The sequence below is a fragment of the Nyctereutes procyonoides genome, unplaced genomic scaffold (genome assembly GCF_905146905.1).
Source record: "Nyctereutes procyonoides isolate TBG_1078 unplaced genomic scaffold, NYPRO_anot_genome, whole genome shotgun sequence".
Lineage (NCBI taxonomy): Eukaryota > Metazoa > Chordata > Mammalia > Carnivora > Canidae > Nyctereutes > Nyctereutes procyonoides.
In genome coordinates, this window is record NW_026575037.1 from 19,146,912 (window position 1) to 19,218,849 (window position 71,938).

A 71,938-nucleotide genomic window follows, 5' to 3' on the forward strand; every position below is an offset into this window, starting at 1 on the left:
TTGTTTTGGTAAATGGTATCAACTTTCACCCAGTTGCTCATGCCAGCAATTTAGGAGTCACCTTTGATTCTTTTCTATCCCTTACTCTCCACAACCTCTTTGTCTGCAAATCCCATCAAGTTAAAGACCCTTAACAGGTCTTGAAACCCACCATTTTTGGTCCATCCCCATAGCTACTACACGGGTGCAGACCACAGATCTCAATTACCTGGATTAGGAGCAAAATGAGGAGGTTTCGCTTTCCCTCTTGCGAGTTCCAAGCACAGGGACATGACAGATGTTGAAGGTGAGTCTGCTAAAGGGAGAAATGGAGAAAGGAAGGAAAGACGAATGAAGCTATTACCAATGACCACCTCTTGGAGAGACCACACCAGACCTAGGAGAGAGATGAGAAGCTCTTCAGATGTTAAGAGCTCTGGCTGGAAGTCTTCATAACATTCCTTTGCTTCAGGGCTCCTTGCCAGTGACTTCCTTATATAACCTAGATCCCAACAGCTACAGTGTAAGCCCGTCTTCCCTGGCTTTGTCATCAAGGAAGTATAACGAATCCCATTTCTTCTCTATGTGGCAGAAGCCATAGGGATTCCACAGCCTTTGTCCAAAGTCTGGTGCCCATCCAGGCTGGCGATCTGAATCCATCTGCTGGGAGAAGAGCTGCCCCCGGGCTGGCTGTCTATGCTGAATAATCAGCACAAAACTAAAAATGAATTTGAGGTTTGGGCCCAACTTTCAATGTCTTCTGGGTAGCTGGGGACATACTTCCCTTGTCCCATCTCTTATCTGTGCAGCCCCTGAAGCTTTTGCACTCTTTCTCCCTGCCCCCAAACCAGGAAGAAAAGAGCAATGGGAAAAATGAAGAGCCTCAAAGCCTCACCCATTGCAAAGTGCTTGAATTCTCTCCTCTCTTTGTCTCCAGACCAGGACATGACATGACATGTTTTGCTGATGCTAGATCCTTGAGCTGATGGGAAGGGAAAGGAAGCCAGAGAGAATGTATTGTTTTAAAATCACTTGGTCCCCATTTTTACTCTCTTACCAAGAAAAGGGGCGGGGGGAAGCAAAGAAAGCATCCTCAGTTTCACAACCCTGTCTCTCTGTCTGGGCTACCTCCAAAGGCTTGGAAGGGGCCAGATATCTTTGTAGGAGGGTAGCCTTCTGCTGTGAGGGAAAACACTTTCTGCCCTTGTTGGCTGCAGACACCCCTGCATTGCACTAGGAGTAGTTGTGCCAATTTCTGCAGAGGGGAAGCCAGCCGGCCATGGCTCTGCTCTCCTTGGGTGGTGGTGTATGCCATGCCAGTGGTGGTGGTGATGGGGGTGAGGGAAGGGACTGGAGTGTGTGTGTGTGAGGGAGGTGGGGATAGGAAGGTACTGGGAAGGGGAAGGATAAAGAATAAGCCTCTTTGGAAGGCAGAGTGTTAATGAACCAAATTATTTGCTCAGAGACAAGGCAAATATACAGTTCTGAGCAGGATGATAATTCTCCTGGATTTGGGGAAATTCCTTTGATCTGCAGGAGAATTTCCAGGTACAGTTGAGAATAAGAGACTCGTTCAGCTTCCACTCCTTTAAAACAAAGGGAAAGGACATATAGATTTAGCAACGTGCTTTCCTATATTGTGAACTGTGATAAGAATTTGTCAACATGTTTTATTCATCTAGTTTTTTCAGCCGATTGGCTGAAGTGATTAATTGTGTACTAGTTTTTCTGAATGTCTAGAGTTGTAATTAGTTACTCCTGCTAATTTTAAAAAATTGGAGAAAAATTTTGTGTGCCTGCCGAAAAAAAGCAGACTTCTATTTCATCCAGAAAATGACTTTCAATAATGTAATATGTTATTGACTAAAACTTAACATAGAGTTATTAATGATTTAAAACTTCAAAGCTTCTGTCTGCAAAGAATTATAGACCCAGAAATTCAAAGCTAAAAGGGACTTTAAAGATCCTCTGTCAGTGGGTCTCAACCAGGGGCACTTGGGAATGCATATGGCTGTTCTAGAATGTCACAGTGACTGAGGACGCAATTGAGTTTACTGTTCTGAAATGATGGATGCTAAGCATTCTACATGCTTCCACGCCACATGTTTTGGTGTAGTTTCACACAGCTGAGAATTCCCCCGTCCAGAGGGGCAATCGTGCCCCTGTTTAGGAGATGGAGTCCAGCTCATCATTTGAGTTATAAAAACATCGAGGCCTGATATTCCCCAGGTTAATAAGCTGGCAGTGAGTGGGTCTGGTTTACATGTCTTTGAAATAATCCAGTTTTTTTTTCTGTTGTCCTCTTATGCCAATTCTAATAGTAGTTGCACAGCTGGTGTGAAGAGACCTTCTCCACCATACAGTGAGAGAACCAATCAAAGTCTGTGTGTCTTGGTACCTGGATATCTATTTTTTCCTCCTTGTCTATTTGTGGGGACTGAAAGTCTTGTTTTCCCAACCAACGGAAGGGCTTAATAGTGCAAGAAGAACAGTGAAAATTAAAATGACCAAGAACAGATGAAGCCAGTTGCTTTGAGGAAATTGTGAAGGTAATGGATAAACAAGAGAAGATGGAAGATCAATAGGGGTTTAAATTCACTCTTCATCAGGAAGAGAGAAGTCAAATGAGAGAAGTTGGAATATGTGCATTAGGAGTGGGTAAGAGATATTAATATGCAGTCATTTTGACCAGTTCACGGTGTCCAAGTCCAGGAGCTTACATCCTCATGTATTCAATACACTGGCAGATGAAAATCACAAAACTCTTATTTTCAGCAATCGTGAAGAATGGAAAGTTTTCCAGAATACAGGAAATAGGAAAATAGTCTTCTAATTTTCAGAGAGAGCAAAAAGGAAGTTTTAGAAGCCAACTCCAAGGAAACTTGACATCAGATCTGATAAAACTCTTCAGCAGTATGTGAGACTCATGCTTTAGGTATGCTTAGAAAAGATTGAAGTGATGTCTGGCAGCCAGCATGGATACTGCTGCCATAAATGGACCTATTATGGATCAACCACATTGGCAAATCTGGGAAGGTCCACGAACCTAGCATGTCTTGATTTCTGCAACATGTTCGACAAAGTCTTTTGTGATATCTTAGTGGATAAAACTCCAATAGGTGTATTAAGCGATGTTGTAGTTCAGTGGGCTTCCTGTTGTTGAATTAATGCAGTTAAAGAATGTTAATAAATGATAATCTGGAAGGAGAGGTCAGTGAAATTTACCTTCACCTTAACCATGTTGTGTTCCATCACTACTGCATCAATACTCCGAAGGGACACAGTAACAAACAGGATTTTCAATTTCTTTGTATGACAAAGAGTCATATGGAATAACGTTAAAAGTGATCTCAGTAGACTGGAAGTCTGGACCAAATTCAAGAAGATGAGATTTAACACATCTAAAATGTTAGTCTGTTGCATTGAAACTCAAAAAATCAATCACACAGGCATTGAAATCAGGAGACCTGGTTTTGCAGATGTTAATACTGAAAGAAAGAGGGCTTTCCAGGGGAAGAACTTTCTATTGGACGATAAGCAGAAGATGAAAATGTAGCAGGATGTGGTTTTCATAAAAGTTAATGAAATCTGAATTGTATCTAGAGAAGCCTGTTGGGTTGATGAAAGACTGGAGAATACATCATATGAGGAATGACTGAAATAACAAAAGGCCTTGTAATATCTGGACTAAAGTAGAGGTAACTAAAATGTCAAGGTCGTCTTCTAGTACTTGAGGTGTCCTTGTGAGGAAAAGGGGGAGGATTTGCCTTGCGAGAATTTAAGGCAATACAGTGAAGACAACAGGCAGAAGTTATAAGGAGATAGGTTTTAGCTGAGTATAAGGAAAAACTCAGTAGTAGTCAAGAAGAAATGGGCTTACACTCGTGACATAGTCACATGGCTAGTAGGTAGAGGTGACTCAAGTGTCCGTCTATAGATGGATTGACAAATTGACAAACAAAATGGGATATGTACATACACTGGAAAATTAGCCTTAAAAAGGAAAGAGATTCTGACACATGCTATAACATGGATGAACCTTGAGGACATCAGGCTTAGGGAAATAAGCTGGTCATGTACGGATCAGTACCGTAGGATTCCACCTATGTGAGGTTCCTAGAGCTGTCAAATTTCATAGAGACGGACAGTACAATGGTGGTTGCCAAGAAATAAGGAGTTGTCGTTTAGGGGGGACAGAATTTCAATTTGGAAAGATGAAAAAGTTCTGGAGATGGGTGGTGGTGATGGTTGCAGAACACTGTAATGTACTTAGTTGCCACAGGACTGTCCACTTAAAAACCGTGAAGAGGGTGATATTTTATACCTTTGACGTCTTAATACAGCTAAAAAAGATTAATAAATCAGGGACTCCATTGCCTCCAGAATCAAACTTAAAAAAATAAAAAAACAAAACCCACAGAAGAAATGAGCTGCTATGAGAGGTCCTGAGTTTCCCATAGCTGTAGGTATCCAAGCAGGAGCTGGACAGCCTTATGGTGGCACGTCCTGGAGGGAATTTCAGGGTTAGAGGAGACAGTGCCAGTGACTTCAGAACTTCTATAACTGCATGAAAACGGAGGCTTCCTCCATGCTACGGACTGAGCCAGGCAGCATCCTTTCTTGATAGCGTATCATCTACGCAAGAGTGTATTCATATACCGCACATCATACAACCATAAGACCATGTTTCATGACAAATACGCGTTGCGATATATATGGTCTAATGAATCTTAAAAAAAATACATACCCATTTAGCCCCCATCTGGGTCTAATATTGAAACATGGCCATTACGTTAGAAGCTCCTCACTCCTGCCTTGCACCTTTTCCCATCAAGATCCCTTCCTTCCTCCCCGAAATGACCCGTCTCCGGATTTTCGTGATGACCGCTTCCTTGCCTTTTCAGAAATAGCCTTATGATCTATCATGCATCCCTAAACAACATAGTTTGGTTTTGCCTGTTTTGAAAGGCCTGTATATCATATAATATGTTTTCATTTGTTACTTCTCTCTTTAGCTCATTAGGCTTACAAGATTCATTGGCATTGATACATGCATTGAAACTGTAATTAATTCATTTTCAATAGATCAGAGTGTTCCCTCGTGTATATGTGCCACAATTTATTTATTGTTCCTACTGTTGGACGTTTGGATGGTTTCCAGCTTTTGGTTTTTACAGACGCTGCAGCTAGGAACATTCATGGGCATGACCTCTGGTCCTCAGGTACAAGAATTTCTCTAGCGAATGTACCCGGGGGTAGAAATTTGGTGTTGTAGGATACACATTGCTAAATGTTCAAGATAATGCCAAACTGCTTTCCTAATGATAGTCTTAATTTACACCATCGCTAGTATTTTTTTCCCCAGTAATATATTTTTTTATAGTAAAGTACTCTAAATGTCTTTTCTTTTCCTTTGATTTTCTTAATAACATTATCTTTTCTCTAGCCTACTTTATTATGATACCATGACAGCATATAATACGGTAACGTGCAAAATCTGTGTTAACCAATTATTTTTTGTTATTGGTAAGGTATCTGGTCAACAGTAGGCTGTTATCAAAGCTTTTGAGGGATCAGAAGTTCTATGCAAATTTTCGATTGTGTTGAGGGGTGGGGGGGTGAGCGCCCCTAGCCCCCATGTTGTTCAAGGGTCAGCAGTACTTGTCAGATTCAGATTGCACTTTTTACCTGAGAACTAGAGAAGGTGGTGATGTTGGCAGCCTGGCTCTAAGATCTTGCCATAAAGTGGGAAAATGTAGTCGAGTTGCCTTAAGATGAATGTTGGCTCCAAATCAATGTTAGGTTTTTCTTTTGAATAAAATGGCTTTAATAGAGATGATCCTAAGCACGCGAAGGGCAGGAAGTGCCACGTATCCTTTGGTTGGCTGGCCCATTCCCACCTGGTCCCTCAGATCTAGGTTGATGGCCCCTGCTCATCAAATCCTGACGACCTTGTGTTCAAAGTGCAGTCTTCAAAGAAAGGCATTTCAGAGCGAGATATAATTTACTGAATGGTGTCAATGTTACGGTGTGGTGAGGCTTCCCGAATAGAATTGAAATGAAATGAAGTGGCTTTGAGAGGATGTTGGCCACACAGCATTGTAGCTTTTGGCTCCGGCGCTGACAGCCTGAACTTAAAACTCCGTCTAGCTCAGAGCTCAGCCACTTTCCAGCCACTTTCCAGCAGGTTAGTTGATCTTTTTTTTTTTTTTTTTTTTTAGTTGATCTCCTTAAATTTGGTTACCTCACCTGTGAAATGGGTAGAGTGGTACTGCCTGTGCCAGCATGGGGAGAGGCCAGAAGTCATGGGAAGTGCTAAGCTCTGTCCCTGACATGTAGTGTCCCATAAATGTGGCACAAATTATCAGTTTCCCTCAAGAACTACGTTGATGATGGCTTCCTGGATAATATAAAGTGTGATTTTGCCCCGGGGAGATGGAGCAGGACTTGACCTCTTCAGGGTTGGGATTTTCTCCCCCCAGCCTCATACCCTTGGTGATGTTCGGCAGCAAACATTTAGAATAAGCTCTGGTTTTTACTTTTCACCAGACCAGAAGTGACAGCAAAAACAGACATTTTTTTTTCCCCAGAAAAGAAATTAATCTCCTAAACAGGGTGATTTTACCCTTTTCTTTAAATACTTCTAAACTCATGAGAGGGAAGCACAGCACACATTATCCATCAGAATGAAGCATCATCCAGCGCTGCCGAGTTTCATTGACTTTAAGATTGCCCTCTGAGCTATAGGCTTTTTTTTTTTTTCCCAGAGCACAGTTAGCAGGGATATTTTTCTTTAAATGGCCCCATTTCATTTGCATTTTTAAGCTTTCACTGCAGAGAGTAGAAGCAGTGGTAAATGGTTCCAAGGAGGTGGCTGTGATTTCTCCAAACTCAGAGCCGCCTGCCAGAAGCTTCTGAAATTGAGTGTCAGTTTCCCTCCGAGTAGAAAGATATTACTTCATATTTGTGCACGCGGTTCGCTGCTCTGCTCTCGCCTTGATGGTCTCATTTAGCCACAGGCATTCTCCAGCAATGATTCGTTCTCCCCAATAAAATTAAATATCACCTTTCTCCCGCCCAGCCCACCCCCACTTTTTTTTTTTAATAAGACATTTTCTTGTTTAGACTGAAGCGAGACAAGGTGAGAAGCTGTGAGTCCTTCTCTGATTCCTTTTTGCTTTCTTTCTTTCTTTCTTTCTTTCTTTCTTTCTTTCTTTCTTTCTTTCTTTCTCTTTTTTTTTCTTGATGAGGAGAAAACAGCAGGAAGGCAAAAGGAGGAGGATATCTACCACCAGAAATCCAAGTGGAAAGCTATTCCAAGATCAAAGATCAATCGGAGTTTGTTTAAGATTTAATAGCAAGGCCTTAGAGAGGGGCTGGGATGCTCTACGCTGTTGGAGAGCGAGGGACATAAAGGACCAGCCTTGTCTCCGCGTAGGTTCTTGAGTTCATGCCATGTCCCCCAATCCCCCCGCGGTGCCGCACCAGAGTTTGCAGGAAGCTCCCAGGGCCCCTGGGTCCATGGGGTCCTGACACCTGCCAGGCCCTGTCAGGAGGAGGCTGGACCCAGTCCAGGAAGGGATGGGTGAGCAGCTCTTTGTAAGATGAGCCAAGAGCAGGGGAAGAGGCTCTGCTGCTTGCAAAGAGAAGGGGGCTTTTGATGACTCCCTGCCTATTGTCAGAGGGGTAAGCCACCATGCTTTCTTCCATTGACAGGCTCCTTGAGCAAAGCAGGTTGCAACACGTATGCTGTCTCTAAACTGGCTTCATACGTAGGCCTTCTTCGCCGTGCTGATGAGCTGTGTGCCTGAGGTTTACGAGTTGGGTGTCTACACACTGCACTACGATTTCCCTGGACATGGTCCTCTAACAGGGTGGGCAGGTTTCTCGGCCTGCTCAGTGAAGTCCATTTAAGACATACGATTTTGGCTGAGATGTATTCCTGGGAGGTTTACTGGGATGGAGACGGGAGCTCATGTGGTGAGGGATGAGGAAAGAGAAGAGTTGCATGCCTTTTTCCGGGACCTTTAGCCAAGTTCTGGTGAAATCTTGAAGTAGACGCTGCACGTGTTTGGCTTGTGCTCTCACCGCTCCTTCGTGCCCTGGTTGTCGGGGCTCTGCGCCGCCCCCACGGTCACTAAGGGTGATGTTGTTGGGAAGGACGTCGAGAGGGTTCTTACCTTGGATAACGGGCAGGTCCCAGGCTGAGGCTCTTCCTACCGAGATCCTAGGATCAGTGGGCCCGAGTGGAGGACAAAGAAGGTGAGAAGTTCAATCTAATTTGCTTTCTGTGATTAAGGCTCAGAGTGGTTCTTAGGGGTTCCTGAGCTGTCCTGGCAGTCCCTCTGCCTCGGGTACCCAGGGTCCAGCTTTGTGACGCCACCCCCCGACTACCAAGTTGCTCCCAAGAAGAATTAATCAGAAAATTTTGAGGTTTAATATGAGATGCCTCACATCTCAAATATCCATTTGCCCAAGGGACTTCCAGGCACCTGCTTCCCCTTGTCCTTTACCATTGCCCTGTGCTTCTTCTCCCTGGCCCTGCTCCTACCACAAATTTACGTCTGTCCTCTGGAGTTTCCATGAGCAAGAGATTCAGTCATTATCTCTGACTTCTCACTGACCACTCCCTCCATCTTCTTGTTTGAACCCGCCTCTCCCTTCTCAAGGGGAGCTGTGCGCTCTCCCATTACTCAGGGTCAGCAGCTGGCATTGGCTCTGCTCCCTCCTCTGACTCCCCAGAATGACTCATGGAAAACCTTCTGCCCACTTAAGGCTCATGCTCAATGGCATTTCCTGCCCTCTCCTAGAGATCACTAATGAAATGCCTGCAAGGGCCTGCCAGTGCCCTGGGTGAGCACCGAAGGGGGTTCGGGTGAACCAGAGACAGCAAGGTCACAACTGGTCTCAAAGGTCTCAAAGGTCACGATTGCTCCTCTGCTCTGGAGATCACGGTGGAGGGAAATGAGCCCCACATTGCTAGATGTTGATAGTTCTTAGGAGCAGCCTTCCAAAGAATCCAGTGTGTGTGTGTGTGTGTGTGTGTGTGTGTGTGTGTTTAATTTATTTATTCATGAGGCACACACACACACAGAGAGGCAGAGGGAGAAGTGGACTCCATGCAGGGCTTGATCTTGGGACCTTGGGGTCATGCCCTAAGCCAAAGGCAGATGCTTAACCGCTGAGCCACCCAGGCGTCCAAAGAATACAGAGTTTTAGATGCACTCTCCTGATATTTAAATGGTGGGAAGTCATTTATCATAAAACAAATAGGCAAAAAACCCCCAACCAGCCAGAGAGAGCCTGGCTCTTGGTCTGATTTGGCCCTTACACCTCTCATTTGTGATGTCCCTGCTGTATTTCTTGGTCATCATGTAATAATCTCTTCATCCTCCTCTCTTTCACTAAATGTAGTGGCATGTGGCTCGCAGTCTTTTCCTGCATCTGAACCCCTTGCCTCATGTTGGATTAGCTCAGGGGTCATGAGGGTGCCCCAGCACTGCTCTGACTTCCTCATTCTGGGGGCTTCTCATGGACTGTGACCTTCACTTCTTCTCCAGTTGAGCCCCACACATGCATGGCTCCACCCTGGACCTGGCCATCTTCTAAGTCGTATCCTAATCTCTTTGATCTTTCTGCTTTCACTCCATAGTCTACACTATCTGTATCTTTCAAACTGGGGACTCTCAGGCCCTGGGTCTCTCTTTAGCTACCTCCTTCATAACTATAAGCCCTTTCCTCACCCCCTGTCCAGCTTCCTGTTATTTCAGGCTCTGTCCAGCCAATCTTGTTGTGCCATTGGCTTCTTTTCCTATACGGTTGGCGAAACCCTAACCCTGGCTCTGATGAACTATCAGCCTTTGTTACCAGTTTTGCTTCCTGTTGTAGAGAAACCCATATCTGTGGATGAATTTCACTGCAGCTTCGCAGGTCTGGGATGCTTCTGGATCAACACTGGAGCCCTGTGATGGTTGCATGGTACCTTAGCCCGTTCTCTGTCTAGTTCCCTCTGCTAGTTTTTTCTTGCCTCCTCCTCTCAGATGTTTGACTTTCATAAGTTAAACATATGGCATTGCTTCCTACTTCACAGAGAAAGTAGTAGAAGCCAATGATGGGAACCCTCCCTTTCTGCCACTTAACTGTCCCCAAACCTATAAATTAGTGTGACAGCTACCTCCGTGCCTCCCTCCTTGACTCTCACTGTCATGGAAGAGGAGCATCCCCATCTGGGCAGATCCCTCTACTTGTCCTCTGGAACTTTCTTCCCAGGTCTTGGTAGCCTGGCTTGATATATGCTCCCTCTCTCTTCCCTCTACAGTCCACCCCATCCATTCCCATTTTGGCCTCTCCCTATCGACAACTGAACACGTTTACATCTTCCATCCTGAAGATCCAGCTTCTGTCAGGCCCCATGGCACGTTGCAGGGACTGCTTTCTGTTTAAAGAGACATATATATCTGCTGCTCTACTTCTTTCCTCTCCCTTCTCTATTCTACCCACTGTAATCTGGCTTCTGCCCTTATTACTCTACTGAAATTGCTCTCAGCAAGGTCAGCGATGACTGTTTTACTGCTGAATCTATTGGAAACTTTTAGCCATTATTCTTCTGACCTCCCCATCGTAGCTGACACTACGTAGTTGGTCCTTCTCTGCGTGTTGAAGCTTGTTTCCTGGGTCTCTGGGACCACATGCAGCAGCTGAATTCCCCCCACTACCTCTTCAGGCTCCTCTAACGACTGCTCTTCCTCTGCTATTCTTAATTATCAGAGTGGGTTCTGTCTCAGGTCCTCTTCTGGTCTCATTCATCCATGCTGCTGAGGTTATCTCAACATTCCATGACTTCTCTGGGAGAAATTGAGGCACAGCAGGAGGGGTTGGGTGCAGACTCTGTGATGGGGAATATTGGAAATGAGGTTGGCCAGGCATGATGGTGCCAGAAGTTGAGATTGAAATGCCAGCAAGGAAGTTTTTACTTGTTGAACATGTCAACAGGTAAACAATCATTGGATCTAGAACATTAGTAGTGAGTTTTTTAGAAGTTTGAACCTTCCCTTGTGTTGTACAATAAAGTATTTTTCTTGTCTTTGTCCTGGGTTCGTGGGGTGGAGCTTCTAAACTGTTGGTATTTCCAAAAAGATGGGAATGTCTTTGTTATTCATGGTGGGCTTTTGGGACCTCATTTGAATTTATGATAATGAAATGACTCATAATGAGCCCCTAGATAGTTTCAGCGTGGGGGATGGCTATGCCGGAAAGATTCATTATATGATTAGAGTATTGGAGCTTTGAACTACGGGACTGTGGCCCAGTCTTCAGGAATAGAGGGAAAAGAATTTAACCACATAGCCAATGATTCAATTAATGATGCCTGAATAATGAAACCCCAATGAGAACTCTGACACTGAAGCTTGCTTGAGCTTCTGGGTTGGTGAATGCATCCATGTGCGGGGAGGGTGGTGCATCCTGATTCCACTGGGAGAGGACACAAAAGTGTCACATTCAGGACCCTCCCTGGTTTTGTCCCATGTATGTTCGTTTGGCCAGCCTGGGGATTTATATCCTTTATGACAAAACTCTCATGGAAGTACGGCACTTTCCTGAGTTCTGTGAGTCATTCTGAATTAGTGAGCCTGAGGGAGCTATGGGAACCCCTGCGTTTTGGCCAGCTGCTCACAAGTGCAGGTCCCCAAGGACCCCTGAACTTGTGGCCTTTGTCTGGCGACTGTGCCCTTAACTCATGAAGCCTGAGGTAGCTCTGGGTAGTTAGTGTCTGAATCACACCGCAGGATAAGCTCCCCAAGAGAAAGCATGCGGACCCAGTGAAGGAGTGAGTGCCTGCTACTAGAAGAGATCTGGTTATCTGGTTCCTCTGTCACAGAGGAACAGAGAGGACCATGCAGTCATAGGACATTATTTAGACTTTATTTAAAAACAGTATCTCTAGGTTTTTTGGGTAGAACAACAATAAGGAGTCTTTAAAAAAGCAGAAAGATTGTTCCCTTTAAGTCTGGTCATATTTTCCTTTGAGCTTCTGAGTTCTTGAATCTGTCCCTCAAAAATTCTGAAATACTGTATATTTCCCTGTTAAAAAATATGACTTTTTCTTTTGTCCCCTCGAAAAGGCAGAGAGCAGCCCTTGGGGATAATAATGATGCCATTTATGCTGTGCTCTCTTGTAGTTAAAATTGTGTCAGCCATTTTGACCCCTGCTGGGATTTATGGTAGCTTAGATCTCTGTTGGAGAAATGAGTTTTGGGCAGTAGACAGGAGGAAAAAGGTTTCAGGCTTGGAGCATATTATTTTAGTGAAATGGAGAAAAAATTCACTTGAACTTTCTTTTCTCTCTTTTTTTTAGCTGTAAGATCTGACTGCTCATTTTCTACTTCCCCTGTCCGCACCCTGATTTCGCTGGGCTCCCTTGTATGGGACGCTGGGTGGTTCTAGCCTTATCAACAAGCAGAGCTCCCATGATGTGCTGATGGTCACCAGCCCAGCTCCTTACAGACCCTCCCTCTGTTCCTTCCTCCAACCTTTGCAAATCAGAAGCGTCCCCATTTTACAGATGAGGACACTTGTTGCTTAAGCAGGGTGAATCGCTTTGTCCACGGCACCTTCGTAGAATGCTACAGTGATTGGAGCCCTGGTCTCCCCAGCTCCACTGTAGAGTGCCTCCTAAGGATTCAGCGGGCACTGAACCTAGAGCTGGAGGGAAATTGTAAGTAAGGCCTGTTTTTGTCCCCTCAAGAAGCTTAGAATCGAGTCCGAGGGCCTGAACTTTTTTGGTTTTTATTTTTTAAAATTTTTTATTTATTTATTTTTTAAAGGTTTTATTTATTTATTTGAGAGAGGAAGAGAATGAGCAGGGGGAAGGGAAGGGATAAGAGGAGAGGGGGAAGTTGAGGCCCCGCTGAGCAGGGAGTACAGTGCAACACTGAGGGCTCCATCCCAGGACCCTGGGGATCATGACCTGAGCTAAAGGCAGATGCTTAAGGAAATGAGACACTCAGGTGCCCCAAGAGAGACCGATCTTTATTTTCTGATCAAGGTGCTAGTTTGGCACAAGAGTTGATTGAATCAAGACTTCTGTTAAATATTTGGCCTGTTATTAAAGTTAAAAAATTGTCACGAAGGGTCCCCAGACTAGCCTGGTTTAAAAATAGCCTGCTTTTACTTCCTTAGCTTTCTAATGATCATTGCATATACTTAAATCTGCACCTTATCTTTCCTTTGTAACCAAGCCAAATCCCATTCTTATTACTCTATGTAGATGGAAGACAATACTGTTTTTAAAATGTCCAGATCAGAGAAGAGAGTAACATTTATTGACATTCACTATATTCAGAGAACCTCATACACTTAAAAAATTTTTTGGTACTTTTAGAAATCAAGATGCAGAAACTCTGTTCAGCTTCCCAAAGGTCTCATAGCTTTTAAGGATGAACCCATGATTCAACCTGACTCTAAGGAAATATTGGTCACTCCTCTCAAGGTTCTCCGTTTTGTATCACCTGGATAGTAATCATATCACATCAGCGACACTTCCAACTTTTGCAAGTGTCTTCTACTGTTATGTTCTTAGTAAATCTAAAAGCCCCAGCTTTATGAGGCAGGGAACGGGGTCCTTATTTGATTGAGGAAAATGAACTGTAGGTAGGATGTTTATCGACTGAATTCCTAAGAGAAGAGAGAGGAGAACACAAGTCTCTCCCCCACCAACTTTTAAAAAATATTTTATTTATTTGAGAGAAAGAAAACGAGCAGGGGGAGGGGCAGAATGAGAAATAGACTCCCCACTGAGCAGGGGCCTCTCCTCCCACTCCCCCCCCACCCCGCACCATGAGGGGCTCAGTCCCAGGACCCTGGGATCATGACCTGAGCTGAAGGCAGATGCTTAACCCACTGAGCCACCCAGGCACCCCATCCCCCACCAACTTTCAAGTGGGCCTCCTTTTTCAATCAAAAGTTTAAAAAAAAAAACCACAACTACCATAAAAACCTACAGGAGCCAATCACGCACTAGGCATTTTTGAGTTACTTACTACAATATCCATTCAAGCTGAGCGTTATTGTCCTTTGTTTTATTGCTGAGAACTGGGGCTCTCAGAGAGGTTACGGAACGGTCCTGGAGTCATACAGTAACTGGCAGGTCTGCTCTTTTCATTCTGGCACATTGTCCTACGTGTCTAACCTTTTTTTTACAGGAACTTTCAGTTGAACATGTTACAAAAACTCATTTCGAGAAGAAAAAAAAATCAAACCCTCTTTTAGGCTCATTGATCTCTCTCACCACCTTCTCACCTCTCATGTGCCCTTTCGTGGGTCAGCCTCGTGACAGATGAGTCTGCTTGGACAGTCCCTTCCTTCCCTTAGCCATGCCCTCTGCCCTGAGTTTGCCACCACCGTGCTTCTCGTTTAGCACCAGGGTGCAGTGGCCCTCAGGTCAACTGTGCGTGACCACCTTGTCACTCCCCAACAGCTGGATTTTTGTGTGTGTTCCCTTGGGTTCTTTCCAGCCTTTGACACTGGCTCCCTGCTTCTGGAAGTTCTGTCCTCCCTGGGTTTCTGGACCACTAATCTCCACTAATCTCATTTTCTCCTGTCCCTCTGACTACACCTTCTCTTTGCAGGTTCTCTTCTTCAGCTCTTAAGTGTTTTGCCCCAGAGCTCTGTTTTCTGCCTTCTATTCATTTGTCCAAAAAATAGTTATTACATGTTGATCATGTGTCGGGTCCCGAGCTTTCCGCTGAGGATCGAGACAAAGGAGCAGTAGCCAAGTGGCCAAGTGGCCTGGGATGGGAGGAAGCCCATCACGCTCTGATCCTGCCCCACTGACCAGCCGGTCCTCCACTGTCAGCTTGGCGGCTCTGTACACCTGCAGCACTTCCCAGAACTCAAGGAGCTCTCTCTAGCCTCTGGGCTTTTGGGAGGGTAGAATGCTTGCTCTATCTGTCCCTATGTTTGCTTAGCTCTATCTCTTTTGTCAGGATGTGGTTTGGGCATCCTCTCTTCTGAGAAGTCTTTTCTGGCTTGCCAGAGTGAGCCAGGAGCTGCCTGTGTGCTCAAGTTCATCCCAGAACCTACACACGGAATAATTGCACTTGTCTCATTACTCTGCCCACTTCTTGATAACGGGAGCCAGGTCTTAGGCTCGTTCGTATTCCCAGCACCTAACACAGTCCTTGGTCTGTAGCTCTTTGTGGAGGGAATGAATCAAGCTTGCCAGGACTGGCCCTGCTCCTTTCCAGCCTGGACTCCTATACCCACCCCACCTGCATTGTGCGTTGTGCGTTCATTGTCCACCATGACTGAGCATGAGATTCACCTGTGGGAAAAAAAAAAAAAAAGAAATGACAGGTCTGGGCCTTATCCCATTTCAATTTAATTTGATTATCTAATGGTGGGACCCAGGCCTCTGCATTATATACCACCCCTGCCACCCCAGGTGATTCTGTTGAGCAAGAAATAAGCACATGTAGGACGTGTCTTTATACCCTAGGGCCTAGCACAGTGCTTTGCACATAACGGGGATTTGATAAAGATTTCTAGAATAATACAGCGGATCCTCAAAGCCTAGCTTTTGCATACTGGAACCCAAGCCAGCCGTTTCCTGTCTCCAAGCACCCACACACAGAAAGCCAGCCTGGGATTCTGGAAATTTTGTTTTGGAAGTTATTTGGCTCCCAAAAGGTATCACTTAGTATTTAGTCCCCTTTTTACAAAATAAATAAAGGTTTCAAAGCTTGAACTGGCTGTTGATTTGTGTAACTAAGTGACACGTCCTTTTTGTTTTAACCTCCAGAAAAACAGTAGTCAGGGAGGTGGGGTTTGGGTGAGAAAGGAGCATGTGGAAATTACTGGCTTTCATTACATAAGAATTTACGATTTGCCATGGTTTCTGGTAAATGCTGGCAAGTTTATTTGGCCCGAGGCCCTGTTAAAAGCACTGTGCTGCTTCCTTTCTGATGTTGCTGGTCTTCTTGGGCAAGGGCACAAGGTGTAGTCCAGCCTGGCAGGGATGGAGTAGGCTGGGGGGGTGGTGCAGGGGAGGGGTGACAGGACCCAGCTTTCTTTGTCCCGTTTCCTTTGGTCGTATTTGCACTTAGAAACTCTTCAAAAGCAATTTGAAGTCTCAGTGGTCTCTACCGCTTTGTGACTCAAATCTCTGAGGGCAGATAGTTGGGGGTCCTCCCCTCACTTCCCACTGCCCTTTCCCCCCAAGTTCACAGGACACAGCCTGGATTGGGGGCGCTTTAATCACCGTGATTGGTTGACTGCAGCAGCGGCCACACATACCAGACTCTCCAAGCAAAAGTTCTCGGGCGTAACCTTCTCTAAGCTTCCCAGAAATGCTGAGAGGGGGGCGGTGTCACCCCCATTTTACAGAGCACAAAACCGAGGCTCTCAGCAGTTCGGTGACAATCTCTGGCTCCCAAGTGGCTGTGCTGCACTACCACCCCCATCTCCTGACTTCCCAGCCGGGACTCCCTCCTGCACCATGGGGGTGACCTGCTTGGGCTGGAGCAAGGCAGTGGGGTACAGGCTGGTGGGGAGACAATTCTTCTTGGAGTGGCCTGCTGAGGGGGTGCTGGAGCGGGGGTGCCCAGGGCTCCAGGTCTCTAGAAGGGCTGAGGGGTGGGAGGAGCCTGCAGCCCACCCTGGGCCAGAGCCCTGGGAGCAGGGCCGCCTCATTCCCCTTCCATTCCAGGTCCTGGCAGAGACATCTGGAAACTTCTTCCCTCTATTTGGAATCGGGGGAAAACTCAGAGTAAACAGGCACATAAAACCTACCTGAACTTGTTATTATAACCCCATAAAAGGTTAGGAAACGGTTGACGGATGGGAAGAGAGAAATCAAGCGACCTCTTGGTGTAGTCGGCTTGTTTACCACCAGCCTCTTATTTATCGGCGCTGTGTCTTCCATTTGTCAGGCTCTAACGATAGCAGCTTTTATGAGTAAGCAATTTTTTAATGAACTTGTTCCAAATGTGTATTCTGTTCTTGGAACTCTCTGTGCTCCGAAGCAGCTTTGTAATTACTGCCTCCGGTGGAATAGCCAGGCTCTATCTGGCTTTTATGTAAGCAATTGCACTTGGTTTGCCTCTTCCTCTTTTAGCTTCAAATAAGGAAGATGAAGGGGATGGAAAAAAAATACAATAATGATAGCTTTGGGGAAAGAGTGCTTATTATATGCTAGATATTGTTCTCGACCTCATGCATTCATCTTTTTGTTTTATCCCAACGTCACTTGGGTCTAAGGCAACTTGTAGCGTCCCATTTTATGGATGAGGCAAGTGGCTCCCGGGCACCGAGCCAAGTGTCTGAAGTCACTCAGGTAGTAAGGGATCAAGAGACAAGATCTGAACACAGGTCTGTCTGCCCCCACAGCCTGTGCTCCAGCCCCCACTGCTGTGGGGGGTGGGCTGCCTAGAGCCGGGGGCGGCCAAGGCCAAGCAGGAGCGGGAGGAGGAACTTGGGACACTGATGAATGCTGAGGAGTCGTTTGCCACATTGTCCCATGCAAGAGATGTCGCAATTCGCTGCTGATGGCTCTGTAATTATGGATAATTTTCTGGTCTTTTGCTTTCATAAAGGGAAATAGAAGAGTTTAGAGAGCTCCCTAAACTTGTTGCTGCCCATAATAATGCCGCCTTCTGTCTTGGCTTATGGCTGCACCATTTTCCCCAAGCTCAGAAAAATTTCATATGGTAAATTTGGCGTCTTCTTTGTGACACGAATCATTAGCATCTTACTCAGAGCCCTGCCCCTGCCCAACTGGACTGAGGCTCTGACCTGTCTCCTTCCTCTCCATCCCGCGCAGTGCTCCAGGTGGACAGGAGACATGCTGCCCTTCCATCACGCTGCTCAAGCCATCGTGGCTGTGGAAGACCAGCCCTGGGGGAGGCTTAGCTCCGAGCTCTCACTCTATGACTTGGGGCCAGTCATTTGACCTTTCTGGCATCTGTTTCCTCATCCGTAAAACGGGAATAGTAATAAGACGGATGTCTCTCGCGCAGGGTCGTTGTGAGGATTATATGTAATGATGCATGTCAGTAGCTGGCTCGTACATTTTATCACTTAGTCTCTCAGCTCCTATGTAAGCCCTGCAGTTAAGGGTTGGGAACCACTCTCAAACGGTTCCCAGTATCTTGCTTTAGTTTAGCAAATGTGTGTAGGGTGCCAGGAGCCAGGCTGTCTCAGGGCCCTGTTTCTCAATGCATCGCTATTTCCAGTATCTCTTTATGGGGTTGAAAAGGTATAAAGAGCAAAGTTTGCTTTGGAGAAACCCCCTCCGTCTCCCGACTCCTCATATTGTTCCCATGTTGCATGGACTCCCCTCTCTCGGACCTGCCGACCCCTCACTGACATTGGGCTCCCCAAAGCTTCACATTAGAACACACAGGCGCCCGGCTCCTTACCTCTTGATTAAGACAGAGCCAGGTGCTTCGCAAGAAAGGGGAAATTTGCTTGGTTCGACCCAGAAGTGGATTTGTTTCCCTCCAATTAGTTGGAAAATCGAACTTGATCTATGAAGAAGGCAGATTTACAGCCTGAGCTGATACATGACTGCCTTAGCTTTGTTGTAATAAAAGATGAAATCACTCCAGTGGGAGGCTTAGGTGGACATCGGGCTGGCTTCCTAATGACTGTTCCCTCTGATTTTCAGAGCCTGAGTAAAGCCGGCCAGGATGATCAAATAGCCCTTCATGGTAGGTGAGGGATAATCTGGGGAGCTGGAGAAGAAGGAGGAGGGAGTGTGTATTTTTGCTTTGCTTTCCATTCCAGTGCCTTTTACGGAGATTCGATGGTGCTCCTCCAGATCTCCAGATGCAGAAAGGGAACTGTTCTGACTTCCAACCGAAGTCTCTGTGGCCTGCGGGTCCTCAGGCCAGATGGCCGCCAGCATGGTCTTCGCCCCTATAAAGCTTTCCTTTCTGTTTAGCCTCTCTTTAGCCATTGACTGGTTTTTCTCCTGTTTCCCCAGGGCTTGCTGTCTGCTCCAGCTTTTGCTGGCTATCTCTTGCTGTCTATTTATCCATCCTCCTGCTTCCCATCCTCTCCCTCTTGCTTCCTCTCTTTCTCTTCCCTCCTCCCCTCGTTGCCACTCCATCCTATTCTCTGCCTTACTTGCCTCCCTTCTTCACATGGTCCGATTTTTTTTTAAAATTTATTTATTTATGATAGTCACAGAGAGAGAGAGAGAGAGAGAGAGAGAGGCAGAGACATAGGCAGAGGGAGAAGCAGGCTCCATGCACCGGGAACCCGATGTGGGATTCGATCCCGGGTCTCCAGGATCGCGCCCTGAGCCAAAGGCAGGCGCCAAACCGCTGCGCCACCCAGGGATCCCACATGGTCCGATTTCTTTACGTACTTTTCTCTGGGTGATGCTGCTTTATGATATCGAGCAGGAGCGTTTGATAACATTTGCCTGACTAGGCCTGACATCGGGTGAATGATTCTCCTCTGGCAGCTTTTGATGCCGTCTGTGCATGATTGATGAGAGCTACTCAATTTGCTCTTCAAAGCTGTTGATGGTGAGCTGGGATGCATCTCCTCAGGATTTCACTTTTTCCCCTCCAGAAACAAGACCAACCTAGAAGAGGAAACCATGGCACTTCCCATTTGTTTGTTATTCTAATGGATCCCTTCTTGCGCACAAGAGACCGACCCCCGATTATACAAACCCACCATCTACAAACTGTCCTTATTCCCAGTGTCTTCCTGTTGGAGGTTTTCAATCCCAAAAGAAGTTCCTCAGGTGAGCTTTAATTTGACTGCAACCACTTTCAGCTCCAAGGAGGACACTTCGATTTGGACACTGGGTAATAAAATAAGAAGATAAATGCTATTGCTCTTGATACCAGAATCTAAGCCCACTAGGTACTCTGGCAAAAGGATATGGTCAGTGTCAGATGAGAGGAGCTAAAATGGAAAGAACCATCTGCAGCTTCTGGTTCCAAAAACAATGGGTCGAGTCCTTTATCAGTACCGATCATCCTGGATCCTAAAAGCATTTGAGAAGATGAGACCTGTTTTTTTCACCTGGCTCAGGTTTCTCCTAGTGCTGTTTCTATTTTTCAGCCTAAGAAGAGAAGTCTGCACCTGCACCAGAAGGCTTACACATTCGACTGCTTGAAGAAAGAGGGACGAACAAAATAATCTGTAGAAGATCTCTTTCACCCTTAGACTCTCTGATTCTGAAAATCAGGTACTTTAGGTCTGATAAATATAGTTCACTGGAAAGACTGCTGAATTTCGTACTAGAATACCTGAGTTTAAATGCAGATTTGGATTATGAGTTGAATGATCTTCAATAGATTTAATTTTTTTTCAGCTTTTTTTAAACAGCTTTACTGAGGAAAATTTACATACCATAAAAGCCAGCCATCGGAAGTGTACAGTTCAATGATTTTTAGTAAATTTATAGAGTTGTGCAACCCTCGCCACAATGCAGTTGTATAACATTTGAAATAAATCTTTAAACTCCATCCATTTTCTTTCTTCATCTTAAAATTGGACTTACGTGGTGGGGATTGACTGTGAAAATGAGCGTAATCCTTCAATGCGTTGCAATGGGACTTTGTTGGTTCTTCCCTCAAGAGGGAGAACTGATTTCTTCAGCCCTTGCGTCTGGGCTGCCTTGTGACTCACTTTAACCAACAAAGTGTGGTCGAATGGGTGCATGTCCGTGCTGAGCCTAGAGCTCTAAAGCACTTGCAAGCTTCTGCCCTCTTGGAATCCTACTATGTCCACCCCGAACGTAAGGTTGGGGTAGCCCGCTGGAGAGTGAAAATTCATGTGGGGAGAGGCCCCAGTCGTTCTTGTCACCCAGGCTTATGTCATCTTAGATCAGCTTCCCCCAGCTGCCCTCCAGGGAACCGCAGGTGCATGAATGTGCTTCCCTGAGATGCGTGGATCCCAGGCTAGATCAGTAGCATTGGCTGACCAACGTGGAGACCCACGCAAGATGACAATCCTGCTTTAAACTACTAGACTTTTAGGGTGCTTTGTAAAACATCTTACAGTGGCAATAAATACCTGATACAGGATAGTCACAGGAGTCACTTTTTAAAAAGCTGTGAAAACATCTGGCACTCTGCCTATCACATAGTGAGCGCTCACTAAATTAAACAAAATTCAATTTAACAAACATTGATAGAGTTATAGAGAGATAATTTAACAAACGTAGATATGTGAAAATCACTGTGAAGTTGTAAGGGATGCAGAATTGCAAAAGACCTGATGTGAACTCTTTAGAAGCCAGTCCCTGTGGGAAAAATAGACACTTACACAAAGAAGTATAAGTCAGGCTGCCCTTCTATTACAACATTTATGTCTAAGTGATTTTTCCATTGTCGGCAAATAATCATGTTCTTTTCGTGGTATTTACTTGGTTTGAAAATGTGTTCAAGGGATGTGGTTTATTGAAAAAAAAAACATAACAAAACAAACAAAACAAGCACATGGCCAAAATTAAGTTTTATTCGTATGTTCAGATATAGTGTTTGCATTTATAGGAAATGGTCTATACAGAAGCTTGGCCATATGACATGCTTCATGTGGCCAAAGAAATGGAAAAAGCAGACATGAGGTCAGAGGCAGGTGGGGAGAAAGGGTAGGTGGGAAAATCTTAATTTCTAGAATGACCAGGAGCTTTGATTCTAAGGATGCCTAAGGAGTAGAACACTGCCTTGGCAGATTGTCTTTCTGCTTACTCCAAAATATTCTAAAGGTTTTGGGGGCTAGGATTAGCGTAGGGAGGAGAGGAGAAGGAGTGGGGTTTTGCGGATGGGACCTTTGGTACACTGGAGTTTGGCTGAGCTCTATTCTCTGAATTCATGCTCTCTAGGGAGAAGGCCATCTGGGTGGTCTGATGGCACTGTGTGAAGAGCCTTGGTTTGGGAACCAGGGGCCCCAGTTTTAGTTCCAGTTCTGACCCTTATGAATCCTTGCTGTGTGACCATGGACAAGTCATTTTCCCTTCCTGGGGATTGCCCGAGGTGATTTCTAAGGTCCCTTCTAGTTCAGAGTCTACAGCTTCAGATCTCAGTCACCCATTAAGTTGAAGGAGGAAATTGAGATAATAGCAAACTGAAAAGCCCTTCCGACAACACACGTGGATCCTTGGAAGATGGAGCTGCTCAGAAAATCCAAACAGAGGTCAGTAGGTGGACCCAACAGATTTGGGTTCCCCACTGAATGTGGAGGGTCCAGATGGTCCTCACGGACTCCAGAGGTCCTGGATGCTCCCCAGTCTGTCGTCCTCTTGCTGGGCCAGCTCCCAGACCCCTAACCTGGTCCACTGAGGACCTCCTCCCTTTCCTCCTAAAGCAAGGCTGTTGGAGGGGTTTCTAATAGATGACTACAAACCATCTCAGAGATAACTGGATGATTTCTGGGACACCTTTGGGGAGACATAATCCTCATCACCTCCTGAAGCACCCCTGGGAGACAGTCAGGGACAAAAAGCAGAAGCTCCTGCCTAGATCTAAGTCATCGGAAGTGACCTCCCTCTCTGGCTGACGATGAATTCTTGACTGCAGGTTTTCAAATCATATCCATCATAGCACTGACGTCCCATCGATTGGCTTCTCACCAGAGGGGGCCCTCTGAGGGGCAGGAAGTCCCTGTCCTAGACCAGAGAGGCAGTAGGGGCAGGCCATGCCACCATGGCATGAGTGCCCAGCACTCACTGCAAGGCTGGGCCAACAGAGGCAAGACCAGTCATCCCATGTGAAATGGGGTTGCCCTTTGTTCCTTTCTCACTTCACAAAAGGAAACAGAGTACAAACAGCATCATTCAGAACATTGTCCTTCTCCCATTGTCCCACAGGGTCATCCTCTAGTTTGTGCGTCCCCCTCTCCTTCTCCAAACACCATTCAGCCTCACCTCTGGGATCATTGGATCACTGAGGCCCTGCCACTCACTACACATCACCCAAACTCAGATGCATAAGACAAAACTGTCTCATTCCGCTCACAGACTCTGTGGGCCAGGGGTTCAAACAGGAGACGGCAGGGACTGCTTATCTCTCCTTCACAATGTCTGGGCCCTCAGTTGGGGAGGCATGGGGCTGGGGTCATCAGGAATCTCATCCATTCACAGGTCTGGCAGGTGGCACTCGTTGTGGGCTGGGATCTCAGTGGGTTGGCAGCCAGGACACCCACACGTGGCCACTCCATAGGCTTGAGCTGCCTTACAGTGAGGTGGCCTCAGTCTGATGTGTGGCTCAGAGTCCAGGGCTCTGACTGTAAGTGCTCCAGGGAAAAAAACTGCCAGGCCTTTTGCCCTGTAGCTTTGGAAGTCACAGAACATCACTTCTGACACATTCAACTGATTGCAAGCAAGTCAGAAACCTGCCCAGATTCAAGGGAAATGGGTATCCCAGGGATGATTGTGTGTATTTGCTAACATGTTTAAAACCCTCCAGAGTAGCTATGTTGCCAGATCCAAGCTAGGCCTCATGTCACTCAGTCACTTTCTCTGTAAGGAGCCCCTTTGTCTTCACTTCTTGGATCCTAGGATGCTTTGGAGGCAACCATGGGGAAGTGGCTTAAGTGGTTCTTGGTTCTTTGGCCTTAGTTGAGTTTAAAAGTGGTAGAAATTCTGTGGGAAGCCCTCTGATTTACTCTTCCTCCGATCCGTGGCCCTGCCCTGCTATCTTACCACTGCACCCAGCCCCTGCTTTGATGGCTGTGTCGCAGGTCCCCGGGAGTAGTCTGGCACCCTCTTGCATGTCCTTGCAGAATGAATTCAACACCAATGATCTGTGCCTGGCTCAGCACAGATCTCTCCTCAGGCCATACCTTCATGCCAAGCCCTCGCCTTACCATACTTTCTGACCACAATTGTTTCTCCCCTATGGAGTGGCTTGGCCTGCAGTTCCAGAAGGCATTGGCCTGCAGTGCCTAGCACAGAGCCGGCACTGGGAACTTGCTTAATAACAGATTGATGAAAAAAAAAAGAAAAAAAATAACTGATTGATGAATAAATGAACCTGATTTGCATATGCTGTGGATAACTCAAGGGATCTGATTCAGCCTGACTCACCAGAGGATGGGTGGGGATTTGAGCAATGGAGGGCCTTGCATATTCCCAGAAGGGAGGTTGTATAGCGTGTGTGTGTGTGTGTGTGTGTGTGCACGCGCCCACGTGAGTGGGGGGTGCTGCTGTGGACATATGTCTTGGAGGGACTGGGAATGGGTGGTGATGGTCCTGTGGCATGATATTACAGGCTGCGGCCAGCACTTGACACCACAGGATTACCTGGCTTCTGAAAATCTGCCCTTTATAATCTCCATTGCTTGGCAACTTTTCTGGTCACGTTGAGCAAACCCTCCAAATGCCAGGCTACTTGTCAAGTTTCTAGGGGCTCAGATCCCTGCTGCTTTTTCTTTTCCCTCCCAGAGTGTGTGGATAAATTACCAGAAGCTCCTTCTTCTTTTCCTTCCTGAAGTGTGTGGATAAATCACCAGAAGCTCTCTGGGTAAGCCTGACCTCACTTGAAAGGACCTATTTAGGATAGACGTGCGAACGGGGGAAAGGGTGTCTAGACTTGTAGGGCCCTATGTCAATGGGAGAAATGACAAAAGTAACTGCTAATCAGTCAACCCAGCTAGAGACCTGCAGTCCCAGGAAAACTTTTAGGAACAATCTGCTATGTGTTTCTCATTTACAGAAAAAGAAAACCATAACAAAAACCAAAAATCAACAACAACAAACAAAGAAAGAGACTTCCAGGCTTCCTGCAGTGAGAGAGCTATTGGCTGGGATGGTATCTCCAGGGAGAAAGGACTGCATGCTGACAGCAGGAGTCTTCATTGCACATAAATGAACTTGCTTCTTTTTCTTTCTTTTTCATACCCCGCGCAGATCCACAGCTCCGTGCACAGGAATTTGCCATGCGTGTGCATCCCCAATGCAGTAGACTTTTCTATACGCTACTTCTAATCCGAACAACATCTCAACGAGAGGTGGATTCTTACTTCCAATCTACAGATGAAAAAACAGAGGTTCAGAGAAGTGAACTCAATTGCCCAGAACACACTGCTAATAAGTGAATGAGACAGATTATTTATTCACTTAATGAACATACTAGGTGATGCATTAAGCTCTGGAGAAAAAAAGGATGACTAAAATGTGTTGGTTCTGGCCAACAAGAAATTCGGGGCAGGAGAAGAAGACAGCAATTACCCAATAATACGGTAAATGCAATGACAGAGCCATACATTGAGCATTAGGCTAAGCACCAAGAGGGGCATCTAATGCAGCTGGGGTGGGTCAGGGAGGGCTTCCTGAAGGAGGTGATGTTTGAACTGAGTAGGATAGGCAGGAGTTAACTTCAGCGAAGAGAGGCCATGGGATGGGGTGGAGAATTCCAGAAAGAGGAGGTAGGACAATCAAGGATGGAATTAAAAAAACAGCAGAGCACGTGGAACCATGACCAGTTCTGTGTTGCACTGTGTTGCACCCCCAGTTGGTCCAACTGGGGTTTATCTGATCTCGAAATGCAAGCACTCTTCCACTGTGCCTGACTTCCCGAACTAGTTGATTTTGGAGGTCATGGCAAATGCATTGCCTTCTGGGGGCTTTGGACGTCCAGTTTTTACTTTTGGAAGTCCCTTCCTATGGCATTAACAGGATGTAGGACGCGTTCCTGGCACTTCTCCATTGTGGCTTCTCAGCAGGGCTTAAAGGGGACCAGGAGATAGCTGTGCCCAAGGCTTTTGACTCCACCGAGGGAAAGTCAGTGCACCGCCCCGAGCTTCCTGACTGCCCCGCAGCGTCTTAGAAGTAGGCCAAAGATCACCAGGGAACAGTGGCTCCTGGGTTCAGTGCCACAAAGCGAGCTGTGATGAGTCAGAATGAAGCAACAGTTGCATACACCGACAGGTCCAGTTGGCAGCAGGTAAAGATATTACCTCAGTGAAAGAAAGACAAGGGCTGAAAATGGGCAAGGTCTAAGTGTGCCAAAGATCTGCTGTGTTCTTTCTTTCTTTCTTTTTTTTTTTTGAGGGGGGATAGCCACGGTAGGAGTGTGGGGGGGTGGTAGGGGAGGGAGACCTACGATACATGCATTTACATTTCCAGCCCCTGCTTGGACAGATCCTATTTCCACAGGCTGACCCCAGATCATCCTCACCACGTGGCTTTTTGATATCCTTTCTCATGGGGCGAGGACTTGAGGATACAGACTTTTGGGTTCAGTCAGAGAATACCTTCTCCTGCAAGGCAGGCCTCATGCAGATAGGCGGAGTTCCTGTCCTGCTGCGAGAAGTTCACAGGAAGCACCCCGGTGGCTGATGAGTTAGGGTGACCTTTCTAAGAAGCTCTTTTTGGTGTGGGGCCTGGAATCCTTGTGCCAGGAGCTGGGAGTAAACTTTGTCATTTGATGGGTCAGGAAACTGAGTTGAGGCTAAGAGGGGAGTGACTCACCAAAGGTTTTAAGACTCAGATTAGACACAGAACTCAAAGCCTAGTGCTTCTTGCACATGTTGGCTTGCGCAGCCCCCCTCCCCCTCCCCCAGCACCCCCCTACCGCTACAATCTTGCTGCTGTGCCCATGTCACGAAGCCTCAAATACTCTTTAATTATCTTTTAGATGAGCATTGCTGCTTATTTACCTTTTCTTTACTAAGAGAAGCCACTTGAAAGGCCACATTTCCTTGCTATTTGTAGGTTCAGTGCCCATCACATTGTCTAAGACAGAATTGACGCTAAAAGTGTTTGTTCCTATCGTATTTCTACTCTTGAATGCACAAACAGAGACCCCACTGCGAGTTGAGATTTGGTGGATCATTTTGATTTAAACGGGACCTCACATTTAACAGGTCTTCCGGTCTATTATCTTGCCTGGCCCTGTTCAAATAAAGCTATATTTTCTGGGTTATTTTTGCAATCATAATTCTTGACAGGAAAATCCTCCCATCGAATCATTGCTTTATTTCTTTGTTTCAGGAGATTATCTAGCGTGTCTAATAGAACAACAAGTCACGTCCCGTGGCTCCAGGTCGGCTCTTCTACAGCATACCAGAATCAACCACAAAGCCCTTGCCTCCAACCTCACCCAAGTCAAGCGTGGAGGTGGGGCTGCTCTCTGTCCTCGGGGGAGCTGGAATCTATGACCAAATGGGTATGTTCTTTCTTGATTTCTCCGGGGTTCCCCAGAGAGGTGGCATTCCTGGATGACGGGGTACAGAGAGCTCTGAAATTCACTTTTCCATGAAGCAACATAAGCTCAAATCTAAGAAAGAATGGTCCAGCTGGGAGTTGTCGGAATATTGGCGGAATTTCCCTTCTTGCGATTAATTCATTCATCTGGGATAGAAAAGGCATCTCTTGGGGATGATTTAGGTCAGCAGTGTCCAACCGCTTTCAGGATGGGGAGCACATTTTAATGTCAAAAAATTTATAGACCTGCAGATAAAGATACTTACATTTGAGAAATGCATGGGTGGAGCAAATGCTTAATAGTAGAGGCTATCACCTTTGAAGGAATTTGAAGGCTGGTAATCACAGTCTTTTTTTTAAATAATAAATTTATTTTTTATTGGTGTTCAATTTGCCAACATACAGAACAACACCCAGTGCTCATCCCGTCAAGTGCCCCCCTCAGTGCCCGGCACCCAGTCACCCCCATCCCCCACTATTCTCCCCCTCCACCACCCCTAGTTCGTTTCCCAGAGTTAGGAGTCTTTATGTTCTGTGTCCCTTTCTGATATTTCCCACACATTTCTTCTCCCTTCCCCTCTATTCCCTTTCACTATTATTTATATTCCCCAAATGAATGAGACCATATAATGTTTGTCCTTCTCCGATTGACTTACTTCACTCAGCATAATACCCTCCAGTTCCATCCACGTCGAAGCAAATGGTGGGTATTTGTCATTTCTGACAGCTGAGTAATATTCCATTGTAGACATAAACAATCAAAATCCTAGAGAAGAACACAGGCAACACCCTTTTTGAACTCGGCCACAGTAACTTCTTGCAAGATACATCCAGGAAGGCAAAAGAAACAAAAGCAAAAACGAACTATTGGGACTTCATCAAGATAAGAAGCTTTTGCACAGCAAAGGATACAGTCAACAAAACTCAAAGACAACCTACAGAATGGGAGAAGATATTGGCAAATGACGTATCAGATAAAGGGCTAGTGTCCAGGATCTATAAAGAACTTATTAAACTCAACAGCAAAGAAACAATCCAATCATAAAATGGGCAAAGGACATGAAGAGAAATCTCACAGAGGAAGACTTAGACATGGCCAACATGCACATGAGAAAATGCTCCGCATCACTTGCCATCAGGGAAATACAAATCAAAACCACAATGAGATCCCACCTCACACCAGTGAGAATGGGGAAAATTAACAAGGCAGGAAACCACAAATGTTGGAGAGGATGCGGAGAAAAGGGAACCCTCTTACACTGTTGGAGGGAATGTGAACTGGTACAGCCACTCTGGAAAACTGTGTGGAGGTTCCTCGAAGAGTTAAAAATAGACCTGCCCTACGACCCAGCAATTGCACTGTTGGGGATTTACCCCAAAGATTCAGATACAGTGAAACGCCGGGACACCTGCACCCCGATGTTTCTAGCAGCAATGTCCACAGTCTTTTCTATATGCGATCCCGAAGCTGACTTCCTGCTGTCACTCTGCGTTTCTGTGACTCTCTGTGTCTGTCTTCACCACTGGACTTGGAAGCTCCACGAGGACAGAGTTGGTCTGACTTGTTCACTATTATATACTCTGCACGCAGTCTGGTTCCTGGCACAAAGTAGGCACCCTCTGTGCCTTATTTGTAGAATGAATAAATTAATACATTAGAAGTGTCAGAGTAGGGACGCCTGGGTGGCTCAGTGGGTTAAGCGTCTGCCTTCAGCTCAGGTCATGATCCCGGGGTCCTGAGATCGAGCCCCCTGTAGGGCTCCGCAGCACCTGCTTCTCCCTCTCCCTCTGCCACTCCTGCTGCTTGTGCTCTCTTGCTTTTTCTCTCAAATAAATAAATAAAATCTTTCTTAAAAAAAGAAGTGTCAGAGTATATGTACATGAGTCGTCCTCTTTAGTCCGTCTGCAGGTACTGATTCATGCAAATATGGTGCCCCCATCTATGGGAGCCCACAGACTGGACATCATGGATTTAGATTTACATCCCCTATTTTGTTCCATTTTCCCCCACGGGGAGCCTAATGTTCAGTAGACCACAAACACTGGCCTCTGGGTTTAGAGGCACATGATAACTAAAAGTGGGAGCCAGCCCCAGTTGACCCCTCAAACTCCCTCCCTAAATGATAGATCCATGAAGAGGACAGAGTGTGCAGCTTAGAAGGCCTGGAACTTCCCAATACCCGCTGAGACAGGGGCATTGATGACGGCTTCTTTCAAGAGCCAGTTTCTAACATTTGTAGGAGCAAAAGGTAAGCTGATCTCTGTGAGCCTCTAGATCCTCTAGTTGTTATTTCAACCCCAAACAGGCTTGCAAGGGTACTTTGCCTATTTCCTCTGTCAACCTATTTGCGCGGAGTGTTGATAACTGAAGTGACACCCAGTAAACACCCTTTGTCTTGTAAGACTGACAAGGCTGGAGGGGAGATGAGTAGGGAAATCTAGGAGTTGAAAGAAGGAATGCTCGGATTTCCAAAAAATGTGTGTGCATCCGTCGTCAGAGAGTGTGTGGGTTATTACTTAAATACTGACGTCTTTCTTCCCCTCTTCAGTTAAAGCAGCCTCTTCTCTTGCTTCTCCCTGCATCTTTCTGTCCTCTCCAAACAAAGAAAAGGAGAGTGATGTTCCAGGTGTGAACACATCAGGGAGGTTTCCTGCTTGGGATTCAGAAATTCACAGCCTGGAGGAAATGAGCGAAAGAGAGGAGAGAACAAGAGAGATGAAAAACCGAATCTCCGCCACCTGCTATTTAGTGATTAGCTCCCAGATAAGGAAGGCGAAGACACATTCCAGAAGCTCAGGACTTGCCCAGACGGAACTCAGAGTACAGGGGGGTTCGGGGTGGGGTGGGGGAGTAGAAGCCAGAAGTGGGAGGGGACGGCTGGGCTGCTGAAACCCCATCCATCAATTCTCTCTTAAAACCTTCCCTTTTCAAAAAAAACAAAACAAAACAAAACAAAACAAAAAAACTTCCCTTTTCATGCAGCTCTTATAAATGTCAGCCCTCTCCGTGCCCTCTCTTTCCTTCACCCCACCTTACCTGCTTCGGTTTTTGTGAAGGAATCTTGCAAAGATTGGCTCTTTCCCTAACCTACTGCATGATCCTGGGCAAATCACTTCTTAGCTTTTGGTCTAGGGGGCCGCTATCTCTTGACTGGCAGTAGCTTAATCGAAAGCAGAAGAAAAGAGGTCAACAATAGCACCCAACCAACCGAACAAAAGAAATCGGGCCCCCAAACACCATAATGCTGGGTAGGAGAAGCCCTGGCGAGTGCGCAGGTGAGCGGCCTTCGTTGTGGTTCTTACTTGTGTGCACACCAGGCTGTTAGACTAAAACCACAAGGAAAAGCAAGTGCTTATTCACTCCCTCACTGGAGGAGCAGGCTGCTGGTTTGTGGTGCTTTCCTTCTAGGTGGAAAGGGGGTGCACACGGTTTCTGCGCAGGCTTCTCTTGTGCAGGGGGCACCTGTGGCCACCACCCTGACCCCAGGTTTTGAGCAGAGGGGGCAGAGGGTGCCGTGTACCTGTCTGGGGTGTGTAGCCTCTTCCCTCATTAGCCTTTTCTGCTCCCTTTGTTCTTGTGACTGACAGTGTCTTGTCCTTGACAACAGCCATGTGTTCAATTTTTCCAACGTGGTGAGGTCAGCACATTGGCTTTTAGCCTCTAGAGCAGGTAAGAGCCATTGAGCCTTGACAGATACAAGAGCAAGTTGCTAATTCACTCTGATTTTCATTTTGCACTGCTCCCGTAAAAGATAAATGTGGAGCCATGGACAATTACGCTATAGTAGAAAATAAATACTCTGGTGATTAAACACTGGAAATCACTAGTTTCAAAATTTCTCTAAAAATACAGCCCCAGATGTCATGCAAACTCCAATCAAACACGGGCTATAAAAATCAAACCGTAGACATTGCCTTATGAAGTGTTCACAGATGTAACACGAGTAGAAATTCTCACAGCTTAGAAAAGCAGGGCTTATGCTTTCTTCCTTTTTTTTTCTTGAGGGGGGATGGGGAGTTGTGCATCAAACTGCTCATTTCAATATGTGATTTGCCTCAAAGAGTTTCTGACTTAATTTATTTTCTCACCAACCTAAACCAATTCAAAAAAACATTTATTGAAACCCGAACAATCTACTTTTGGTTGACGAGTGCTAATAGGTGCAATGTTACCCCTGTCAACTTATAAGATCACCTACTGAGCTTGCAGCTAAACAGGAAAAAGTAAATTGAACTGGAGTTTGAATTTGTTTCCTTCTAAATTCCCTGCTATGGTTGGACAAGTACACTGCTTAATGAGAAACAAATTGCACTGTGGGCATTTCTTTATTAAAAAAACAAATTTTTCCTTTTTTTTTTTTTAAGTTGTAAGATGTTCACATCTTAGTATTGGATGTACCTCTAATGCAGAGGGGCTATATCTGTATGAAAAAAACAGATAAATGCTGTCAAAAAGTCTGTTTTTTTCAAGACTCCTTTGCTAGTTCCTGGGCTAAATAAGTATTTCCAGCGAAAACTGACAAATATAATTATTTCTGGACTTTGTTTTATTTTTCCCAATAGACCAGCCTCTCTTCTGTCTTTGATTCCATGGAGAGGTAGATTCCCTTGAGCAATTTGTCAACATTATGCCATTTTTAGTTTGAGAGCTTTTCTTGGGGTATCTAATAGGAGGAAATAGGAGGAAATAGGAGGGTGTGAGCAAGCGTATGTGGGCACCCACGTTCCCTACGTGCATGTGTGTAGTGCCAATGATGGTGTATCACCGCTGCATTAAAATGCCACACCAGCTCTTTGAATAAATCAGACAATTTGCTCCAAACAGTCAGCTCAACATTATCTTCTCTCTCCTCTTGACTTGTAGTTAACTAAGAGAATGTGGTCATTAAGTGTGAACATTCTAGACTGCACCAGCTGGTATCAAAGATCCTTTCCTCCCTCCCCTCTGGGTGCACACTACTTCTGTTTTCTGGTCAGGGACGGCCAGAGTTCATCTGCTCTTCCGTTCGTTCATTCATTCAGTCACTTACAAATAGGGAGTCTTAAAAAACAAAACAAAACAAAAAAAACAAAAAACAAAATAGGGAGTCTTCTAGGTGCCGAGGATGCCAAAGAGAACAGGACAAAGAAGGTCTCTAACCTTTTGAGGATTGCATTCTGGGATGAGAAGACAAACAATAAAGAAAATAAATAAATAAACACCATAATCTCAGGTCATGATAATTACCATGGAGACTGAAAACCCGAGAGAGATGACAGCGGATGACAGTGTCGACTTGGAGACGGAGACCAGAGAAGTGCTGCCTGAGAAGGTGCTGTGTGAAGACAGGCGGGCGGTGGGTGATGGGGGGGTGGTGGTGGCATGCAGCGGGGGATGCTGTGTGCAGAAGAAGCAGAGAAGGTACAGCACCTCAGCAGGCCAAGGTTAGCTCGTTCAAGTGAGCTGTCCCTTCTCTGCATTCTCCCTGAGGGGATTTTCTTGACCCCTTTGTAAACCAGCTGGGAAGTTGTACTCCGGCTGGGAGGACTATGAAGATCTGGGATGCTTTATTAAGGGAAACTGAAGTGTCGCTTTCCTTAGAGTAGAAGGCCTTGCAGGAGAGGTTGAAAACCTATACCCCTGTGACCCCACTTTTGCCAGGAACATGTACCTTCGGGGAAGTCCCTTCTCCAGTCTGACTTCGGTTTCTTCCTGAAATAAGGATGTCGGATCGAGTGATCTTAAATTCCCTTCCAGGGCAGACAGTCTCTGAGCCCTTTGAGAACAGAAGCTGGAGTTGCATTTCCCTGCTTGAGAATGTCCTATTAATATGGACTTGCTCACTAGGATGTTCAAAGCCAAGGCCGAGGTAAAAACTCCAGCATATGAACTGGAGTTCCACCTGGCTGCTTCCTCCAGGAGTCCAAAGGAGCCACGTTCAGACACTTGACATCTTTTAGTCTCCTTGATTTGGTCTGTTCTATGGCTTTAATCAGTAGGGAGCCAGGCAACCAATAGAGAGAGTTCTATGGGGACGTCAGATCTCACAACATGTGCTGAGATGAGGCACCCTGGCCATATGCAACCGTGTGAGGAAGGGCAGGTCTGATGGCAGAGAAAGGGCAGACTGGGGTCCCAGGGCCTTAGCCTTCAATAATACATGATCTCTCCTTACACGGGGTTTTGGTTAAAGGCAGCCCTTTACTGTGATCCTCTGTCTTGCTGACATGGAAGCAGCTTTTTAAAAATCCTCCCTGTAATCAACAGAGAATCCCATGGCTCTGTTGGGTCTGCTGGATGGTGTTTTATCAGTTCAGGGTGAACAACATCCCAAAGCCCAGTAAAGGTAGAGGATGAAGTGGTATTATTCATGTATGTGTGTTGAGCATCCTTACCATACGGAAGAAGGCATCTAGAGAGACACGTAGTGAATTAGATGTAGTCTTTGACCTCAAGGAATCTCCTCAAAATGGGTCCATAGGCACAGGTCCAAGAGAAGGGAGGGATGGATACAATGAAGGGATGGTGGTGGTGGTGGTGGATGAGTTGATACTTTGACTCAGTCTTTACCACACTTGGAGTAATTACGGCTTCAAAGGTCAGAGACAGGGGCAAAGAAGGGCATTTCCAGACAAGGGAACAGAATGAGTAAAAGCTGGGCACAGCATAGAACTTCCAGGAAGACCATCAATTTATCTGAGCTTCAAGAGAAGGGACCCTCGGAAGTTTAACTAACTCCAAGAGTTTGACACAAAGAAAAGCCAGAGCTCTGCCTCTTTGGAATGCAGATGCCTTTGATCCTGCTGTACCAGTTCCCATTCCAGAAGCACAGCTCCCTCCTTCCCCCTTCCCCTCCCTCCTCCCTTCCCCAACCACAGGCGCAGCAAACCTACCAGGAGGGAAGGCCTGTGGTTTTCAGTAGCTAAACTGGCATCCTTCATAATCAGGGGAATATCTTAAAATTCCATCCGTTTTGGCATTCTGATGATTTGCTGCAGAGTTGGAAATCAACTTTAATCTCAGGCTGCCTCCTTGTTTCCTTGCTGTGATTTCTAAATGCCATTTCTGCCTCACCCTCCTCCATCCAGACACGCTTTATCTCGGACACGAGTCTCTGGAAACTGCCTTTTTCCTCTCTGACTTCAGTCCCCAGATCTTCCACGAAGACAGTCACCTGTCTGTAATCCTCATGGTCCAGACGCTTCTGAGAAGCAAAACCACACGCTCCCCATCCTCTGGTCATGAGCACATCACCGTGGCTGTGTCCCGACGCAGCCCTCCTTTGTCGTTCCCATCAATATTTTTGCATCCCAGGATATGCCAGCCAACTGACTCATATTTACTCTAGACAAGCATTTGATGATCACACAGAGCTTTACCAGCTAGTTATTTTCTGGCCTCCTTAGTTTATGGTCTTTATATGCCTTCTCTTAGCAGTGGCAATGCCGCTAGTTAGGTAGAATGATCTTTTATGATCTGACTCTTGGCCATATAGTAGTAATAACAGTAATAAGGAATGACTTTTATGATGCAGTGCTTTTATAGAAGACTCTCACCTCCCCAGTGCTCAAGGTAACCTTTGAAACACATTTTCCTATTTACCAATGAGGAGACTGAGGCCTAAAGAGATTAAGGGCCTGGTTTAATGTCACTCGATTGGATAGAGATGGGAAGGGTTCAAACTCAGGACTGTTGAAGGAACAGTTTTGGGATATAAAGCATGTTCGGAATTCTGTCCTGGTCCACCCGTACTTTCTGGAGACTTGCCAAACCAGAGGTTCTCCAACACCAGTGGGTTTTAGCATTACCTGAGGGCTTGTTCAAAATGTAGACGGCCCCTCTCCCTCTTACACATTCTGATTCTGATGTGATGGGGCCCTAGAGTTTGCATCACTACCAGGGACCCTGAATGTCAGTGATGCAGGAGCCTGTGTGGAGAAATCGCTGAACAGAGTGGAGAAGCTTGAGTCTAATAGTCTAAAAAATGCTCTCTTTTTCATTTACCCTTCATTGTATGCAAATTTAAGTTCATTCAGGGAAAGACAGTTTGCATTCTGCTTTCGTTCTTATAAAATATCACTTTAATCTTATTTTAAACGGCTGCATTGCTGGAAGACCATTTTATCCTAAAGAGAATTTCATTTCTGATCATTTCAGATAGGTCTCTGATTTTAATGCTCCTTTCCCTTCTTTTAATATGACATCATAATCCTCTTCGCATCTAGATTTTGTGTTATATTGGTGTTTTTTCATGGAATATTGCCAGGGCTGGCATAAGTGATGGAGTTGTCAGAATTGTATTCTAAATGAGAGTAAAATTCAAATAAGGACCCAAATGGAAAATATGCCCATAAATATTTGAAAAGATCTCTCTCTCTCTCTTTCACACACTCTCTCTCTTTTTTCTGGTAGTTTTTTTCCTTTTAGCAAAGGAAATGTTGATTTATGTAGGTATCTTAGGGGATGGATGCATTTTCTGTTATATGTACCATCTTAAGAAATATTCAGCTAAATTCCGCTTGTCAGAACTCCAATAGAGGTCAGAGCACTGGATAAAAAAAAATGAGTCCAGCTTTGATTTTTCTTATGTAAATGTTTTCTCTAGGTATGTCCATTATGCCAGACTTAATGGTTCTAAAAACCAACCCAGACCCATCTAATTCAATTTAATTCTCCCCAATCAAAAAATACAAACCAACTATTTGAAAGACAGAGATTAGCTCTATTTCTACCACTAAAGGAAATGAGAAGGGTATTAAAGAGATGAAATCTCAGACAGAGCTTCAATATTGATCTCATCTACTCCAAGTTTGATCTTGTGTACAGTACATAGAGTGAGATTCGGTAAGAAAATATGCGTTCATGAGGCCCAAGGAAAGTGGAACAAATCATCCATATTCATCTCTTCTTTGGGGCATTTTGCTTTCCTTGGGATCAGTACATGGATTTGAGATTTGTTCTCTCAAAATTTCAGATCATTGCCTCAAAGCCATGTTTTCTCATGAGCTGTAGCTTTGGCCTCTTGCACAAGATGTCATATTTCACAAAAATATCTTCTTTCCGCAAAACAAAATGTAAACTCTCTCTTTACATATTTAACCTTGTCTTGAAAAAACAAAAACAAAAACAAAACAAAACCTGAAAAAAGCTAAGTCTTGGACAAGGCATTTCAAGCTCCCGCATAGCCTAATGGGAAACGTCCTGTGGGCATTCACACTCTGGCTTGTACTGATACCCTATTTTCATCCTTATCTGGGCTTTTAAACCATCTTATAGATCTGCGTGGCATACTTTTTGCCCATCACCTCCCTTGCTGGCTTCATGGCTGGTGTGGGAGCTTTTGTGTATCTCCTCCGGGAGCCCAGTTCTTCAAGCCCGGGTAGGAAACTGGGCAGAAATTAATGAATGCTCTTAGTGTATGGGTACCTGGCTAAGCTCTGGAACACAGAGGAGCAGAAGATGGACTCTCCCTCTCTTGAAAATGATCATGCTCTAGTGAGAGGTCATGGGCCAAACAACAAAAATAGCTCCTGTTCATCGAGCACGTGCTTTGCCTCCAATCATTTGCACTAGATCATTTCACAAATGCAATTAAATTTCACCCTCACAAAAGCCCGACGTGTTAGATGCTGTTATTCCCATTTTGCAGATGAAGAAATGTGGGTTCTCAGTTGCTCTAGCTGTCCCCCCATGAGGGTGTGTCAGTGTTGGCCTTTGAACCCTGGTCTTTCTGATACCAGAGCCTCTTCACTATATATGCTACACTGGCTGAAAATATAAATAAGGGTCGATGACTGCAGATCAGGGAAGATCAACAGAAAAAGAAATTCATCTCCAGAGTCAGAGGGATTAAACTAGAAGCTGGAAGGCTCTATCCATTCCGGTGTGGCAGCGAGGCCTCCTCTTTTAATGACTTCCCCCTTGCAGGCGGAATTCTCCAGAAGAATGCTGTTGACATCCTTCAACGCATCATAAATAACATCCCAGGTGCTCCAACTACCAGCTCCAGTCACACTCCTCTAGAGAGCTTTGCAGTGTTAACCCCCTCCCCACCGATTCGTCTTCTTGTTCCCTGCCCCCTTCCCTATTTTGAAGTCACTGCCATTTGTTCAGATTTAATGATTGCTTTGTTAAGTCCTCTTAAATACTTTCAGGTAAGCAATTTCAGATCAAATGAGTATCCCCTCCACAGAGCTGGGATCTATTGCTTCTGTGTAGTTAGTATCTGTGTGGACAGTAACAATTCTGAGCAAACATTTTTTGATTTGTTTTTTTTTTTTTTTTGGTGGGAGAGAGAGGTCACTTAAACTGCAGATTTCTTAAAGGCTGGCTTGTGTGGCTTTTCTTTGTTTGTTTGTTTCCTCCTCGGTCCCTAGCTGAATAAGGCCCGGGACAAGTGCACATAGACATTTGACGAATTAAACCAAATAGGGAAGCAATTGTTTTAATCTCTGTGGTAGGGAAATATAGATTAATATACCTATAGATGACCCTCACCTAAATTATATTTAAGTGAAGAAAGACAAGTGTGGAGATCAATAAAGATAAGTTCACATATGACACAATGCAGAACAAGATAAAGTATCAGAAGAGGGAGAGCAGGTGCCAGGGCACTTCAGAGGCTGGCAAGATCTTCTCCACTTATCTAATTGGGGGTAAGAGAGCTTCATGTGTTCACCAAACTCATCACAACTCTCACACCTGGCACCAGTCAGGTTCCTGATAGTGGCGATGGGAGGTATGGCACGGAGAAATCTTTTACTTTGTACTCTGCTGGCATGAAGAAATATTTTTACCAAAAAAAAAAAAAAATCATTCTTCTTGCAAATTAGAATGAAAAGGAAAGGACTTCTCGGTGAAGGCAGCCTGAGACTGCGTTTGAAGAGTTCTGTGATAGACTGAGGGCTGGGACGAAGAATTCCAAGGCTGAGGACGCATCACAAGGGAAACACAGAGGCAGGCAAACACTGAAAAGATTCAGGCAGCCAGTCTAGGAAGGTTTGACTGGAGTGCTGGACATGGGCAGGGGCAGAGTGTTAGATAAAGCCAGAAAGGAAAGTTAGGGCCGTGATGTGAGGGTAAGAGATGCCAGTGCTGAAGTTGTCTGGCCATGAAGCCTCTGGAGTCTTCTGAGCTGAGCGAGGCAAGATCATACCCAGGTTTTAGAGGCGTCATCTTGAACTGTGCTCAGGATTTGGATGTGTGCTGAAGGGCCCTTCATGACTCTAATAGCTCGGAGCTCATAAATGTCAAGGGCTGATCTTTGTCTTGTGTAGCTGGGTCTCATCTCATCAGCTGAGTATTTTAAGAAAAATACGGACCTATTCTGAGGAAGAGAGAATTCTCCAGGCAGTGGCAGATGGCCTTTGGACTCAAACCACAACATCAACTCTTCCCTGGATCTCCGGCCTGCAGACCTACCCTGCAGATTTTGGACCTGCCAGCCTCCGCAATTCCTTACCATAAATACATCTCTCTCTCTTTGTGTGTGTGTTTCCTATACGTATATCCTATTGATTATATTTCTCTGGACAACCCTGACTGATGTAGTCTTCATATCCATATTCCTCCAGCAAGATGACCATTTCTTCTTCTATTCAAGCAATACTTATAGGCTATCCATAAAGTGCCAATAAAAATCTTCTTTAAATTGACAGTACGCTCTCTACCTCCATCTCATCCCCTGCACGAAAACCCACATACATGAGAACCCCAGATATCATCCCGCTTTTGCTTTGTTCCTTGTTCGTTTGCTCTTGCAGTTGGTGATGGAAAACGGTTTGGCTACCATGATGGACAAAACAGGTATGGCAACCTGGAAGCCACTTGCTTTCTAGTTGAAATCTTCACAGTTTTCATACTCTCGCCCTCATGGGTCCCATTTAGTAATGCTTTACTCACCCTTATTTCTCTTCCTGAGTCCTCTCCAAGCTCACTATTCAACTTCATTGGGACCTTCACTGTCAACTCAGTAAGAAACCTGGCAGGATTTCATGGTGTCTCAGGGATAAAGTCAAGTGTCAGGCATTGTCGAGATTTTCCACAGAAATCTGTTCCTGGGTAGAGGTACATCAACCCTAAGCATAGCAGTCATGAGCATTTCCCTAGCACGTGCTAGGACCTAAAGTAGATGATTTACAAACATCATCTCATTTTATTCTGTAAATGAGACATGAGAGACTATACTGATTGTCCCCTAATATTCATCCCCCCTTCTAATAAAAAACGGAACCTCTGAGTTTCAGCTGGGCACACGGACACTGGACACTGGGAATAAAAACAAAATTTCTCAGCTCCCTTTTGTGCGCAGATGTGGCCAGCTGACTCAGTTCTGGTCAGCAGACTATGGGAGGAAGGGTTATGTAGAACTTCTAAGAAATGTCCTTAAAATAGGCCTAGTGCATTCCCCTTATGCATGGTGGCTGGACTTTGGACAAAGTCTCAGGAACCTGTAAAACCATCTTGAACCGTGTGATCTAAGCACTGCGTTCCGGAAAGGTAGAGCAGCCTGATGTAAGGAGCCTGGATTCCTGAGGTTTTGCGGAACCACCCTACTAGTCAAAACCTGCCTGCAACCAAATGATTATTATTTTTTCCCTTTCACAACTTGTGTAAGTCACTTGGGGGTTTTAGTGTGTCTGTCACTTGTAGCTGAATCCGATACGATTGACACAGCAGGTTCAAATATTCCCTTTTAAAAGAGGAAGAAACTGAGGCTCAAAGAATTTAGCTACCTTGCTTACAGTTGCATAGGTAGCAAGTTGTAAGTGGTCGAGTCCGGTTCTCTCTGATTCCAAAGCCCACCTCAGAGTCTCATCCTGCTAGTGAGCACCGGCTGCTGAAGCGAACTTCCCATCTCCTCTCCTGGTCTAACGATCCTAAGCATTCACAGTTTGGTTGAGCTGCCACTGTCTGAAAAGGGGTTCAGAGGTCCCTTCGCTGTCTTGAAAGATGTTTGCATAAACCTCTGTACTCCTGACCATTCAGGGACCCCGGATAGATTTATCCCGTAGCTTTCTGATATGTTTGCCAAGTAGCTCTGTCTTAAAATGCAGGGTAGCGTGGAGAGCTTGCACACCCTGTCAGACCACTAAGCCCGCCTGTCCAAACAAATCTACTCTGCTGTGACTTTGTTCCCCTGGCATGTCGATACACGTGCTTCTCCCACTGGGGCTTGGGGCCCAAGCATGTTTGAGAAATTGGATGGCAGTAAGTTTTTCTGCCAAGACCGTAGCACACATCCCTGGAAACAAGGAAAGGGACAGACTTACTGTGAAGTGTTCTGGCTTCTGTGTGGATCTCCTGCCGGAGGATTCTAGAAACTTCCTTTAGATACAGAGACTCCCAAAGTCCTTCAGATGCTCAACAACAATCTATACCCCAGTTGAAAACACAATCCCAATAGAGAAAATCGAGTCTGCCTTTTGCTTGTGTGAATTTACAGGGGTCCCGTACACTGGCTTTGATCTAGTTTACTGTGTGACCTTGAAGAGAGACAACACGTTGTGTTGAAAGAGCACAGGTTGAGATTCTGAAAGCCTTGCTGCTGGTTACAACTCCCACACTGTCTAGTTCAGTCTTGGGCAAGTCACTTAACCTCTCTGAGCCTCGCAGCTGCAAGACGGGAGTTCATTCGTTCCCTCACCTCTCCAAGCATGCTGCATCCAATTCGGTATGTATTAAATGCACACTTCTCTGGGTTTTGAGCACACAAATAAGAACAAAATATGACTTCCCCACAGGAAGAGTTGACCTCCTACCTAACAGAATTATAGTAAATGTCAAAGTGTTCACGGCTATGACGGTACTTGAGAAAGTATAAAGCTGCCCATAACAAGAGTTATTTTTAAGTCACAACTTGGTATTTCCCCTCCTCTAAGGTGGGAACCCCAAAGTATGCCAAAAGGAGCCAATGGAGAATAGGCATAAGACTAGTGACCTGGCTACTGAGGCCACCAGCAAGAGATGGGTCCCAGACGGGGTATCAAGTGGTGCCTGTGGACGCATCCTAGGAAAAATATGGACTGAGAAACATCTAGAAACTCTCCCTCTTCCGGGCCCATGCCTGAGCTCAGTATCTAATGGGAGCCACAGACAGGCCACAGACTTCTATCCTTGTGATCGGGAGATGCCTCTGTCAGCCAGGAGAGAAATTTCAATATTTTATCGAAAGCATTTTGCAGCGAGAAATCTCCAACACACACCCCCCATTTTTTTTTTTTGCCAGTGCCAGCATAATTTAACTATGATTTAATAGCTTCTTTCATTTACTTGTTAAATTATGCCTCTCCATCACCTTCCCTTTGGGTTTTCCCGCTTTTTGGTCCTACAACCTCCCATTATTTATTAATGCCCCATAATACATGATCGAGGCAGGCAGAAAGCAGCCATTTCATGATGATTTAGGAGACTCCTGGCAGGGAAACAACAAGAGCAGAAGCATATGTTCTGAGAGTCTCCCCTGTACTCGCCTTTTTGGAACAGAGTTGGATAGTTGTTAGCCATCATCTGCGTGGGTCCTCCCCTTCCCTCCCCAGCCCAGCCCCCTGGCCATTTTCCTGCCCTGAGCAAATTCAAAATACCTGGCTCAGAAAGACTGGTGAGTCAGTGCTCATGTTATTTCCAAGTGCCCACTGCTAGAATGAGCATGCTCCTCAACGTCGTGCTTAACCTGAAGAGACACTGAGAGGTAATTTGGCTTTCCCTCCAAGGGAGGAGTCCCGTGTGGGATGAGGAAATTTCAGATAATTGGAATCTTTAGGGGCTCAGTTCTTGGAAAGAAGGTTGAAACAACAAAATCTAGGGACGTGGTCCTTGCATCCCCCACCCACCATCTTTTTGCTGGGAAAAAGCTTGGACTGTTTCTACTGGTGGAATGACTTCACAGGGAATGGAGTTGGGATGGGTAGTTCCCGAGTACAAGGCAGGGGGACATCAGGGTGTTCCAGGGCTTACTCAAGAGTATAGGTTGGGTCATATCTGAACCTGATCACAATGCTGCTTCCCCCAGGCATTTGTGAGAGGCACATTCATTCACTTCCCGGGCTCGATTTCTTTTTTCCTCATCGCTTCCTTTGTGCTCTGGACTAGACTAGAACTCATTTTGCAATTCGGTTAATGACATTTGGAGGTTCTACAAACTACGGGGATGGTCACACGAGGTGCCAGAGGCAGAAGGACACCTAGGGAAGTGCCATGACTGATCTAACACCATACAGTTGAAAAATGGCAGAGCCAGAACAAGAGCCAAGTTTCCAATCTGACTGTAAACCTTAATTGAGGTAGGCTAGTGCTTACTCTTTTGGAGATAATATATATTCGGGCTCTTAGCACAGTGCCTGGCATTTAATGCATGTTTGCCTTCCTTTAGTACAGACCATCAGAACTAGAAACAGGGCTTAACAGGGGGGCAGTGTTGTACATGGAGTCAGAGACTTGGGCTTCCCTCCTCGCTATCCTATTACTGCTCCGGTAAGCTTGGATGATCCGCATTGCCTCTCTGGGCTTCAGTCTTCTTATCTGTGAAGATTGGGTTAGATAGTCTCTGAGATACCTTCTTGCTGTAGCTTTGTTCTTGATACTGCCTCGGTTGAGATGGTGAGTGAACTGTGGGCCTAGAGAGAGACTCTTGGGTCTAGGGGAGGAGTTGTCCAAAGTGCAATAAACACAAAGTACTTGGGCCTTGGTGATTGTTATATTGCGTGATGGTCAACCAAAGCAGGAGGATTTCTCCTACTTCTTGACAGTCCAGCCTCTTGTCTCCAGGTCCTAGATGCCACTTGGCATATACTGGCATGGTGTCCCCACTGGTTCCCTTTCCAGCTGTTGGAGAAGCATGATTACACTAAAGGCTGGCCATGCTTGTGATTCCCCCTTCATCCTTGAGTACACTCACCTGATTCACCCCTCCAGATGGCAGCAAGGCCTTGGAGCCCAGGGAATTGCCCGCTGGGGACATGTTCTGATTTTCCCCTGGGGCCCAGGCAGCCATTCCCCATCTGGTAGTCTAGAATTAAAGCCCGAGGACAGGAGAGGAGACCTAGTATAAAATAACAACGGTAACAACAATCCTGGTCCCTCTGCCCACTCCCCTCACCCCCCCCCCCCCCATGAAGTGACCTCCTGCTCCCTGCCCTGCCTTGCAGAGGGTGGCAAATGCAGTCAGTCAGTCTAGAGACTGGAGCTTTGGATTTCTTAGGCTCACCCTGAGTTCTATTTTTTGTAGCGAACCTGACTTTGTGGTGACCTCTGCAATGCCTCCGTTAGCATTTCTGCAGGCCCCAGGTTTGCAATGACATGCTCCATTCCTCCAGAAGTTTTCACTTCTATGGCACCAAGGCTGCGAAACTTCAGAAGGCCAGGCTGTTCTGCAGCTAACGTCAACGTGGAATCTGCCTAAGCCTTGACTAATGTATTCTTTGCATTATTAAACACAGATTAAATATATATGGATATTTAAATGTAATGTGTTATTTTCCTAAATCTAGCTTTACTTGATGTTCCTTTGACTTACGCCTTTTCATTGCTCATAATTGTCTCAGGGATCATGAATTATCGGCAGAAAGGAGCTGGAGCTCCCTCAGCACCAAAGACTTTGCCGTCCCATTACGTTTGACCAAGAGATGTAGCCCAGAAAATTATTGCTGGGGTTCTTCATGTGGGAATTTTTTTTTTTTGGCCTTCCTAGATAGAGCGTATTCCTCACCCCTGATTCAAAAGCCAAGGGAGCCAGAGCCTGGCAGACATGGGGGTTCATTTCTGTGCTGCAAAAAAGCTTGTGTCTGGGACAAGTCTCTGAGTAGCAAATTTGAACAGAGTCTGTGGTTCCTTGCTGGTGGCACCTTCATCCACTTTCCACCAGCTGTAGAGGCGGTCACTTGGCCTCAATGTGTGCTCAGAGGGCCCCAGAGAATTCTAATTCTTTTTCTTTTTTTAATGACCTAGTTTCTTAGATTTCTGCTCAATACTCCAGTGTCATGGAAGGGAGACCTGACCTGTCAACGGAAGTATGTCCCAAGCAGAGGCTGTCTAGATCATTCCGTGCCTGCATGATCTACTTCTTCTTCTGGAAGGGCCTGGATGAGGGGATTGGTCTTGATTATTGGCACGGTCTTCGCTGGCTCTGACATCCCCTGGTTTTCTATGCTTCCAAGGGACCGAAAGGGGAAATGAAGGTACTGTTTTCTTTTTTTTTTTTAAAGATTTTATTTAATTATTCATGATAGTCACACAGAGAGAGACAGAGAGGCAGAGTCACAGGCAGAGGGAGAAGCAGGCTCCATGCACCGGGAGCCCGACGTGGGATTCGATCCCGGGTCTCCAGGATCGCGCCCTGGGCCAAAGGCAGGCGCCAAACCGCTGCGTCACCCAGGGATCCCCTGTAGGTACTGTTTTCTACTGCCCGGTGGCTGCGTGGTCATTTTTCCTGCTACCCCTAAATCATACTCCCCTCTGGGGCTTGCTTAAAGCTGTTCCTGCTGATGCCAATCTGCCAATTGATCAGGAGACTCTGTCACTGTGTCCTGTGTTTATCAGTAGACGTGTGTTAGACTGGAAGCTTCTAGTGGTCTGGTGTTAGTTTGTATCAACGAGCAAGAGCTGCTTGTGGGCATTGCCTCTCAACTCCTTATGTTGGTACCTAAACTCAGCCTTATGTTGGTACCTAAACTTATGTGGGAGAGTTTACACCATGGAGATTGGCAAAAGCTAGAAAACAAGGCTTTTTTCTCCCCTCCTTGGGAGAAATGGTTATTTAAATTGTAAGCATACCACTATCACAAGCTCCCTGGAGGTGCTGGGCAGCAGAAAATATGCCAAGCAACAGATCTTTCCCAGTTTGACTAGAAAGAAGGCATAATCTCCTTTAGGTACCCCAGTCTACCAACCTTGCCCCCTTCCTAGAGCATTAGATTACTTGCTACACTTTCTCACTTGGGGACATGTTGGATCCCACGTCCTATTCCTCTCTGAGTGGGTCCTCCCTGTCGTGAGTATGTGAAAGAGACCTCCCTGAATTGAGAACTGTTTCCTCTCAGCCCCTTAGACCCAAGACTATTATTGATAACCTTCCTCTTCCAATGGGACAGTTCCTGGAGCAAGCGGACCTAGGCTTGTCTTGGGGAGCGGGGGAAGAAAAGGAGCAGATTACTGCTCCTTTTGATTACTTGGGGTTACTGGTGAGGAAGAGGGATACTTGGCAGGACCGACTCCAGCAGGCAGGTCACTTGTCAGCTGGACCCACGAAAACCCCAAAGAAGGAAAGGGGAATGTGATGCCCCACGTTTGCAAGGTACAAGAGTCACCGAGTCGGACACACCATTAGCAGCACAGGGATGCTCATATTTCTCATGCCCCCTGCCTTGGAAGTTCTTAGCCATAGCTTGACCTTGGTTGTCCTCCCCAAACGTCTAGTCCAGAGCCTGAGGCCTAGTAGGCATTCGACAAACATTTATTCAATTGGTGAATAAGTTCGTGGGACATCCATGGGTCTCAAGGTTTAAAATGAATGCCACTGGGGGAGGGCAGCAGGGAGGGTGGCGAGGGAATGTGTCCTTTTCCCCAATCCTGCTTCATTCCTTAGGGTTGAGTCAATGGAGTAAGAGGCCCCTGAGAGGAGAGCAGGTGATCTGCACGATGCGAGGGTGCAAGATGAGAGCAAGGTCCGGGTGGGAGAGATGCCCTGGGTCCTCTCAAGGGGCCTTCCAACAGAAAAGTGTCTGCAGCTCGGGGAAGCAGGGAGTTAAGGTCTGAGGCGAATGGAATTTTCTGTGTGGTCGTACAGACTTGTCTTAACCACAGGAATGAACACAAGATTCGACTTGTTCCCTCAGCTATTGTCTGGAACTCTTTTTCCCTCCAGCCGCCGGCAGCCGGAGGTTTTAATGTGACATTTTTCTAAGTATTATGATTGCTCTCTGGCCTTCTCTTTATGGCTTTTTTTTTTTTTTTTTGCTTCCCCTCCTTGCAGGCTCTTACCCCCCTGGCCTCCAGATGCTCCCCAAAGAGCAAGGGCCGTCCTCTCTGCCTACCAGCCAGGAGAGGACATCTGCGCTGGGTTTATTTACTTTTTAAAGACACGCGTCTCCTCTCCTTCCTGAACCCCCACCCTGCACCTCCTCCTGGAAACCACAAACCATCACCTTCCCACTTCCCAAATCCCAGAACACGACGGGGTGGAGACGTGCACAGGACCCTAAGCTCCATTCGTGGGCTGTTTGAGCCACCCTAACCGGGGTTCCTCGGCAGCCCCATCAACCCAGGGGAAGGACAGGTGCATTTGTTCTCCGTGACCCTTGCCTGGTCCCCCCTGTTCGGTACCTTCCAAGGCTTCCTTAGATCCTTAGATCTCATTAGATCTTAGATCTTCCTTAGATCTCATTCTGTGCATCTTGCTTTGTATTTCCTAGTCTGCAGACACCTCCCTGCGAGGTGTCTACTCAATCCCCCAAATGGCCCTTCGTTCACCTTTAACTGAAGGTGAGCTCAGAAAAGTGACCCCAAAACTGATCGACAAATTGGAGGGCAGGGGGGAGTACTTCAAAGATCCTTCCCCCACCCCACCCCATGGCCTTGATGATCTTGCTGTATCTGCTTCATCTTCTTGCCGGGTTTCTGGGTGCTCCCTGTGTCTGAGGATGACAAAAAGGAAATGAGAAGTCAGGATACCTTGGAGCCTCCGGGCAAGCTGAGAGCTTGGGGCTTGCTTTCTCTGTGCCGCTATTGTAATGGAAAAGCATTCCTGCAGACAATTATTTTTTTTTTTTAATTTTGTTTTAAAATAGCATTAGAGAGAGGGAGACGGATTTCTTTCCAAAGCATCCCCCTTTGATGAGGTGCAAAAAGGTTAAACAAAAAGCCAAACTTTGGTTTCAAATAGAAGACACCTTTATTCTAATTATAATCATAATGGTTCAACGTGTTTGGGATTTAATTATTTGGAATTAGAATAAAAAAAAAGACATCCTGTAATTACCATTGAACTTATCTCGAGGCACAAATCTAATAATTAAATACTTTTAGATTTCATTCAGTGAGTAATTAAAATTTTAAAAATAATGTGGATTATTTCCCACCTCTGCAAGGAAAGTTCTAAAATTATCAATGGGTTTCAATGGAAAGATCTGGATTTTACTGTGTATAAAACACAATCCTTAAGAAAATTATCATTTCGGTTATTTATAGTCCTTTCCACCGGTGATCAGGGTGTTTGAGCAAGTGAGAAATGACTGAGTTAGGAGTTGGATCCGAATGAAAAATATTTCCTTTGAGAAAGATAGTTTCCTGAGCATGAGCTTCATTTTTATTGTCAGCAAAGAGAGGCAAGCAGGTACTGTGCAATTTTTATGAGAACTGAGTTTTGTTCTCTGATCGGTTTTGGCAACAAATAGTGGTCCATATGCTTTCCCCTCCTGGAAGTGGAGCACGGGAGTGAGGTTTGGCAGGAGTAGGTGACTGTAAAATCCAAGGGAAGGTCTTGGTAGAGGGGGTGCTTCAGGGGATTTAGCCTCTTGCTTGGGAATAGGCCTCAAATACGAGCAAAGCAGATGTACCAGCTCTGGATGGGGGAAGACCAGGAGCTAGCTGGTGCAGGGGAAATGTCTGCTGGCATGACCCAGCGTCTTGAAGCTGAATTGTAAGCATGCCGCCCGTCACTCAGCTCACCTCCCCCCACAGCAGAAATCAAGGCATTTGCGTTGTTATGAGGAAAGAACAGGGGCTCAGACCGATCTCATGGATCAGCTATATGGCTTATCTCCTCAGGTCTTCTTTCCTTAGGTGTTCAACCCTCCGGGACATTCCATCACCAGCGAGTCCCCTCTGAGATGCTGCTTTCCTGGGCTGGGCACTACCTCAAATCAAGAACACCCTGGGTAAGTGATGCCAGGGAACTTGGACTTACAGAGGGAAATTTGGAATAGATTCAGGGAGAGGCTGGAGCTCAAAGGGAGTGTGTACCACCCCCAACAGCAATAATAACTGTAATAGCAAAACATGTAAACACTATACTAGTGCTGCATGTATGTGACCTTTATACTGGCACTGCTAGGGAAATGCTATCTCCACTCTGAAGAAGAGGTAACTAAGACCTAAGAGGCAAAGCCATGTTGTCAACATGAGGGCCAGATTTGCTATTAATTATTACAATATACAGCAAGGTTCTCCAATGGGGTGCTCCTGGGAGCTTCAAAAATTAAGATGTTTGGTTTTCACTCCAAATATCCTAGAGATGACTTAATGACAGTACAACAAGGAAGTTAAAGTTTCATTTGTGGAGTCGGACAATCCAGGTTTGTTTATTACCTGCTAAGCCTTGGCAAGTCATTAAGCCTTACTGAATCTTAATTCCTCATCTGTAAAATGGGTATCATTGATGTACCTGCATCATATGCTTATGGGCAAGAGATAATATGTACAGAGTTTTTAATACAGTGAATGGCATCCGGCACATGCTTGGTAAATTCAAGCTTATTAATAATTGTTTTGTGTAAGAATTTGGTTGAATCTTGAAAAATGATGGTAATTTAAATGAAGGGGACCTTAGAGAATATTGCAGATGAAAAGAAAATATCACATTTAGATATGAGACTGTTCTATCCTGATCTTGTTTCATGTTTCTACTCCCTAAACTTTGACATCACGTAAGCTCTGTCCTTGGTTTTCTTTTCTCCCTACGCTGTCTTTGGGCATCTCATCCACCCACACAGTTTTCACTATCTCATTTTATGAATGTACCCTTAAGTTTGATCTAGGGTGACAATTTTCTTCTTAACATTCATTCTCTTGCCTCTAATTCCTATGGGATGGTCCTTCTTCCTGGTATCTCCATCTAAGCACGTCAAAAGTGGTCCTCTGAGTGTTTCTTTTTTCTTTAATGGCCCCACCATACTCCAATGCACCAAGAATAAATCCTCTTTGTCATGTCTGTTCCCTGTCTCCCATCTAATCAAGTCACAATTTAGGTCAGCTTTATTGGCTCCAGATTTAAGGCTGTTCTTTTCAATATGGGTGATTGCATATTGGCCAATGGATTTCTTCTAAACTGCAGCCTACAGTCACCAAATTGATATTCCTAAAGATAATTCTAATGCTATCAGTCTATGCTCAGAAAGCTTTGATATCTGAAGCTCTGAAACTAAAACACCAACTTTATTTATTTATTTATTTATTTATTTATTTATTTATTTTATTTTATTTTATTTATAGGCTCCACACCCAGTATACAGCCCAACATGGAACCCGAAACTAAGACCCTGAGAGCAAGACCTGAGCTGAGATCAAAAGCCCAATGCTTAGCCAACTGAGCCACTCTGGTACCCTATTTTGTTATATCTTAACTTCAGTATTGTTAATAAATCTATTTTTTAAAAATATAGCTCTGCAAGAGCCTGCTATTTTCTCTTCTCTGGACACAGCCTGACTTACCCTTGTTCATCTTCGGCTCCCAGCTTTACCCAGTGGACTTTTACCCCTTCCTCAAGAGGGTTAATGCCTTCTTTCCATTTACTTTCCCAGATCATTCCCAGATGACAAAACCTCTTTTTTCTCTGTACTGCTGAAGCATTCTGTGTCCCTTTTATGAGAGTGATATTATCTCATGTTATGGTTCTCACCACTTAATATAAGCACCTACAGGCCAAAGACCTGCTCGTATTCATTTTATGTGTGATCTCACGTAATCTGCCAAACAACACCCTTGAGAAGGTTGGTGGATTTCATCCTCCAGATGAAGAAGCCGAGGCTCAGAACTCTTAAGTCAATATTCCAAAGGTTCCAAATGCACGGAGTGATTAGGTAAGAGAATCATTGCAAACCCACGCTTATTTGGTTCCAAAGCCACCACACAATACTGTTGGGTTGGTGGCGATAGGGGTAGGGGGAGGAAGTGGCCGGAGGGCTAGAGGGTCGGAAAGATGTAGAGGAAAGCTTTGACTTAGAGGCAGCTTTTGAGGTGGGCCTTGATGATTATGCTTTCAGGAGGTGGGTGTGGAGGAAGGCCTGCTAAGCAGGGGGAGCAGCACAAACAAAGCGGTGGAAGAAGTTGGTCCTCAGTGGCTGCCTGTTGGGCAAAGGGACTGGGTAGTGGGTGTGGCCACTTTCCTACTTGAACCAAGGACGTCCTTAGAAGTGGGGCTTTGTCCTCCGTGGGTGCTCTACTCCCACATACTCTTGCATACCCAAGGAGAGGCGAAGCTATTTGGTGGAAAGTTCTGGTACTCATTTTGATTTTCAGGACAATGAAAGGACTTTCATCTAAATCTTTAAGTTCACAGAAGATGGTGAAACCTGTCTGGTAAGAAGAAGCCCCTCCATGCCAGCTTGGGTTTCCTGCTTCCATCTGGCATGAGCCCAAACTCAGGAGGAAACACTTGCTGAATGAGTCCACAGCTACCCCTCCAGGTGAGGTGAGAACAAAGAAATGTCTTCCCCTGAGCAGTGGGCAGTATTCCGTGGATCTTTTGCAACAATTTCTCCAAGTTCTACCTTCTTAAGCCCTTCACTCCGTGATTCCCCTCGGTCATAGCCTGAAGCAGGACAGCCAGGCTTGAGAACTCCATGGGCTTGGACCCCATATTGTAAAATCTCTGCTCACACCTCAGTGATCCAACAAGCAGGGGAAGTAAACAAGGGAAATTAAATTAAACTGCTCCACCATGAAGAGCAAGAGCTGAGTCATATTTTCTCAACCGAATAGAAAGAGGTGGTAGGTCCTCTCTCTGAAGTCTCGTCACTTGGTTTAAAAATCACAGTGAATTAGGACCTCAAGTCTAACCCCAATTAGAGACACTGCTGCCAAACCTTTGGATACAGCCACAGGACATGCCCGTTATTTAAAGCCTGATGTCAACCCTGCAGGGAGCTGCATCCTTGTGTTTCAAGTGGCTGCCTTAACAGAATTCTTTTAGCAAAAGGCACTAACATATATTTTAGGTGAACAATCAAGACGGATTAATAACCCCACCAGCGAATATTTATACAATATTAAGGTGGGCGAGGCCCATGACACTTCCAATGCCAAGGTATCAAGCATGAAACCGAAGGCAGACACTATAAATAAAAAGACCGGTAGATTCAACTGAAAAAAAAAATGTCGACAGCTCTATGCCTGAAAAAGTCAATTATCAAAAAAAAAAAAGAGCTCTAAACTGAGAAAATTATCTGCAGCTAAATGGCATAAGGTTCACGTATAGCCTTATCAATGCCTAGTAAGAAAAAATATAAGCACTTTAGTGTAGAAAAAGGACATAAAGTGGCAAGTAACAAAAAAAAAAAAACCCTGTGAAGTAGAGAATATATGACAAATATTCAACCCTTACTGATTATTAAAGGAATATGAATTAAAACAATTGTGGGATTTCAATCAGTCTATCAGTTTGATAAAGGATTTAAAGCCTGATCCTGGCCGGGGTTCTGAGCATGTGGAGCAACAGTCTGCTCCGCAGGGGAGTGTGTGAATTGGCACGAGCATCCTGCAGGGCATTTTGGCCATATGTATTTCAAGCCTTGAAAGCAACCACAGCCGTGGGCTTAGCTATTACATTTCTGGGAACTCGCCCTCAGAAAATACTAGACAAATATACAAATGTGCATGAACAAGAATGTTATGATACCATTATTGGTATGTACAGGAAACTGGAAACAGTCTACATGTTCAGAAATTATAGCACAATGTCATAATAGAACATTGTACAGTCATTAAAATGCTGATATATACAGTTATGTCTCTCCCTGTGGGAGGACGGTGACATTATATTGTGAAGTGAGAAAGCGCGGTAAAGAATATAAAGAAATGGAGATCTTTTAAAAGCAGTTGCTTTCTGCACTTTCTCATTTTAAACTGTTCTATATTTTCTGATTTTTCTACAAGGGACATGGGTTATTTGTACTAAAAGACAGACAAGACACATATGGTAGGCAAAATGAAGAGCCCCTTCTCAAAATGTCCATGGTCTGGTTCCCCAAACTCGTGAATATGTGAGGTTACATGACAAAAGGGCCATAGTTGGCAAAGTGAAATAAAGTATGTGATTACAGGTAGACTGAGAAGTTTTCCATTAGAAGGATCCTTCCTCCTTCAACTTGGCTTCAAGAATATTTTTAGTAAAAAAAAAAAAAAAAAAAAAAAAAAAGGAATATTTTTAGTAGTGTAACTCTTTACCATCCCTTTAAACTCTGACAAGTCAGGGATGTGTGTTTGTTTCACTTATCCCCACATCCCTCACATTAGCCCCATGCTCACGGGCTCCTTGGCCACAATTACCAGCTCCCAAATGGACAGAAAAATGGATGAATTCCAAAAGCTACTGTCTACCCTCTGAAGCACACCTTCTACCTGTTGCAGGCACTCAGAGCTGATTTCCTTCCTTCTTCTTTTATGCCCAGGGTATAGAATTTAAAGCCACTTGTGGTCTTTCCTTCACATCTGCATGGGTTTTCCTTCTAGATTTCAGAAGCCCAGATTGAGGTTACAGCAATTGGACCAACACGTCCCACATTTCAAGCCACAAGTAACAACCATGACACGGAAATGATAGTTAAAGATCCATCCTGTGTGGGGATCCTGCTTCTGTAGGATCCTGGTTTTAAGAATGCTGTTGGGAGCACCAGGGTCGCTCACTTGGTCAAGTGTCCAACCCTTGATTTTGGTTCAGGTCATGATCACAGGGTTGTGAGATTGAGCCCGGTATCAGGCTTGGTGTTCAGCAGAGAGTCTACTTGTTCTTCTCCTATGGCTCTCCCTGTGCTCTCTCTCTCTCTCTCACACACACATAAATAAAATAATAAACAAACAAACAAATAAATAAATAAATAAAGTCTTTAAAAAAAAAAAGAATGCTGTTGGATGACATCTACAAAGAAGAGTTCCAGTTTCCTAGAACAGGCTTGAACCTTGACAAAAGTACAAAAGGTTTGCCCATGGTCTTCTTTGCTTGATTGTCCCTTGAGTGAATAGATCAACTTCTTTCACAAGATTCTTGGATCCTTGGAGGCCTTTGGAGGAGAAGGGGTGGGGCTGGTTGCATGTGTTGTCCCTCCGTAGAATGTCACCATTTTGCTATGGGGTCCCTAGAGGTCGTGTAGGGCTCCCGCTGGTGTCCTATGGCAGAGAAGTGTCAAATGCTGACTCTTGGGCTCAATAGCACCGAGTCACATGGTTTAATTCTTTCAAGGGATAATAAAAGGAAGAAGGGTTTTGCAGGTCTCACTTCCTCCTTACATTTAGGAAGCGGGCTGCTTCAGAAAGTTACAACTCCCTTGCTGAGTGGGTAAGTATTGAGCAGAGTCGCAGAAAACACTTACTGGCAATACTCTAAAGAAGACACGAGCTCTGACTGGAGCTAGATTCTCTTCCCGAAGGTTCTGCCCACGCTGAATCACGTGATGCCCTAATCCTGCCATTTAGGCCAGTTCAAGCAGGCTTGTGGGAAAATGCAGTCTCATGTAGTTAGTGGGGGAGACAGGGTCTTGACCCGTGTGGCTGAAGATAAAATTTAAGAGTTCATAGAATAGGGGATAAAAAGGAGATACAATAAAAGGAGATGATTTCACAGAATAAAAACCCTTGTGTGCTAAATCCATAAAAGTCCTAAATCCACAAATGTGCAGAATGGTGAAGTTCAGTCCATAAGGTGTTCAAAACAGCTTCATTTCAGTTCCTCCAGAGAGCAGGGGAATAGATTAAATAAGCTCTATCTATGGCTTCTTCCAGCCTGAATTTGTCACTTCTGTTCCTGGTCTAATGTGGCCTCATTTATACAAAGCTGGTTATTTCTGCCTCCTCTGCTCTCGCTCCTCTGCTCCCACACCAAGGAGTTGGCTGACCCTATTCACCAGGGACACAGTCCAGGTGGGAGGCACAGGAGCGGGGGGCTCTGTTACGAGGGGCTTGACCACTTACTGTCTTGTGAAAATCAAAGCCACTTGCCACACCTCGGGAGGATTCAGGGACTCAAGAGTATGATGCTCTGTGTTGGCCGCTTGCCTTTTAGCAGCTACACCCATTGCTGTGGGAGGGCAGGGGCCTTATTTGGGAATTGTACTGGACAGCACACCCGATTACCAGTGTTTTTGTTTTTGTTATTTTAGCAGCTAAATTTTGGCACTAGAGTGGAGTAGATCCTGGCTGTGGTTTGCCTATGACTGTGGTTTGCCTATGACTTTTCTAGATAGATTCAGTAGACCGAGGTTGTCATTTGACATGGAAATAACAAAAGGACTAATACTTGCAGTGCACAGCTTGTCAGAGGTAATCAGATCTAATACTCCTTGGGTTTTTCTCTTCCTCTGTGCTATTCCTCTGTTTTCATGCCTACCTGCAGTAGCGGGTGCTGAAGGCAATGGGCCCGGGGCCTAAGAACTTTTCAGAAGTTTCTGACTTGGAATAAAGTTTAAGAGCTCCTCTTTCCCCCCGAAGCCCCCATGTTGGAGCCATAATTCAAAAACACAGTTGGGAAATCAAGATAAATTAATTTTTGCAGAACGTAACATGTCAACCAACTCGAAACCAACTCAAGTCTGAGTTACACGTCAATTCATTTAGTGTGGTATGTGAGTACATTTTCATACCTTTAGTGGGATATGGAATGTGACTGCTCAAATAAGCTTGCCTGGGGCCTAGCGAAGATTTACCGCACCCTTCTCTGTAGCTTCGGGAAGGTTCTGGGTCCCTTACACAGTGAAGGATGGTTGCAGGGCCTTCAGCAGTTTCTCCGGGGCTTGCGCTCCCAACACTGGGTGGCAGCACGGAACTTCCTAAACTCCTTCCAGAGTCTGAATGCAAACCTGAGCCATTCCACCTTAAGAAGGGCCATGCACAGAACCATGCAAAAAGTGCAGTAATTCTTGGACGTGGCTAATCTCTATAATTCACCCGATTGCAGATACAAGTGACAGCTGCAATAGGGGTGATGTGCTCTCATTCTCTGTGTCACCAGGATGCTATTTCGAATCTTCCCGAGATTAGAAAAAGGATTACAATTGCCCCCAGGGCCTTGCCATGTAATTTTTATCAGTTTTGATCTGTGAGCGCCCCCCGGTAGTATGTACATATTCTGTGTGTGTGTGTGTGTGTGTGTGTGTGAGATGAACTGGTCCATAATGGGATGTAAGACTCCTGAGGACCACATGGTCCATTTTTCCTACCACTGGACTGACTATATTTCCAAATTTGCCCCCAGCTCCAAGACACTTTCCTTTGTTATGCCTTGGACTCAGTGGAGCAGGGTCAGCTTCATGGACACCCAACCTGTTCAACTGAACAGGGCCCAGCACTCAGAAGGTTCCTGTCTTTGGTTAATCCTCTGTTATTGCTGAGTTAAAATTTTTAATAATTTTTGAACAAGGGCTCCTGCAGTGGGCCCCGTGCACGAAGTAGCCAGTCCTTGCCTGTGCAGAAGTGTGACCAGAGGTAGATTTCTCTCCAAGGCTTGACTCCATTTTCTCAGCCTTATTTCAGGGACTGGCTTGACTTAGAATTGAGAATGCAAAAGCATGGGCTTTTGGTCAGACATCCTTGCATGCTGATTGGGAGCCTGCCACTTAATCACCCATGGAGCACATTTGTTGTTGTCCTCAGCAAGTCCTCTTCACCTGTTGGAAGGGTCCCATTGTCCTCACCTCATAGAGTGTGGTGAGTCTTAAAGGCTAGCATACATGCAGAGTGGCCTGGCACATTGTAGACATTCAATAAATATTGCTTGCCTCCTTCCCCCGTCACTGCTGGAAGTCTGCATTGATTCCTTCCATGTCACCTTTCTTGCCCAGAAAGGCTAGCTCTAGTGAAAGCTTGGTTTCATTTGCAACAGAGCAAGTATAAGGCAAGTGTTCAGTCCACAACCCAACTCCCTGTAAGCTGAGGGAGCAATTTCTCGTCTCTGCTGCGAGAAAGAGATGCATGGCCACACTGTGGTTATGATTTCTGCACCACAGGAAAAGCTGGCTTTACAGAGCCACCTACTGTTTGAGGAGCCTCTCAAGGAGACCTTCTGATGAAATGCCATCTTCGAGGAACTGCCCTGGTACTAATTAGCTTCATATGTTTTACTATGATAGTGCCTTTTTCTCCAAGGATCTGTGGACCCTTGGCAAACAATCATTGATCACACTCGCTTGCCTTGATGCCAGATAACTGCAATTGATGCATTTGTCTCCCTACCCGGAGAGGGGGTTGGAAGGCCCCAGGTCCTGGGCCTGCCTCTGCTCTTGTGTGGTCCCGAACAACTTCTCTGGACTTCAGTTACTTCAGCTTAAGAATTTCTGTTTGACCTCAAATATCCTGTGAGAACAAAATAGTCCCACAGTGGAAATACACTTTAAAAAGTAGGAAAAGCGCACAATGCAAGGAATGGCAGTATTACATTGAGACAGGTAAGGTCAAGTTTAAAATCCAGTGCTATACCAAATAATATGCCTTTGTAGGCATTGGAATTTCCTGCTGCTAAAACTGGGGTCAGAGGTCCATGAGGCAGATGGGAAATCCCTTAGAACACTGAGAAAATTAACTACATAATACTGCTCTATGGGCAGGCCATTTCCCCATAGCTAACAAAATACAGTGAGTTCTTGCTGGACTTTTCCTGAATCATTTTGATCACCCTGATGTCAGAGTGATTTTCTCCCTCATCTAAACTTTTATAACTTTTAATACCCATCAAAGTCACATGGCAGGATTGCGTGGGTGGCTCAGTGGTTGAGCATCTGCCTTAGGCTCAGGTTGTGATCCTGGAGTACGGGGATCAAGTCCCGCGTTGGGTCTCCTCAAGGAGCCTGCTTCTCCCTCTGCCTATGTCGATGCCTCTCTCTGTCTGTACCTCTCATGAATAAATAAATAAAATCTTAAAAAAAAAGTCACATGGCACTGAAACAGCCAAATCTGGTTTGCCATTTGTACCTTAAAACATAGCTCTTTGTTCCCCGAGGGGAAGCAGGGGGTGAGGTAGATATTTGACACCCACTACTCAGCACAGTGCTTTGTACAGGGAGGACCCCATAGTGACCATTAGCACTGGGAAGGACGGCTGAGTGAGCCTACCCCTTCCAACTTTGCAGGCTCTACCTAACTGCCAGGAGCCAGGTAGGAGAATGACCCTCGGGTAGTGCCCCTGTGTGGTCTGAGCTCAAGTCCACCATCAGAGGATGTGTTTCCTCTGCCAGATTGATGTTAGTGTAGCCTTAAATCTGCAAAGTTATTAATAAATGCAACCACTCCTGGTGATTTCACTAGTCATGTAAAGGATTCTTGGTGACTTGTATGGAACAGTTTATCCAAATGATAACAAAACTCTTTCAAAAAAAAGCCAAAACACTATTCTCCTGTTGAAAATCAGAAAGCGGTTGGGGTGACTGGGTGATGGGCACTGAAGAGGGCACGTGATGGGATAAGCACTGGTGTTATACTATACGTTGGCAAATCGAACTTGAATAAAAACGAATGTAAAAAAAATAAAAAATAAAAATCAGCTCTCTGATGGGAGTATTGAGAAAATAAGGATGTAGTTGGGAAGTCCCTGCGGCTTCTCACTGGTGAAACAGGTGACAGATCAGATCTCGGACTGCTTTGTCATTAGAATTCATCATGCCAAGGGTATCTATACCAATTTCTATTTCTACATGCTACTTCTGTGCAGTTCTTAAAGTTTTTCAGTGATGCCTCCCCACCAGCATGTAGAGATCTTTCTATAGACATCATACAAGGGATGCGACTGACATCGTAATAGCTCATCGCTAAAGATTGATGCACTCTCTCATTTAATGAAAGGAGAGAACTATTTACAATATTGATTAAGAGATGAACGTGTTGTGTATCTGGTACGTTTCAGGAAGAGTAGGGAATAGACTTCAAGCCATCTGTCCTTGACTAATCAATCTGGTCTGATAATTAAGGCCATAGTCCTACAGTCTTTTTTTTTTTTTTAAAGTTGGCCTCTGAAAGGGGCCCTGGCATCTCATGGTGTTAAATGGCTTCTGAGGCAAAAGGCCAGTTTTTCCTACCCTCAAATCATGAATTCCCTTCAGCATTACAACCCTCCAACTCTTGATTCGAATTGCCTCTCTTCCTTGTGGAAGGAGGGTGACCTTGACCCATTCCATAACTCTCAACTCTGCTACGGAGCTGGAGCTGAATATGTCGTTGAAACCTTTCACTGGGGAGGGGGGAAGAATAAGCAATCTCTATTTTAGGCTGAGGTTTTCTGAAAGCTATAAAGCTAATGATCCCTAGAAGCAGCTTGACTTTACTCTGAAGCTTTGAATAATCTACTTCTGGTGGTAAAAAGAAGCTACAGTAAGTCATTTAGTCCATCCCCCTGTCTCTGGGTTGGATTCTGTATTAAAAGTTCCAGAAAGGTATAGTCATAACAATCCTTATGCTTGAGAGCACTTTAGTGTTTACCAAGCATTTTATATACATCATTTCATTTACCGCTTTTCCCAAATACTTCAAATTAGTTATTACTGTCTCTGTTGTACAAAGCAAACTGAAGGTCAGAGAGGTTGGGACTAGCTGAAAGTCACGCTGCTTGTAAGTGCCAGCTCCCAGGCATGGACATTGTCAAATGTCCTTTCTACACCGTTACTGCATCAAGCTATCTGGCAGATTTTGGTTTTCCCCAGGCAAGGAAATTTCTACCATTTCCTTGTAGGTCCACCAGCCCCCATGGATGGCTACTGCTGATTCCTCCTGTCTGCACCCAAGCCCTCATCCTTTGTTCTCCTCTGGTCTGATGCAAATGGGTTCCCATCCTTTAAAGAATAACCTTAGACTGACCTACAATTGTAGAGCTATCCTCATAGTTCGTCTTCTCCAGGCTCAATATGCGAAGCCTCTTTGGTGTCTTCTTTCACTGTCTTGGGAGTCAGCCAGTTCCGCCATTGGACAACTGACACATCTTTTCTCTTCTGTAATAGGGGATAATGTCACATAGCTCGCAGGGTTGTTGTGAAGATTAACTCAGAAAATGCACAGGAAGTGCACATATGAGATGCACAACAAAGCAATATACTTAAATTATTTTTTTCCCTCTTTCCTACCTTTCCTTTAACTTCCTCTCTGGCCTTTTCATGACCCTTGGAGATCCTGGAGAGAGGGCATCCTCCCCATTTAGGGGCATAGATTGGTAGCCTGGCACTTTTCTAAGAAAGGGACTCTACTTTCGATAAACCTCCCCTAACAAATCATGGAGATAATCCTGGAAATACTCGAGGAGCACACCAGAGGTTAGCGGTCCCTCTGCTGACTCAATGCCTTTTATTCCTGTATTATCCATGTGCACCAATTATAGGCCTAAAACAGAGCCAGGAGGCGCCACCTAACAGCATTTGATTTATTAGTTTTATTAAACATAGGTGTCTTTAATGTGGAGTTGTTTGTAGCCTGTGCTGGATTTCTAGCTACTTTATCACATCTCTTGGCCAATGTATGAATTATCTTCAAAGGACACGGCTTTTGCTTTTTATCACACTTTTTCTCCAACTACCAAGGAAGAGGTCACTTGGGAGACACATCCTTTCATGGCAAGAAAGTAGCCTCGTAGATCAAACGTGTGTTTGTTCTGGAATGGCAAAGCAGCCAGGCCAGCCTGGAGGAGGGGCTGACATTGCTCAGAAATCCTCATCAATCACTCCCCAAATGGAACCCATGGGTAAAGGCTCTGCTGGGAGATGAGTCTAGGGAATGGAGGGAGTGGAAGGAGTGAGTGCTGTATGGTGGGTGAGTAGTGCATCTACTTTGGGGCCAAAGGGGATTTCAAATTCTATATTTGCAACATAGGAGCTTAGAGGCAAATCAGGGATCATCCTGAGCCTCAGAGACCTTATCTCTAAAATGGGATTAATACTGGCTTGTTCTTGTATGCCCTGATGAGATTTTGGGCCAAGGTTAATTCGCTTCCCCTTTTTTGCTAATTACAGCCTCACCTGAAGATCTTAACCTTGAAAGTTAGTGCTGCTGAAGGAGAGCTTGGAGGAGGACCAGGAATCTTTGTTTCATTGTGGTTTGATGTTCAACACTTAGCTTCTTCCAGCTTTCCCTATTACGTTGTAAATTGCTTCAAAGCAGTGCCCCTATTTTTATTCATTTCTGAATAAATGTCCCAGCACCTAGCACACAGAACAGAGGGTCAGAACATTTTATTGAGATAGAGTCAAATGAACTCATTTTTGAACCTGTGTGATGATTTTGTTTGGTTTTCGTCTGGCCCAGCAGACTCATGTGGAAGATTCCGAGAGTTTTGGCTGCTGATATTAGCTTTTGAGTTCTAGGCAACAGCCTGGTGTTTTGGGAAGAACACTGAGGAGTGAATTGAGAGACCAAGGGTCCTGGCGTCACCTGAGTGGGCTTGAGTTCTGACTCTGTGTAACCTTGGAAAAGTTATGTCGGAGAGGAAAAAATTTTTCCTCTACTCTTCCTGATTCTTTAGTTGGTCCAAAAATCAAATTAACGCAAGACAAATTACATGAGACAAACAAATTTAATTATGTACATATGGGGACCTCTAAGAATATAAGACCCACAGGCAGTGAGGCCAATGATATTTATATGCCATTCTTAGCTAAAGAGAAGCAGTTAGGGGGCTGGGACTACAAAAGGGAGGAACACAGTTCATGGGAAGTTGGGAAGAACAAATGTTTGGTAAACAAGTGTTTGCCATGCCCTAAAGAGACCATAGAATACAAAGAAGAATTTGACCTCCTCCAGCTTACCACACCTAGCCCATATTTTTTGTGGTTACTTCTGATAACTCCCTTCCAGGAGCAGATCATCCATCCAAGTTCTTTTAGACAGTTAAGTAGAAAGTAAAATCTCTTCCTGAGTCTTTTGGGACTTGATTGACTCAAGCTCAAAATAATCAACATGCCAAATGGCATGTTTTGCAGAGACTTGTTCTGAACCTTGTCAGTGACTTAACCTCTCTGGGTCATGGTTTTCTTACTCAAGAAATGAACATAATAATATTTATCTTATAAGGTTGTTGTGCAGATTAAATAATTTACTATATTTAAAACCTTAGAACAGTGCCTGGTCCATAGTGAATGCTGTCTGTATTTGCTGCTGTTACTACTACTATTACAACAACAACTACTACTACTGTTACTACTACTATTACAACAACAACAACAACTACTACTACTACTACTATTTCTAACCAGCTATATCAGCTATGTGATGTTGAACAGGGCTCAACTCTTTTCCAGCTATAATAATGCATGACTTTGATGAGTCCAGAGGAGGTGAAAAAGTCCAAGAAATGGGGGAACAAGAAGTGCAAGACAAAGTAGAGCTCATGTGTGAGTGGCCTGCAGCTGAACTCTATCTTCTGTGGTGCTAGACTCAGAGAGTATGTGAGTTCCTGATGGTGCTACCACCTAGGCCTCTGATGACAACACTTGTCCAGGTATTTGTCTTGGGTTGGATGCTGAAACTAATAGATCAAGTCCTGTGACATACTTAGCAGATAAGCTCTTCTGACCTACAGAAATGTAAACTCATAAATACTGGAATAAATTCCAACTCCTTGAAACTGGCAATAAACCTCAAAGATGAGAGTCAAAGTGGGAGCTTCCATCCCAGGAATGTTCTAGAGAATTGCAGATAGGGAGATAGGGAGGCTGAGGCTTAAACATGGGGCCAGAATTGTTCAGGTTTTGTTATTCCAAGAAGTTTTCTACCTTGAGGGGGGGAATGGACCGGCAATAGAAGAGAGGCTTACCTGTCATCTTTTGGCCTTCAGCTCATTCTGTCATCAAATACTTAATACTTTGGTAAATATGATCTGCGGGACTGGGTGATAGAAGCAGGTGGGGTTGACAAAGCTTCTTGCTTCAAGCAACAGCTGTCTTCAGGATGGATGGACCCTCAGAGGAATAGCAAAACTAGATACCTACCATGGAGTTGTGGAATGCAGCCCCAGGAGAAACACCTACCAAGCAGAGAAGCATTTATAACTTTTGTGAGGTGGGGTAAGGATAGAATAATTTATGGCTGACAAAAGAATGTTTTTCTTCCATCAAAAATAGAATTTATTGTCTGTACAATGTGTGGAATATCCAGACTAGAAAAGCAACATTTTGATAGAGACACTTTGCCTGGTAACATCCACCTCAGACACTAGAATTATTTTAAAAAATTAAAATAGACAATTTCTTTAAAATGAATACACGCTCTCATGGAAAACTTATGTATGGAAAAATTCAAATATTTCATAATCTGACTATCAAAGATAGCCAATTAGCATTTTGTTATAATTCTATATATTTTCTGTGATCTTTAAACGTGATTCGAAATGGCACATACACACTTTAATTCTAACATTGAGGTCTAGCAATTAGGCGAAAGCATTTCCATGTCATTAGAAAGATTCATAAAATTATAGTGATGAGGGAGCCTGGGTGGCTCAGTGGTTGAGCGCCTGCCTTTGGCTCAGGGTGCGATCCTGAAGTCCTGGGATTGAGTCCCACATGGGGCTCCCTGCATGGAGCCTGGTTCTCTCTCTGCCTGTGTCTCTGCCTCACTCTGTGTGTGTCTCTCATGAGTAAATAAATAAAATCTTAAAAAAAAATTATTGTGATGAGGTTATAATGGTCTGTTTGTTTCTATGCTGGAATTTACTAAACCGTAATAATGCTACCTAATACTTCATGTCACTTGAGATGTGCCAGATACAGTTCCAAGTGTTTTACATACACTAACTCATTGGATTCCCAAAACAACACTGTAATGTTTACACTGAAGATCACCTATACTGCAGGTGAAGAAATTGAGAAGTTAAGTAACTGGCCAGAGGTCACTCAGCTGTTGGGCTGCCAAGATTGGAACAGAGACAGTCAGTGTTCTAGGGGCTCTGAGAGCGCCTCTCTACCATTCAGCCACTTTACTACTGTCAGCCCTCAGATTATAGCACTTCCTCCTCCTCTTCCTCTTTTTCCTCTTCTCCTTCTTTAAATGAAACTACTATGAAGGAAGTGTCCTCTTTTCCTACACGTGAGAGCTTGGGCCTCTGAACCCCAGCAGGCTCTAGGCGATCAGGCTGGAGGCTGGGATGGAGGGGCTGCCCAGGGGCTGCTGGGTATGTGACACACAGAATTTTGCAGACAAATCCCAACATGAGAACCAAACTGTGGAGGAGTCAAAATTAGAACACTGTTTTCTGACTCTTTGCTGTTCTATTTTTCTTTCTACTAATTTATGTAAAAAAGGCACACAAAGTCTTTTTTTCATAAGGAGAGACAATGAAATCTTTTTAGAAAATGGATCTCTGGAATGGGCTTTTGGTGGACAGAAACTATGGCATATTAATTATGGCAGATGAGTTTCTTCCTATTTCTATACTTATGACTTACTTGGCTTAGCCACCAGCAGGCTTTGTTGAGCCTTGTAAGTCCTGGGAAGGGGTCTTGCACCTTTTTCTTTGCGTTGGTGGATGAGGGTAGGATGCCACCTGACTGGGGAGTGGAGGGGAAGGGCAGGCATAGCTCAGCCCCTGCCAAGCCTACTCCCAGTCCTTCCTTCTTCAGGTGATTCCCTTCCTTCCTTCTGACCCTGATCCCCTGAAGGAAGGTCTAGACATCCATCTGTCCCTTGGGCCCCTAAACCCTCTGGGCTCCGCAAGGTATGTGGCAGACCAAGCTCTTCCTGGAGGTTGGCAGAAGAAAGTCCACTCTTCAGACCCTATTTCCCTCATCTGAGTGAGCCCTTTGAGACTAAGTGCGACAGGACGTAGTATGAAGCCTGATCTTGACCCCAAAACTGTGGTCCTGCCATCCAGGTTGGTCAGCAGACAAATTCATATTCGGATTTCCCTAAGCCTGTAGTGCCTAGATCTCAAGTGGTTTAGAATCCTCCTTTTAGGGGAGGCCTGGGTGGCTCAGTGGGTTAAGCATCTGCCTTCAGCTCAGGTCCTGGGATGGAGCCCCATATCGGGTGCCCTGCTCAGCGGGGAGTCTGCTTCTCCCTCCACCCCTCCTTTCTGCTCATGCTCTCTCTCTCAAATAAATAAATAATCTTAAAAAACCCACAAACCCTCAACCTTGATCTTTGTGTATTGGAGACAAAAAGTATTAATGTGAGAGTCACAGTGTCACAGTGTCACAGTTGTCCCCCGCAGGCCCCAGCCCCAAACACTTAGGGAACACAGTCTAGCATGCTCAACTTCTCTCTGTCTCCCATTTTCTGTGAAGAATTCTAGCCTGAGAGGCAAGTTACTGAATCTCCCTGAGGTTCAATCCTTGGACTGGGTGATGCAGAATTCCAACGAGGGGTGGTGAGAGGCAGAGATGGAAGCAAGGATGCACACATTGCATATCCAATGAGCAGAGATTCATTCACTCATGGCAAGGAAGAAAGAACAGAGGTGGATGGATAGGAAGGGGGAAGGAAAGCTGAGAACTCGCACAAATGACCATGGGACTCTTCCCGGGGAAGGATTCAGACACGCTGGGGTATGTGAGGGGATATTGAGAATCAGAGGAATGGGGAAAGATTACCTTAAATTCTTAGTGGGACCTGTGAATTGAGTTCCTTTGACTTTTTTGTTGAGAGAGACACTGGTAAGTATTAAACTTCTTTAAAAACGTGAGGAGATCGGGCTTCTTTGATTGTGATTCTCATTATGGAGTGGGCTGTGACTCGGACTCAGTTGTAACTGGATTACCTGTGTCTCCCCAAATATTTAATCTGATGTAATAGATGTTATCAAGTGGAAATGGAAAAAAAAAGCCTCTAAGTACCCTAAGCTCTCGGATGTGGACATGTGGGTATCTGTCTGTGTTGTGTTCAGGGGCTCTGGGAAGTCCCCAATGAGCCCATCCTGTTTTATACTAAAGCGAGTCACCTGGGGGAGACTTTCTCACTGCACCCGGGGTCTCCTCATTTGAGATCCCTAGGATATGTGGAGAAAGAGCATGCCCCAGGGGAAAAAAGACTGAGGGGAATGATGTTGGCCAAAGACATGCAGCAAAGAGGAAGGAAGGGAAAGTTTGGATGTCTGTCCTTCAGGACCCACACCCGACAATGAGCCCAAACTCTGGCATGAGGGGGCTGCTTTAAAACCTTGGCTTCATTGGATGTCACCAAGTGCCAGGTGACACCCGAAAATTCTTTTTTTTTTTTTTAAGATTTTATTTATTTATTCATCACACACACACACACACACACACACACACACACACGGGGGGGGGGTGCAGAGACACAGGCAGAGGGATAAGCAGGCTCCATGCAGGGAGCCCGACATGGGACCCGATCCCGAGTCTCCAGCCAGGATCAGGCCCCGGCTGAAGGCGGTGCCAAACCGCTGAGCCACCCGCGCTGCCCAACATCCAAGAATTCTTGACCAGCACAGCCCACTTCGGCAGCAGAGGTGATGGGAGGTCTGAGGCCTCTTCCCAGACAGCTTGGTCTCTGGCATCCGTGGCCTCAGCAGCAGCTACCCCTGGAAGGGTTGAGAGAGTCAGCAGATACCACCCGAAGTGCGAGAGATGTTTGTGAGCACATGGGGAGAGGCACAGACATGCTCTTCTGTAACTGCCCTAGAACAGGCTAATGGAGTCTAGGAAACGCAGCTAAGTTTTATTTTTATTTTCCCTCTCCACACCAGTCAGAGAAAACGGACATTATCTCAGTGGGTAGAAGGAGAGAGAAACTTTCAAATAGGTGTCAGCTGCACCGGGGAAAGTTCTGAAGAAGTTTGGCAGGAACCCCAGCCGGCAGTTACATCTGCGTTCCTGACATCAGGTCTGTAATATTTGGATTCTAGGCCGAGGCAGATGGACCATTTGCCACGTGTCTGCTTTTCCTGGCTCCTGTTTTCCAACAGCCCTTACTAACTTGGATCAGGCTATTAACAGATCTGACTCCTATGCACTCGGCACTTTGCACACATATGCGTCCTCACACACGCAGTTATCTGGTTATTAGGATAAGGACATGAATGAGTAAAGGGACGAGGTCCTGACTCTAGCCAGTAGGGTGACCTTCTGTCCCCCTAAAGCAGGCCTGGCCCGGCATTGGAGCTGCTGGCGCAGATTCTTCAAAAGGCTCTCGGTGCTATGTGGGCACTTAGCAGTGCATTCTGTGGCAGTTCGGGGAGGCAGACAGAAATCAAAGATCCATACCCCGACCTGCAGGAGTGGGATGTCACAGTGAGAGGTAGGGGGAGGAGAGGATGGTCACCGAAAGGCCTTGAGCTCATCTCCAAAACCACAAAGCAACAAATCCGAATACAGATGGTTCCTACTGGCTGTTAGGGGGACCTCGCTAGTGCGAGGCACATTCGGTTGCAGAGACAGTGGCATGGGTTAGAGCAGAAACAAAGACACACATGTATATGTTAGATCTCCGCACGAGCTTCCTGAACAGCTGACCCTGACTTCAGGCTCCAGGGCTCTCTCTGGTTACGTCGTGGAGGTATTAGGTTCTGGGTGGTCCCCACCAACCCTGGCTTCAAGAGGCCATCCTCTTGTCAGATGTGCACAATGATCTGTACCCCATCAGGACTGGGCGATTATGGAGACTGGGCCTATGTGGTCCTAGGCAAGCACCTGTTGCCCTATCTATCCTTTCCATATGGAGGAACAACTCAGGGTCGAAGAGAAACACAAACCAAACCAAACACAAACACACACTGGCTGTCTTGTGGGTTCTTCACCTTCCTGCTGGCAAAGATCCCTCAATGGCAACTTCATTCGAGAGGGAAAGCTCAGCTCTCTCCACCGTCTGCGAAAGGGAAGTTGCAGGAAATCGGTTTCTTTGTACTGTGGGCTTGAGATTCCATTTCTACCCTGGGGGTTCAAATCAGAAGCGAGGCATTAAACTTCATCCTCGCCTCTTTGCTCCACAGAGTAGTTACAAGATGGATATGTTTCTAAACCAGGAAAACCAGAAAGCAGGATAAAGAAGGATTGTAAGAACGTTTTTAGCTTAGGCGGCCTGAAATGTCTGGTGGAGAGTTTCAATTCTAAAATACAGGGGAGTTCATACTTTGGATAGGTTTGGGGGAAGTGTGGCCTCTTGGGTTTCTTTAAAAAAAAAAAAAGAATCTCAGAATTCCACCAGCAGACTTTGTATCAACACTTGGAGCTGTGAGAAAGAAGCAGACAAACATCAACCAAACGTTCCTAGAAAAGCAGAGGGGCTGAAAATGGAACTGCAAAGTGTTTTGGCAGTTTGGGATTTCGGAATATTATTAGCACCCTCCCACCCCAAACACCACCAGACAATTGACTGCCTCTACTCGGCTGCTATTTGTTTGCCTCCGAAACAAGGGCTTTTTGAGGCCTATTATGAGACAACATCTCTCTTGAAATGCTTCTTTCCCTTATTGTTATTATTTTTGTGTGTGAAGTAGAAATCAGATAGAGTTTAGTCCATTAGGAGGGTGATTTCGGTTTTAAATGTTTCCAGGCAGCCGCCCCCAGATCAACGCTCCCCAGAACCGGGCCACGGCCCTAAAAGACAAGCCTCATTTCCCGGCTTTCATGCCAGGGCCCTGAGAAGTGGGGGAGTCAAGGAATCCAAGAGGCTGCTGTCTTCAATCATATACCCACCCCCCAGCTTGGCTGCTCAGATCCGCAGCTTATTGATCTTCCCTCTGCCCTCACAAGAAGCACACGGGGCACCTACGGAAACTGTATTTACCTTAACATCTACACTTAATGCAATTTTGAGTCGCTGGGCCTGATGGGCTCATTGTCTGCTTTATTCCAAGCAGCCCAGAGTCAGGCCAGTCTCAGGCGGGGGAAGTGATCAATGCTGCTCCATTAGCCAGAGTCATGGCCCAAAGACAGTCTGATATTAAGTGCCCTAGAGCAGGAGGGAACCTGCGAGAAGGTCTGCGAAGGAAGATTTCTGGCTGTGCTGGGAACAGACTCAGTGGAGTGTGAGACTCGGGTACCCCAGTGTCAGGAGCAAAGCACCTGATGTGGGCCCTCTCCCTGCAAAGATGCTCACCTCCTCCCTCCGGGGCCTGGGGACCGTGTTGACTCACCTGGGCCATCTAGTGGTGGGACGGGGGCATCGTCGCTGGCGGGTCCTCCCTGCGGGGCGGGGCGGGGGCTTGCAACCCCTCATCTCTGACCTATGTCCACCCTATTTTCCATCTTCTCCCTTTTTCCTTTGGGAAGCCCAGATCACCATCCTCACCTGTCTCCAGCTCCTTGGCTCTCACCTGCTGCCGCCTTTTGGGATCCGTATGGATTTCTCTTCTCCATTTGGAAATCACACATTTTTGCTATCTACACGGTGTCACCGAAACCAATTTGTGCAAACTAACAGGCTTATCAGAGCCGCCGAGATGAGATTAAAACTGCTTCCAATGAAACAGATTAAAAACCAGATGAATGAAGCCCTCTAATAAGACATTAAAATAATGACAAGAATGATTAACTAGCGTGATATAGCGAGCAGTTATGAGGAGTCGGGTGCCCAGGATCAGTAAACTAATAAAAAAGAATCTACCTTTAATTCCCTTTAGTCAGTGAGGTATAATCACATCAACATTATGATTTTTTTTAGTTATTATTTATCTCTGAGAGCAATATCACACCTTTCCTCCAAATTGCTCAAAGCATATGAGAGAGAGAGAGAAGAGAGAGAGAGACAGACAGATTGCTTTGGGGAGGAGAAGTCTCCTCATTTCAGCTCCTTAAGAATAAAAAGGAATGCTTAATACTCTGCTTGCATTTACACACTGATTATGCAGACACTCATTTTTGTTTCATCTCTGAGAGTGGCCTATTCATAGCTAGACTGTTTTACATTATAAAATCAGTTCGTCAATTATTGCATTATCGAGTCACATCAAGACAATCCGAAAATGACATCTGTACTGGATAATATCACAGTGGGTTTGCTGTGGCTGCCGCCTTGGAGTTGCGCGTTGCATGGAAGCCCTCATGGCCATGCTTCAGCTTGGTTTATCTTCTTGCCTTGTTGGATTTGTGTTCGGGAAGGAAGGCACAGGAAGGAGAAGGCAGTTATTTACTGTTCGTTGAGAATTCTTGAACCCTACTAAGTGACAGGCCCAGGACGATGCTCCAGGGTACAGGTGATTGAGACCTTGGCTCTGCCCTCAGGAAGTCCATAGTATAGTGGAGGACAAGGAGAAGGGAAGACAGGTCAGCAAAGGTGATAGCAAGTAAACAAGCCCAAGGTGACAAATGACTCTGATTACTCTAAGGCATCACGGATCCCTGGAGGAGAGACTGATTCTCTGGGGAAGCTAAGGAAGGCTTCTCAAAGGAGGCACCCTGTGGGGGTAGGGATGAAAAAAAGACTGAGGTTTTGCTACAGAGAGAAAGAAAATAGGGCAGAGGTGAAGCGTATGGACCAACAGCCATGAGAGATCATGCTGGGTTATGAGAATAAATGCTTGGCGGCAATGGCAGTCTGGGAGAGCCCAGCAAAGGAGTCTGTATTCCACACTGGGTTGTACATATTATCTTAAAAGCCAAAGCCGTCCAGTAAATAAGAGTAGCTAGATGATCCAGCCTGTGTTTTGTGACTCTAACTTTGGTGAGCTTGGAGAATGGCTTAAAAGCAGAAGAGAAAGGAATCAAGGAAATGCTGTTAGAGCCATAATACAGTGAGAAAACACAGGACCGAGCCAGGTATGCACCTGCATCTCAACAGAGCTAATAACTAGCCCTGTGATCTTGGGTAAAATCTCTTGAATCAAAATTTTCTTATCTATAAATTGAAGATAGCAATATCTACTTCTTGGGATTATTGGAAAGATCTGAAATAATATAAAGTGAGGTGGATAGGACATGATAAGCACATAAAATACACCTTAGTGATAAGTCTCTGTTAAGACTACGGAGGGAGGGGTGTGGGGGACAGGTGCAAGGAGATGGCATAGGGTGATGGGTTGTGTCTGTGTGTTACTGTTAGCAAAATTGATAAAATAATACAAAATTGTCACATTATGGAGAGAACAGAAGGGAATCTGGAATTTAAAAACACAAGTTCAGATGGATATATCATTTCTGTCATTAATGTAGTTTGCTAGATGAAATTGCACAAATTAGACATTTTTTGCAACAATTTAGAGAGCTAGCAGATTACACCTAACACCCACCTCACCCACTTCACAGGTTGCAGTGAGGACTCAAACTGATGGTGAAATTCCTCGGTTGTCCGACTGTCAGCTTCATGAGGACAAGAACATGTTCCCTGACACATCCCAAATGCCTCGAGCTCAAAAAAATATTTACTTAACCAGTGGATATGAATTGAATATGAATGATTGCAAAAAAACCTGGAAACATTAACTTGATTACCAGTCACTAGGGTCAAAGTATCCAGTGTTAATCTTCCTCCCCATTCCCCTCACCAACTAAAATTTTACTCATGAATTCAACATTTAACCAAAATTCTTGAGTCCCTGTAAATATCCTTGGCCTCTGTATGCCGCAGGTTCAGAATGAGGCGTGTGGTATACAGTGGTGAATAATCCAGACGCGGCCTCACCCTGAGCTCACATCACAGGCTGGTGAATGTGGGCAGTTGAATCTTGCAGGCTGTCAATTATAAAGGCTCTTTTTCCCTTTTCCACCGCACCAGGCGATCATTCCAGTTGAGAGTTGAATGATGGATGTGAGTGACACTAAGTAGAAGGCAGTGTCATGAAATAAGGCGGTTGTGCCCTGGGATCACGTACATTTGGTTTTGCCCTCTGACTCTGTCACTTACTAGACGACAGACAGTTTAGGCTAGCTACTCGGTCTCACTAAACTGAGATTTTCTCATTTTTAAAATGAGAACTTTCAACAGGAATTAGTAAAATTAGGTATGTGGATCATTCGGTGCAGTTGGCTCTTCGTATTATTTTTTTCCTTATGGAGAGATTGCCTTGTAGACAACACTACATTAAGATGTTCGCTATGGAGAGATCATTGCTTTCCAAAGGATAAAGCTTTGGTATCCACAGTTGCTCCTCCTGTCTCCGTATGTGTCAGAGTAGACAATTAACTTAATTCAGAAAGTGGAAGAATCAACGTTTAGACCATCCGATAGCTCTTGAAAATGTTGAAAATGCTTATCGTTTCTGGTAGTTTCTTAACATGCAATCAGGTCCAGATTCAGAAGCCCACACATTTGCAGGAGGGCAGTCCTGTTAAAAATTAAAAACTGACAGATAGGATATGCCACAATGAAGAGAAAAATCTAAAAATAGTCTGTTTAAAAATGCAATCACACTGTTTAAGGTCCCAAATAAAAAGAGTTGAAAATGGTAAGTCCATTACTTTTACATTCACTGCTGAATTTTACAAACATGTTTTAAAAACTATTATTTCTGAATAGACATGTTTAAAAAAGATTTTATGTTTTTAAAGGTTTTATTTATTCATGAGATACAGAGAGAGAGAGAGGAGAGACATAGGCAGAGGGAGAAGCAGGCTCCATGCAGGGAGCCTGACATGGGACTCGATCCAGGTCTCCAGGATCACAACCTGAACAGAAGGCAGGGGCTAAACCACTGAGCCACCCAGGGATTCCCATAATAGACATTTTAAATATAATTTTTTGGGCATCCTTTTAAAGCTCCGAATCAAGATGTTCTCACTTGAGCCAATCCCACATCTTCCATTCTTACCTGTTTCCTTGCCCATCTATAGAAAAAGGAAGATTTTCATTAAAGTTTATCACGCTGATGGATACGATTTTTTCTAACCATACTTGATTCAGAGACTATATTTAGAGTTACCTAAAAATGTTTCTGTAGTTTACAGATGACTCTATAAGAGAAGGGGATTAAGAATACACTTACCTTGGGACACCTGGGTGGCTCAGCGGTTGAGCTTCTGCCTTTGGCTCAGGGCAT

General features: G+C 45.2%; 2 long non-coding RNA genes across 5 annotated transcripts; both read left to right on the forward strand.

The window, feature by feature from the left end:
• The first annotated feature begins 7,839 nt into the window (after nucleotides 1–7,839).
• LOC129506053 (uncharacterized) lies at nucleotides 7,840–28,992 on the forward strand. Of its 4 annotated transcripts, XR_008663678.1 has the most exons (8): nucleotides 7,840–8,241; nucleotides 18,644–18,686; nucleotides 19,558–19,735; nucleotides 20,059–20,185; nucleotides 24,386–24,464; nucleotides 24,851–25,182; nucleotides 25,666–25,886; nucleotides 26,936–28,992. It is a non-coding gene; the product is annotated as an uncharacterized LOC129506053 (long non-coding RNA). The 4 variants fall into 4 exon arrangements; XR_008663676.1 differs by lacking the exon at nucleotides 25,666–25,886; XR_008663677.1 differs by lacking the exons at nucleotides 18,644–18,686; nucleotides 25,666–25,886.
• Nucleotides 28,993–41,733: 12,741 nt separating this feature from the next.
• LOC129506015 (uncharacterized) lies at nucleotides 41,734–49,490 on the forward strand. Its single transcript, XR_008663663.1, has 4 exons — nucleotides 41,734–41,817; nucleotides 44,073–44,302; nucleotides 47,904–47,998; nucleotides 49,332–49,490. It is a non-coding gene; the product is annotated as an uncharacterized LOC129506015 (long non-coding RNA).
• Nucleotides 49,491–71,938: the final 22,448 nt, after the last annotated feature.